Consider the following 72,089-nt stretch of genomic DNA (forward strand, 5'->3'; position numbering starts at 1 on the left):
GTATACAGTGTAAGATATTGGTCTAGACCCAGTTTCTTCCATACCATTTTCCAATTTTCCCAGCAGTTTTTGTAAAATAGTGAATTCTTAACCCAGAAGCTGGATTCTTTGGGTTTATCAAGGAGTAGATTGCTATAGTTGTTGACTATTGAATCTTGTGTATGTAACCTATTCCACTGGTCTACTGCTCTGTTTCTTAGCCAGGACCAAGTAGTTTTGATGACTGCTGCTCTATAGTACTGTTTAATATCTGATATGGCTAGGCCACCTTCCCTAGCATTTCTTTTCATTAATTCCCTTGATATTCTGGACCTTTTATTCTTCCAGATGAATTTTGTTATTATTTTATCCAGCTCTGTAAAATAATTTTTGGTAGTTTAATTGGTATGGTGCTGAATTAGTAAATTAATTTATGTAAAATTGTCATTTTTATTATATTAGTTTGACCTAACCACAAGCAATTGATGTTTTTCCATTTATTTAGATATGACTTTATTTGTGTGAGAAGTGTTTTGTAATTGTGTTCACATAGGCCCTAGGTTTGTCTTGGCAGGTAGTAAAATCTTAAATATTAACTAGATTACATTACTTCCTATAGAAATTGAACTCAAACATGAAATTTGTTTCAAATCCTGCCCCTGTAATTTAACCCATGATGGTAACATGGAACAATCAAAGGTGCCCCCAAAGACCAATCAATTATGCCTCTGATCTGATAGGAAAATTCCCATGTGCCTTTTTTATGGACTTCTCAGATATGGGACAATTCTCTGCCTTCCTCGGTCCCCAAGTCTCACCTCCCTAATCCTCTCAGCAGACAAATTGGTCTTCCCATTTTCCTGAGAATTTTAAGGTCACCAAGCAGGGAGGAATGATTTTGATCCACCTCCAGGATTTTCTACTTTATCTTTCTTTGCCAAAAGAAAATTTCCCTTACTATTTACTTCTCCCTCTCACTGATACCCATCAAACCAATGCTGCCATTTTTGGGACCCTCAGTTTCTTAAATTTTACTCATATGTCTGTTTTCTCTCACTGTCTGCTTTTGGATACTATGACTGCCAACTTGCACAATGCCTTCACCTACATGGAAATTTAGACTAAAGGAATGATGATCAAAGAATCAGACAATGTTAGAACAGGGAGGTGCTCCCTGCTGAGCTGGTATGCTGAAGAAATAGCTCAGGAAGGTGGGATCAGAGACTCTTGGGTCATCTGAAATGTAAGATTCTCAAAAAGGAAGAAAACCTTTCAACCTAAAACGAACACAAAGGCCTCAAGGTAGAAAATATAAGTCAGATAAAATATATGTGAGCAGGACTCTGCCTCTAACTCACCAGGAGCCACACAGAATTTGGTGTCATTCTGGAAGTAGGGGAAATTCCCTCAAGAGAGGTTTTGGCTATGTCAAACCAACTGGGTTGCAAGTCTGTATCAGCCACACTGAAGATGATTGATAAGAATGAAAAATTAAAATCTGCAACTTGATACCCTTCAAAATATTGAAGTAAATATTTTTATTTTCACACAGATGTTTGGCAAGGTATAGATATCACCTATACTCGAAATGGAAGTGAAGATTTAAGGCAAAAGTGAACCCAATATTTCACATCATGAGCCTTCTGTTATGAGAAAATTTTGGTTTGAGTTGTCTAGAGAGACTTTGTGGATACATGATCTTAGTTAACTCAATGGGCCTCTTCCACCTTCTTTCCTGCCATGCCATGTTTTTCTTTTTTTTTTCTTTTTTTTATTAATTTTTGAGATTTTTTATTTTTGGTTTACAACACAGTTCCACATAATTTTGAGTTCCAGATTTTCTTCCCCTCCTCCCCCTGCTCCCCAAGATGGCATGGAATCCAATATTTCTTCTACATATAACTTCTCATTGAACTTGTTTACACAATAGTCAAGTTGTAAAGAAGAATTATGGCCAACAGAATGAATCATGAGAAAGAAGAAACAAAACCAAAAATAAAAAAATAAAAAAGAGAAAAAAAAAACAAAGGGAAAAAAAGGCAAGCATAAAGTGTGCCTCAATCTGCATTCAGAATCCATAGTTCTTTCTCTGGATGTAGATAGCTCTCTCCATCATGAGTCCTTTGGAGTTGTCTTTGCACCTTGTATTGCTGAGAAGAGCAAAGTCTATCAGGGTTAGTCATCACAGAATCCATATATCTGTGGTTATATATAATGTTTTCCTGGTTCTGCTTTGCTCACTCAGCATTATATCCTGTAGGTTTTTCCAGGTTATTATGAAGTCTGCATCATCCCCATTTCTTATAGCACAATAGTCTCCCATTGCCATGTTTTTCTCAGATGTCCAGCAGTTATAAATATACCATGCTGCTAGATATCACAAGTTTGTGGTGTCTTAAAACCACTGAATTTATCCTTTGATTTAGGCTGGAAAGAAGAGGTTTCTATAGTTTTTGCAATGTCAACTTCTCTACTTGTCTCCTTGATACATCTCCTTTTATCTCCTTTCAGATTACCCATTTAATCACACCCTTTAATTTTAGTGTCCTTTTTATCTACAATCTTACTCCCTGCTGCTTGATAACACACCCAGATCTTTCCCATACTTAACAGCAAAACAAAACCCATTTAATTGTTATTACAATCCCTTAACTACCCTCCTATCTCTCTCTCACTTTCATGGTCAAACTCCTATTCTGGGAGTGGGTGGATGGTGGAAACTGTCTATGGTCAGCACTTTCATTTTCTCATATCATGATCACTTTTTAACACCTTGACATCTAGTTTCTGCTTTTGCTATTCAATTAAAATGCTCTCTTTGATGCTGCCAATGGTTATATTATTACTCTCTAATCAATTAGTGACTAAAACTGGTTGCTTTTTTTGCTCTAGAATATTTGATGCACTTAACCACCCATTCCCTTTAGACATTGTCTCCTCCCTGAGTCTTTTGTTTTGTTTTGTTTTTGCTCCTTCACTATCTAGCTGCTGTTTCTCAACCTCTTTTTCAGGAACTGTATACTAGATCCCTTCTCTTCCAATTTGTGGGCCCTCCCTTGGGCTTTCTATTCTTCTCTTTCTACACCACCTCTCTCATTGATCTGATCAGCTCTAACAGGTTCACTTTCATTCAAATAACCCCTGGATCTTTATAATTAGAGGCATTTTCCCTCCTGTACTCCAGGCCTGTATCACTAGATGTTTATTGCATATTTCCAAATGGATGTTGGCTTCTACACTATCACAGTATAATTGAGAATATATTCTATTTCTTCTGAAGTCTTTTTTTCTTTAACTTCTCTAATTTTGGGGACATACCAATTCTTCTTTCTCACTTATACCTCAAATCAAATCTTACAGCCATCTTCTTTCTACTCATATGACTGTTACTCTGGAACAGTAAAATTGCTTCTAACTTGATCTTCCTGCCTCAAAAATCTTCCCTTTCCAGTCCATCCTCCACAGGTGCTAAATTGTTTCCCTTTATCAATTTCCTGCTCAAAAATTCCAGTGCCTCTTTTTTCCCTCTGAAATAAATTATGAACCCTTTTGTAATTCTCTTAAGGTCTTTAACAGACTTGAAAGAAGGACAAAAATGAATATTTATCAGGTTTCTATTATGTGCCAGGCTTTTACAAACATCATCTCATTTGACACCTACAATGACTCCAGGAAAGAGGTGCAATTATTCTTGCTATTTAACAGATGGAGAAACTGAGACAGACAAGGGTTCAGTCACTTGCCCAGAATGACACAGTGAATAAGCATATAAGTCTCAGGTTTAGGTGGAAAGAATGTAAGTTCGGTTTTGGTCATTTTAAGTTTGAGATAACTATGTAGAATTGACCATATGCAGTTAATGATTTAAGACTGGAGGCCAGGTGAAAAGTGAAGGATGTATATTTAGCTTCAACTGTCATTTACATAGTGAGTATAAAGGAGCCCATAGGAACTTATGAGATCACATGGAGGGGAATAAGGAGAGGTACTAGCACAGATCCCTATGGCACTCCCACATTTAGTGATCGAAGATGTTGATCATGATCCCTCCAAGGGGAAATCAAAAGCAGGGAGGCAAATTCATCAAGAAGCAAGACAAATTTTTTGTCAACAAGAACAAAAAAAAAATTCAAAGGCAGAAGGTGTCCAGGTGGAGACAGTGAATGATGGTTTCCAAATCAATCAAGAACAATCAAAGGATGGCTACTGATAAAAGGCCTGTGGTTTAACAATATACGAATCATTAGTAACTCTGTAAAGAGAAATGTTAGTCAAGTGGTATTATTGTAAACTATATTAAAAAGAGTTCCAGTTGATGATGGTTGAGGGACAGAGGTGGTTGAAAAATGAGTGAGAACTGAAGAAATGACAGTAATGAGCACGGACTTGAAGGAGTTCATCAGAGAAAGGAAAGAGAAAAAGTACGATAGCTTGAAGGAATGGTTAGGTCAGGTAATGAGTCTGTTTTTAGAATGAGAGCTTGTATCCTCTTGAGAGAATAAACTACACATAGAGATAAATAAAAATAAGACAATTTTGGGACACAGAGAGAATTGGTAACTAGGGGATCAAAAAAGGCTTTATGTAGGAGATGGCAGCAGAGATGAGCTTTTAAGAAAACTAGGATGTAGATGAAGATCTTTATTTCCAGTATTTGAATATATGTGTTTGCATATTGGGGGGGGTAGTGTTCCAAGCATAGGAGAACATTTATACCAAACATAGAAATCAGAGATAATATACTAATTCAGTAAGCAACATATAGACAAGCTTGGCTGAAATTTTGAGGATGTGAATTTAAATAGTCATCTCTGGCCTTGAAAGGATAGAATGAAAATCACTAAGATGGGATTGACATCTAAATGCGTATAATAAAATTCTACTTGGAGATATCTAAGGAATTTTTATGAATTGATGCAAAGTGAAGTGACCAGAGCTTTTCAAAGATCGATGGCAGTTACACAGTTCTTTAAATACTCTGGGTGGTATTTTTATCAGTGTCTGTTAGCTTGAACTAACCAAAGCAGCTAAATTCACTCTTTTCTCCTTCTACATTTTCACTTAATTTATTTTAATTTGTAATATATAATTTATATGTAACATAAATATCTGATAATACATAACTATATATAACATATAGTATATAATGTATTCTATAATTATATAATATATTAGAATATATAATTATGTAATATGCCATTATTTTTACCTTACTTAATTCTATTACCCTCATCTCCTAAACCTTTGGAAAAGAAAAAAAAAATGAGAAACCAAAATCTTCTGACAAATGTGTATAAGAAATCAAAACATATGTCCAAATTAGCAATATCCAAAAGTGTATGTCTCACTCTGGACCCTGAGTCAATAACCTCTATGTCTGGAGACATGCTTTGTCATTGGTCCTCTGGATTTGTGGATGTTCATTGCATTGATCTGAGTTCTCAAGCCTTTTAACATTTTTATCTTTACAATATGTCATTATTGTATAAATAGCTTTCCTGATTCTGGTCACTTCACTTTGCATCAATTCATAAAAATTACTTAGGTATCTCTGAATAGGATTTTGTAATACTCATTTAGATGTCAATCCTATCTTAGTGATTTTCATTCTATTTGTTCAAGGCCTATGTTTTCTTTCACAACGTGACTATTATGGATATTTTGCATGACTACACATGTACAACCTATATCAAATTGCTTGTCTTCTTAATGGGGGGGTAGGAAGGGGAGGAAGGGAAAGAATTTGGAACTCAAAGTTTAAAGAATGAATGTTAAAATTGTTTCCACATGTAACTGGGGAAAATAAAATACTCAATATTTAAATAAACAAAAAACAAACAAACAAAAAAGATTGAATGGATTGCCTTAGGGGTAATGGATCCACACTCCCTGGAGTTCTTCAGGAAAAAGATGAATTATAGGTCTGGGTTTATTGTAGAGTAGATTCTTATTCAGATTGGATGAACTCTGCTGTATCTTCTGACTTGAGTGTTTATATTTCAGGTAAGCAAAAATGAGATGTAGTATGATAGGAGACAATGAGTTCCCCCTTCCCTAGAGGTCTTTATGAAAAGATTGAAAAACTATGTATTAATGACAACTGGAGTATAGGACCTCTGCAGTTCATTCTAACCCTAAGATTCTTCCATTCAAATTTAGATGTCAGCTTGTCTTTACTAGCTTTGTGACTGTGGGATGGTCACTTAACCTCTTGTAATCTTAGTAGACTAGATAATTTCTACATACTTTTTTCCAGCTTGAAATCCTGAAATCTAGTGGTTTCTCTTAACTTAGGAGAACTGTGGGCTCTAAGCATAATATAAGATCATTAGATCAGAAGGATTCTGAATAGTGCCACATTTCTCCCACATTTGACTATCGTTGCATCCATAGAGATAGTATCTCTAACTTGTTAAACTTTGCTGAAAAGCCAGAGTATTCTCATTCCTGCTTATGTTTCCAAGAGACTCAATACTATAGGAAATATTCAAGTGACTCAGAACCAGGAATTGTTTGCCTCACCATTCTAATCCTCTCTAAAGTGTACTCAAACTGCTGAGGGATAAAACAGGGTGGGAATTCACCTAGTATCCAAATAAGAAACTATATAATATTGAGTAAGACAGCTCTCACTCCCTTTCCTGTTGAATGGAAAACCCATGTCATTTCCTCATGTAAAGAAAACTGTGCAGCCAGCTGAGATCAAGGTTATCATTCTTCTTCCCCACGGAACAAGGATATGATGATAGGCCTATTTTCACCATGTTCTCTGATGTCTCTGCAGCACAGATTATGTCAGTGTGGCCATTTCAAAACTTCCACTTCATAATCCAGGTGTCAGAGAGGGCTACTTTGACAATTAAAGCTAATTCATTAGCAGATGGTTAGGAAGAAGAGGGAAAGTTTTCCAAATCAATGAACTACATGGGGAAGGTAAATAGTTTCTAATTCAGAAGTGACTTTATACAAAGTGTAGCAGACAAAACACAATGAGAAAGTCAAGAACACCTAATTAATTGGAAATGGTCACCAATAAAATCACCACTGAAATATCAGGGCCAGTTTTGACTCCAGGGAGATGAGTGTTAAGAGGGAATCATGTCTTCAGTCACTGGTGTTAGTTTGGGTCAGATTTATGGGAGCCCTCAATGAAAAAAAAAATGTGATGAAGGTGTAGTTGGTTGATGCTTGACCTCTCCTTTTCTGGCTCTGTTTCAAGATCCTTTTTCCTTTGACATCACAAGGACTGTATCTATATATGTGTATATGTACATATACACACATACACACACGTGTGTATATGTACATATACACACATACACACACATGTGTGTATATATATACGTGGTGTCATATATGTAACTATATATTGCATATTATATTACATATTCTACATTGTTATTATATACTACATTATAAATTTATACCAATCAAATATATGTGTACATTACATTTTTATATATGAAACTATAAAACTATGGTTTTATATGTAGTGAGCTCCTTAACTCAAATGTAAGCCATAAACATATAGCAGAAAGAGTGATAGAGTCAAAATGACTGATTCAAGTCCTAGATCTGTTATATGACCACAGTCAGTTCATAGTCTCTCTCTGAATCTTACTGTCCTTATCTGCAAAGTGGGGATAAAAATATACGTGCTATCTATCTGGGGGTAGCTTAGAGAGTGGGAGCTTATGAGGAAAGTGCTTTGTAAACATCATGTTCTTTTCTTTGTAGGCATTTAATACAAGTTAAGTGGGATTGTTCATTCAAGGGCTATGCAAATATGAGGTGTTATTGTTGTTATTGTTGTAGTTGTTAATGGTGTTTTAATTTTACCCTGCTTTTTATTTTTTTTAATGGAGAAGATTCCCAAAGAAAATTCTCCATTAATGAGAAGCCACCTATTAATGGAGGTTATTATCTGTTCTCCAACTTACAGTCTTTAGACAAATAGAGAGACCTCAGGTATAATAACTGATAGCCCATTCTTACAGATTGGAAGACCTAAGCTGAAGCCCCATCTTTGAAATATTCTAGATACATGACTGTAAGCAAATCTTTTTACTGTCTTTCATTGAGGATATTTAATTTTTCATTCTTTCTTTACTGTGAATTGGAGGTATTTTTAAGGTCCTAACAGTCAATTGTAATGAGAAAATATTTTCCTGAATTTCCAGAGGTATTCTTTACAGCATAATCATCATCACCACATATACACTGGTGATCACTCCTTATGATAAAGCATTTAGCTTAGGCCTAGCGATGGATAGTTATCAAAGCAACACCTTACTTTTAAAAAAATTCACCATATATTATGGCACAATACCTTTAAAAATAAATTCAAAAAAGCAGAGATCTTAAATGTACACTTTTCAAACCATAATACAATAAAAATTACATTCAATAAAGTTTCTGGCATGATAGATTAAAAATTAATTGGAAAAAAAAAGAAATATTTTTCCTAAAAATGTGTGAGTCAAAGAATAAATCATAGAAACAATCAGTGATTTCATTTAGGATAATGACACATTGAGACAATATACCAAAATTTGTGGGATGCAGCCAAAGCAGTACTTGGGGAAAAATATATCTCTAAATGCATACATCAATAAAAGAGAGAAAGAGAACATCAATGATTTGGGCACACAAGTTAAAAAAAAAAAAACTAGAAAAAGAAGAAATTAAAAATCCCCAGTTAAACACCAAAATAGAAAACTTGAAAATCAAAGGAGAGATTAATAGAATTAAATGCAAAAAAAAATCCAACTTCACTGAATGAATAAATAAAACTTAGAGCTAGTTTTATGAAAAAAAAAACAATAAAATAGATAAACAACTAATTTGGTTTAAAAAGAAAGAAGAAAATCAAACACTATCAAATGTGAAAATATACCATAAAGGAAGATAATATTTAGGCAACTATTAGGAATTTTAACCTATTATATGCCAGGAAAATTGAGAATCTAAGTGGAATGGATAGATATTTATGAAAATATAAATTTCCTAGAGTAACAAAAGAGGAAACAAGATACTTAAATAACCCTATCTTTAAAAAAGAAATTGAACCATCTCTGAATGAACTCCTAGGAAAAAATTCCCCATGACCAGACAGGTTGACAAACAAATCTTACCAACCATTTAAAGAACAGTTCATACCAATGATATTAAATCTTCTGATAAAAATAGGCAGAGAAGTCCTACCAAATTCATTTTATGGAAAAATATTGTTTGGATACCTAAACCAGGAAGAGTGAAAACAGAGAAAGAAAGCTATAGAACAATTTCCCTGAAGAATACTGATGCAAAAAGTTTAAATAACATATTAGCAAGGAGATTATAACAATATATTACAAGGATCATATCCTGTGACCAGGTGGGATTTATACCAGGAATTCATGGTTGGTTTGATATTAGTGAAACTCTCAGCATAACTGACCACATCAATAACAAAACCAACAGAAATTCCATGATTATCACAATAGATACTGAAAAAAACTTTTGACAAAATACAGTACCCATTCCTATTGAAAACACTAAAGAGCATAGGAACAAATGGAACCTTCCTTAAAATAGTAAGTAGCATTTATCTAAAACCATCAGCAAGCATTATCTATAATGGAGATATGCTAGAAACCTTCCCAGTGAGTTCAGGAGTGAAGCAAGGATACCCATTATCACCACTGTTATTCAATAATATACTCAAAATACTAACTATACAATAAGACAAGAAAAGGAAATTGAAGGAATAAAAAGGAAATGAAGAATCAAAATCATCAATCTTTTCAGACAATATGATGGTATACTTTGAGACTCCTAGAAAATCAACCAAAAATTTAATTAAAAAGTTTCAGGATAAAAAATAAATCCAGATAAATCATTAGCATTTCTATACATTACCAACAAAACCCAGTAGGAAGAGATAGAAAGAAAAATAATATTTAAAATAACTGCAGGCAGTATGAAAATACTTGAGAGTCTGCCTGCCAAGACAATCCCAGGAATTATATGAACACAAATGCAAAACACTTTCCACAAGAAGACAGATTCAGATATTTGGAGAAATATTAATTGCTCATGGGTAGACAGAATTAATATAATATATATATATTATATATATAACATCTTGGCTAAATTAGGCAGAGACATCATCGAATGGTTGGTCACCAATTGTGTGTATGGGTGATGATCATGGTGAAACCTGTTTCTTAATTATTGGAGAAGGCAAGACCAAAGGAGGAGGTAGCTAGATTGTATGGTGGATGCTGCATTGGATTTTTGGTCAGAAAGATATGAAATAACATGCAATGCTCCTTGAAACATTTTAGGTGTAATATAATAACTATCATCATCATCATCATCATCATCATTATTACATTAAATAACATATACAAAGTGCTGCATAAATATTGAAGTGGCATATATATTTATTATCATTATTTTCATTAACATTATTACCTGTGTAGGCCTTCCAGGAATCCTCAGTCATAATACATGCATTCTTGCAATATGGATTCCTCCATTTTTTTTCAAACCTGCTCTTTCTCCTAACTTTCCTATTTTTATTCATGGTATTAACAGTCTCTCAAGTCCCTTGCCTTAAAACATCAGTGACATCTAGATTAGGATAAAAAGGAAGTCAGAAACCCAGTTATGTAAAGATTGACTGATGGAATCAGTGATGTTTAGCCTGCCAGGAGGAAATTTAGGGGGGATTTGATGGCTGTCTTCAATTTATTCAAGGGTTGTCATGTAAAGGAAGAATTATTGCTAGTTTTCCTGGTCTCCCCAAGACAAATTATGTACAAAAGGTAGAAATTATAGGGAATCAGGATTTTGGAAGTGTGTGGGGAATACTGATGTTTAGAGCTTCCTCAAAATGGAATGGACTTCTGGATAAAATGGACTCTTTGGGAGAGACAATGAGTCGATCATTATTAAGGATCTTTCAGATCTTTGTTGGAATGCTGTAGAGTGGGGTGCAGTACTGATTGGGCTGGGCAACCACTGAGGTCCCTTTGAGCTCTGAGAAGGGGTGATCCTGAGATCTTTGGCCTACCCTTTTCCTTATCTCCTTCCCCACAATCAATCATTACTTGATCACAGCTCTAGTAGATCTTTCTCTGCTTCTTTTGTGAATTAGGATTTAAGATATCATTATTTTTAGAAGGTTTATCCTGGTCTAGCTTCAGCTTGACTCAATTTAATTCAGTTAATATTTATTACGTGTCTATTACGTCCAAGACATTATGCTAGGTGCTTACAATGCAAAAAAAAAAAATAGAAAAATAATATTAGCAGTGACTGCAGCACAGCCATAGCAGCAGCAACAGCCAATCCTTATCATCAAGGAACTTACATATTAAGAGAATATAGCATGTAAAAATACATAAACAAGAGCGATATACATATAGAAAGTGATCTCAAACTCTGAGTTTATGTAGACCAGTTTCAAGCTTGGGAGTAATTACCCAAGTTGTATCTTTGATTTCTTTTGACACAGTTGCTTCTAAAAAATCTCAGAGTATATTACGAAAATAGTTGATATTAAACTTTCCACAGAGGTAGGATAAGAAGTGTCTCTGGGTCCTGAGCAAACACCAAATGAAACAATGCATAGCAGGTTTGTCCAGTCTTTAGTCTCCCCCACAGGAAATTCAGAAAACATATAAAAATTCCACAGTAGTTAATAAAATGTTATTTTAATCATTCTTCCTCTGTGGAAAGACCTACCTTCTGCCTCGGATCTCATAGTGCCTTAGATTCATGATGCAAAACTCATATTTTGACTCTTCTCAGCAGAGAAAGAAAAATGTAACAGGGCTAAATAGCAAAACATGAAAATTCTGAGCTCCCCCACTGGGATGCAAACAGCAAGCCAGAATTATGATACAACCTTAAGTGCTGGCTTTGTAGCCAATTACCTCCTTGCCCCCACCAGCAATGAAAAGCTATAAGGCCACTAGGTGGCCCAGTGAATAGAGTGCCAGGCCTGAAGTCAGAAAGGTTCCTCTTTGTGAGTTCAAATTCAGCCTCAGACACTTACTAACTGTGTAACCCTGGGCAAGTTGCTTAATGCTCTTTGCCTTGGTTTCCTTATATGTAAAATGAGCTTGAAAAGGAAAATATCTAATCACTATCTGCTAAATGGGGTTGGACATGAATGAAATGACTAAACAATAGTAGCAGCAGCATATAATAGCATATAATATAGAACTATATAATAATAATAATAATAATAATTATTATTATTATAAGTTAGATTGTACATTAAGATTTACAAAATGCTCCATACATGTTATTTGATTCTCGTGCCCACCCTATGAGGTCACTTGCATTTTCACCATTTCACAGATGAATAAACTGAGGCTGATATTCATATAGTACCCCAAGATGGTAAGACAGACTACCTCCCCCCTGAGTACCCCTTAGGATTGCTGTCAGGAAAGCATTCTGTAAGAGTGCTGTTACTGTTAATTCTTTTGGATCTCATCCCCTTAGAAAGGAGCTCAGTACTTTGTGCAGAGCAGATAATTGTGGTGTTTTTTTTTAATTGATTTGACTTTTTCATGCAGCCATCAAAAGAAGCCTCTATCGACATTGCTTTAACAAGCAAATGGTAGTGAAACTCCATCTGGCTGTTTGAGTTGATAGGAAGGAGTGGAAATGCTGGATTTTATAAGAGACACATTAAAAACCTTTCCTTGAAGTATCAATGGGAAAGGAAGAGGGTTTGAAAATATTCTTTTCATCCAGACTGTATCTCTAGACTCCTGAGGCTATATTTCCACCTTTGCCTACACACAAAGGATTATTTTTAAGTCAAGTTGTTTTCAACCAACACTGTCATTGTTAACTAGATTTATCCTCCCAAACAACCCCATCCCCCTACACACACACACACACACACACACACACACTCCTTTTCCTTTTTTAAATAATGTCTCTTGTCCTTGGTGGGCTGATGATGGTTGAGGATCAGAAAGCAATATTCCAGTTCTGTTATTTACTCAAATCCAGTATTTCTTAGCAAGGTTAAGCAGCACCTTTTAAAACTCCCTGTGCTTGATGTGTCATCTCCTGATGAGTCAAACTTGTTATGTTTGTGCATCACAAAAACAAAGGACCACCCAACTTGAAAACTCAAAAAATTCCCTCTCTGCAGACTGTGACCAATTCTTTTGAAATGGATTGATAGGGCCCCTAGCTGACTTCAACAGCTACTTATTGCAACCTTTACTTTATCTGCTGTAGGTATTGTCTCCACATCTGCAGACCCAGGTGGGAGATAGCTTCCTACCTAGACAGGAAGTATTCAAGAAAGCAGATTATAAATACCTCAGGAGCAAGCAGACTAATGTATTCTCTACATGTCGGTGTCAGACTGTCAGATAACACAACTCTAATACCAGCTTCATGAAGCCATTGGATTTTAGATTTAAGACAGATCTAATAGATCATTTAGTCTATTTCCTTCACTTTACAGATAAGGAAACTGAGGGCCATAGAGATTAAAGTCTCCCTTTCAACTTTGCTCATCAATTGGCTCCATCCATTGAATGTGATGCAGTGAAAAAAGGTTTGTGTTGAGAATTTTTAGATCTGCCTTCAAGCCTAGCTCTGCCAACAATTTACAGAGTGATCATAATCAAGTCTTCACCCCCATAGCTTCATATGAAAATTGCAGTAGGGAAAGGCTGGATAAAATGATCGCTAAGGTTCTTTATATTCAAAGTCTTGTCCTCGATATTTCCAGTATATTTCAACAAAATTGGACTCATAATTATGAACAGACTTCATGCTTTCTCCTACATGCTTTTGCTCCCACTATGTCCCATACCTACGCTGCTGTTCTCTGTCAGTTCAGCTCCTATATATGTATATTTCAAGAGTTCATGACCAAACAAGGGATAGAGAGGTTCACAGATGATGAAATGGGTAATTTTGATTACATAAAAGTCTTGTATGTAAATATATATACAAATACATATTTGTGTGTATATCCATTTTCTTTATGGTAACAAAGCACTAGAAAATAAAATGATGTCCATTAATTGCAGAATTGTTGAAAAAGTAATGGTTGACAAATGTTATAGAATATTATTATGCTATAAAAATAGGCAAATAGATTATTTTAAAGATGCATGAAAAGACATGAATGAATACAGAAATGAGCCAGAAAAACAGTTCATATTATAGTATCAATATAAAAATGAACGATTTTGAAAATATTTTAAAACAGATGAAGAAAGAAATAAGCAAAATAAGAACATTGAAATAAGGAATAATTAAAATAAGAACATCTACTCATGGTCCAGTTGTTTTCCACCAAAATTCTGCCCCTCCCCACCCTGTAACCTAAGGTTACTATTTTCAGAATTCTCTAACAAATTTCAGGAAATCCCAGGGTTACAATACCTCTGGCTTCATCCATAAGCCCTAGATATTTTTCATATCTTGTACCTTGAACCACAGTCTCCTTCACATCTATTTGGAGCCCCTATGGCTCCCTCACTAATAGGTTCCAAAGTTACATTATACAGCACAGTGTCTCTAAGCACTTTCCAATTAAACCACTTTGTTATCCACACATTTCCTTCCTATCACTTGTCCTCGGGTAGTCATTCTACTGATGCTCTTCTGCCTTGATCTCAACATCTGTGACATGCAGACCAGAAGCTTGTGGGCTCCAAGACACCAGATTAACACATCCAGGATCTAGCAGGCCAGCAAAGAACAAAGGAAACAAGGTTCACACTTCCTGACTGACCCCATAAACAAGGGAAATTGTGTGGTGGTTAGCCATTACTGATGATCTGCAATGCTCCAGAGGTGGGGAAACCTGTTGTTCCCCAAAGCTTTAAGTATAAATAGGCAGCATTTATCCTCTATGTCCCCTATCAAGGAGAGTCTTAGAAGACAGGGCTATAGGTCCTGACACAGAGTAAGCACTTAAGTGCTTATATAATGAAAATTATTAATAAATGTTTATTGATTATTTGATCTAAGTCATAGACAGCTAAATCTAAAAGGAAGATGAAATCTTTTAATCTCAGAATCATAGTATTTTAGAACTGGATAGAACATTAAAGATCATTTTATCAAATTCCTCATTTTACAGATGAGGCACCTGACATCCAGGGAGTTTAGGGAGCTAGGTGGAGCAGTGGATGGAGTGCTGAGCTCAGGAAACTGAACTCAATCTGCTCTCAGACACTTACTAACTATGTGGCCCTGGGCAAGTCACTTAACCTCATTTGCCTCAATTTCCTTATCTGTAAAATGAACTACATAAGGAAATGGCAAATCACTCTAGTACCTTTGGCAAGAAGACACCAAATGGGGTCACAAAGAGTTAGACCTGACTGAAACCACTGAACAACAGTGTTGTTGTGAGGCTCAAATGAGATAGTAATTCTAAAGCACTAAGCCCAGTGCCTCGCACATAGTAAGTACTTTATAAGTGTTAGTTATTGCTCTTGCTGTTGTTGTGATATGACCTGCCCAGTGTCATACAACAAATAAGTGTCATACGGGATTTGAGCCCAGATCTTCCTTGTTCCTATTCACCATACAAGCTGTCTCTCTCTTTTATTGGTATTTAATGCATTCTTATTGATTGATTAGGAGAATTCCTTCTTGCACCCCTCATATTATAGAACCATAGAATGTCAGAGGTAGAATAGAGTTCAGATGATATTTGACTAACCTACATTTGAACATGAATTCCCTATGCAATTTCCCTGACAAGTGGGCAATCTTATCGCTTATAGATGTACAAAGAAGAGAAAGTGACAATTATAAAATAGTCCATTTCACTTTTTCAGAGTATTAATTGTTAATTTTTTTAAAAAATAATTTATTGATTTAATTTGTGCTTTATGTTACAATTTTATTTCAATAAATTATAATTAGTATTTTTAGGTTCAATTTAATCACAACTATTGGCTAGTGTATATACAATTCTACTTATGTTATCCACCATCTTTATAATGAGAAGTTATAAGTGTGTTGCAACATCAATCCTTCAGAAGCAACCTTGGTCATGCCTTTTATCTAAATTGTCTTGTATCTTTGTCTTATTTTCATTAACATAATTATATTTATATACATGGCTCTACTGGTTCAATTATTTTCCCTCTCTTTATCAGTTTTCATACTCCGTCCTTTGTTTAAGGGAGTTCCTCATTTTCTGTATTTCTTGTGCTGAAGTAAAAAAAAAAAAATTCCATAACACTACCATACCGCAATTATACATCCTTCCTTCAACCAAATAACATCCACTTTTTCCAGGTTTTTTTTTTTCTATGATAGAATATAGGTTCTTTCTGTTCTTAACTTCTAACTTAACTTCTCCACTAAACTTCTTAACTTGGGTTTTTTTTTCAGTAGTAAGAGCAACAAAAACAAAAAGGTATGAACACTTTAGTAATTTTCATAATGTAATTCTTAATTGGTTTCTAGTATCGTTGGAACAACAAATTAACTCCACTAACTGTTATTGTTGTTAGACGTTGGGTTTTTACACAAACTCTCCAAAATGAAAAACAATTTAGCCTTTCAATATCATCACATAGTTGATGAGTTTGAAGGAAAACCAAAATATTATTTAAATTATTTAAATTAATTCACATTTCTCTCATTACTAGTGATCTAGATCTTTTAATGTGGTTGGTGATAATCTGCATTTCTTCTGTCAAAGAGTATTCTTAGCCTTTGGTCAGTTATTCATTTGGAAAATTGCATCATCACATACTTTTGTCAAATCACTTATAGATTTCAGATTATCTTTAAAGATAGATTGCCCACCCCCAGTCTATATTTCCTTTTCTTACTTGTGCCACATTGATTTTTTTCATACAGAATTTAAAAAAATATATATCATAACATAATATATTTTATCTTTTTGTAATTGCATGTATCCCTTGTCTCCTTTTCCATTTTCCCCTTAGACACAGTTGTTAAAGATACATACAATCTTCCATTTTCTGTTGTTGTTGAATTCTCTCTTTTTCTCATCTTTTTATATGGTTTGGATATTCTCTCAGATTGAAGTACTTATTCATTGTATTGTATTTTTTTCTTGATAATTTGTTTTTTTTAACCCTTGGTAAAATTTCCTTCATGATTAGGCTATCTGCTGGGCTTTTTTCCCTTTATATCTTCTTATGAATTATTAATTCTCATTCAATGCCTTTTTTCATTTACTAAATTTGGCACAGTTCTTTTCACTTTAAGATAATGGAAAGAAGCTACACTTAAATTAGGCTGTTCATCCTTCTTAATGAATGTTTCCTTATTTTCTCTTCTTTTAGTTGTATTGTTGTTTTCTCACAGTTCATTTGATGTTGATCTAGCTGTTTGGTGATGTTAAGGGTACCAGGTTGATGTCAACCCTCTAATTCCATATTCTTGCCTGAATCACTTTCTCTTCCAGATGAAATATTTCAGATACATTTGGGGTAATCCCTGAAGAGTTGAGCAATCCCTCAGCCACAGCTGCCAGGATAATTAACAATAGGGAAAATTAATGAATCTCTAACTTCTCTAAGGGTGCATGTAGTTGTTCATTTAAATGATTATGCATTTTGAAGCTCTATAAAGCAATACCAAATGGTTTGGCACTCCTTCAGAATGTTGAGAATGGTGCTCCAACCAGTGTGCTTAGTGGTCTAGGTAGACCTGGTGTATTGGTGTGCTCATCTTGTTTTGTTCCTATAGAAGTGACCTTGGAGAAAAAAAATTCCTTTCTCTTATTATTGCTTTTTTTTATTCAATTTATGATTTTTTTTTGTTGTACTGAGGTAGGGAAAAGGAAAGCCATAACTAGATACAGAGTCTCATTTGCCTGTATTGCTGGAAGTACAAGGTGTTCTAGTTGTTAGGACAGTCATTCTCAAAGTTTGTGATAAAATCTGCTTCTCTGAAAATTCTACCTATTGCTTCAAAGTTTTGTAGCAATCACTCTTCCAATTACTATGCTTTCAAAAAATATATAGCTATTATGTCCAACCTAAATCTTTACTTCACCAGTCTAAATGGGTCTATACACACACACACACACACACATACATATATATATATATATATATGTTTATACATATACACACACATGTACATATATGCATGTGTTAGTATTTATATCAATCTATATCTAGATAGATAGATAGATAGATAGATAGATAGATAGATTAGATAGATAGATCTCACAGACCAGGAGAGTAGTGACCATGGCCCTCCTTAAATCATACCACATTGGAAGAAATGAAAACTTACAGGTCTTCAGAATTAACTCTGAACACAGCAGCACAACAAACCTAAAGCTTGGAAGAGTGTCCCCACCCTGAGTAGAGTCCAACTTTAACATAAAGATAAAAGCAAAGAAATAGGCTAAAAAAAGAACTTGACCATAGAAGTTTATGATGGTGATAAGGAAGGTCAAAACACAAATTCAGAAGAGGATAACAATGCCAAAGGGCTATATGCAAAGACTCAAAGAATAAAGTAAATTGGTTTCAGACTTAAAAAAAAAAAGATTTCCTGGAAGAACTCAATTAAAAAAAATAAGAGAGATAGAGGAGAAATTGGGAGAAATGAGAGTGATACAAGGGATTCATGGAAAAAAAAGAGTCAGATTGGTAAAGGAAATACAAAAATGGAAAAAAAAAAGATGTACAAAAATTCGCTGAAGAAAACAAATTCTGAAAAAGGAGAACTGTCCAAATTGAAAAGGAGATATAAAAACTAAATAAACAAAGTAATTCCTGAAAAATTAGAATTGGGGAGTGGAAAGTAATGACTCCATGAGACATCAAGAAACAATAAAACAACATCAAAAGAATGAAAATATAGAAGAAAATATGAAATATTTCATTGGAAAAACAACTCATCTCAACAATAGAACAAGGAGAGATAATTTAAGAATCAGTAGATTCCCTGAAAGCTGTGATTAAAAAAAGAGCTTAGAAGCCACACTTGAAGATTTAAAAAAAAAAATAGTGCATTGATATCCTAGAGCCAGAGGGTAAAATATAAATTAAAAGATTCCGTGATTACCTAAAACAGATTCTGAAATGAAAACTCCCAGAAATATTAAAGCCCAACAATAGTGAAGGGTTCCCAGGTAAAGGACAAAATACTTTGAGCTGCCAGAAAGAAACAATTTAGATATCTGGGGCCACAGGATTTAGCAGCTTCTGCATTAAAACAAAAAAACCTGAAGGGTTTGTAATATGATATTCCGGAGAGAAAAAGAGCTATGATTTCAACCAAGAATCACCTACCCAGAAAAAATTGAATATAATCCTTCAGGGGGAAAAGATATTTAATATAATAGAGTATTTTCAAGCATTCCTGATGAAAAGACCAGAGCTAAACAGAAAATCTGATTTTCAAATGTAAGACTCAAGGGAAACATTAAAAGGTAAATGATAAAGAGAAATAATATGGTATTCAATAATATTCAATTATTTACATTCCTACATGGGAAAATGATACTTGTAAGCCCCCCAAATTTTATCATTATTAAGGCAGTTAGAGTATACATAGATAGAAGGAACAGGTGTGAGTTGATAATAATGGGATCCAAAAGAATAAAATTAAGTTCTGAGATTCCCTTGGATGCCCTGTTAGAAGAGGCAAGAAAGAGGTATTATAGGGTTAATTAGCTCACCTAAAAGAGACATGAAGGAGCATTTACAATGAAGGGAAAGAAGGGTGGAAGGCCATGCTTCAACCTTAATCTCATCAGAATTGGCTCAAATTGTCAATCCACACATACACATTCAATTGAGTATAGACATTTATTTGGTGGTGGTCAAAAGTAAAACATGTTTGAGGGGGGAGAGGGTGAAAGGAGCACAGGAAGAGAGAAGGATAAACAGTGGAAAAATAGGGAAAAAAAGGGAAATAAAGAGTTAGTAATCATAACTGTGAATGTGAATGGGATGAACTCACCCATAAAAGATAAGTGTATAGCAGAATGGATTAAAACCAGAATACTACAGTATGCTGTTTATCAGATACACACTTGAAGCCAAGCAATACACACAGAGTATAGGTAAAGGGCTGGAGCAGAATCTATTATGCTTCAGCTGAAGTAAAGGAAAACAAAACAAGGGTAGCAATTATGACATCGAACAAAGCAAAAACAAAGCTAGCCATTATCACAACTATTATTCAATATGGTACTCAAAATAATAGCTATAGCAATAAGACAACAAAAAACTGAAGGTATAAGAATAAGCAATGAGGAAATAAAACTATCACTCTTTGCAGATGATATGCTGGTATATTTGAAGAATCCTGAAGCATTATCTAAAAACTATTTGAAATAATTAACCACCTTAGCAAAGTTGCAAAATATAAAATAAATCCACAAAAATCATCAGCATTTTTATTTTTTGCATTTTGACAAAGTCCAACAGCAAAAGCAAAAAAAGAGAAATGCCCTTTGAAGTAACTGTAGACAATATAAAATACTTGAGAGCCTATCTTCGAAGACAAACCCAGGGACTATATGAACACAATTACAAAACAATTTTCACAATAAAAGTCAGATCTAAACTATTGGAAACATTAATTGTTCATGTGTAGGTCAAGCCAAGATAATAAAAATGATAATTCTAACTAAATTAATTTAATGTTCAGTGCCATACCAATGAAACTACCACGAAAGTATTTTATAAGCTAGAAAAATAATACCGAAATTAATCTGGAAGAACAAAAGGTCAAGGATATTATGGAAATTATTTTTTTAAAATGTGAAAAAGGTGATCTAGCTGTATCCAGATTCAAACTGTATTCTGAAGTGGTAATCATTAAAATAATTTTGTACTGCCTAAGAGGTAGAGTTGTGGATCAGTGAAATAAATTTGGTATACAACGCATAGAATGTAATGACAATAGTGAACTAGTGCTTGATAAATGCAAAGATCCCAGATTTTGGGACAAGAATACACTATTTAACAAAAATGGTGGGAAAACTGGGAAGCAGTTTGCCAGAAACTAAGTATATACCAACATCTCAAAGCATATAGCAAGATAAGGTCAAAATGGGTACATGATTTAGACATAAAGCGTGATACCATATGCAAATTGGAGAAGCATGGAATAGTTTATCTGTCAGATCTATGGATAATTGTAGAATTTGTGACCAAACAAGTAACAGAGAGAATTATGGGAAATAAAATCCATAATTTTGATTATATTAAATAAAAAGGTTTTATGTGTACACACACACACACACACACACACACACACACACACACACAAAATACATCCAAGGTTAGAAGGAAAGCAGAAAACAGGGAAATTTTACAGCAAATTTCACTGATAAAAATCTGATTTCTCAAATATAGAGAGGATTAAGTCAAATTGTGACCATATGAGTCATTTCCCAATTGATAAATGGCAAAGGCCATGAACAGGGAGTTTCAGATGAAGAAATCCAAATTATCTATAGTCTTATGAAAAGAAATGCTCTGTCACTATTGATTAGAAAAATGCACATTTAACCAGTTTAGAGGCAACACCCCATACATATCAGATTGGTTAGTATGACAGAAAACGAAAATGACAAATGTTGGAGGGAATGTGTAGAAAAAAAATAACACTAATGCATTGTTGGTAGAGTTGTGAATTTATCCAATTATTCTGGAGATCAATTTGGAACTATGTCCAAAGGGCTATAAAAGTGCACATTTTCTTTGACCCAGCAGTATTGCCTATATATATCTAGTACTATAACACTACCAGATATATACCCCAAAAACACCAAAGAAAAAAGAAAGGGCCAATACAAAATATGTAGAGCCCCTGGAAATTGAAGGGATGCCCATCAACTGGGAAATTTCTAAAAATGTTTTGGTATATGATTAGCCTGGAATATTATTGTGCTATGAGAAATGATGAGTAGGATGCTTTCAGAAAAACCTGGAAAGACTTATATGAACAGATGCAAACTGAAGTGAGCAGAACCAGGAGAGCAGCGTATATAGTAACAGTAATATTTTATGATGCTCAACTATGAATAATATAGACATTCTCAGTAATACAAAAATCTGAGACAATTCTTAACAACTTAAGAAAAATAATATCACCTTTAGAGAAAGAAATGATGGAGTACAAATGCAGATCAAGAAATACTATTTTTAACTTTATTTTTTCTGTTTTTGTTTTTTTGTTTTTTAAAATATTTTTATTTAATATATTTAGTTTTCAGCACTGATTTTCACAAGAGTTTAAATTACAAATTTTCTCCCCATTTCTACCCTGCCCCCCACTCCAAGATGGCGTATATTCTGGTTGCGCTGTTCTCCAGTCAGCCCTCCTTTCTGTCAGCCCACTCACCTCCCATCCCCTATTCACTTCCTTTATTGTACGGCAAGATAAATTTCTACGCCCCATTGCCTGTGTATCTTATTTTCTACTTGCATGCAAAAACTGTTTTTTTTTTTTGTTTTTGAACGTCTGTTTTTAAAACCTTGAATTCCAAATTCTCTCCCCTCTTCCCTTCCCACCCACCCTCTCTAAGAAGTCAAGCAATTCAACATAGGCCACATGCGTATCATTATGTATAACCCTTCCACAATACTCATGTTGTGAAAGACTAACTATATTTTGCTCCTTCCTAACCTATCCCCCTTTATTGAATTTTCTTCTTTGACCCTGTTCCTTTTGGAAAGTGTTTGTTTTCGATTACCTCCACCCCTATCTGCCCTCCTTTCTATCATCCCCTCTTTTTTTATCTTCTTCCTCCTTCTTTCCTGTGGGGTAAGATACCCAATTGAGCATGCATGGTATTCCCTCCTCACGTCAAATCTGATGAGAGCAAGATTCACTCATTCCCCCCTCACCTCCTTTCTCTTCTCTTCCTACAGAACTGCTTTTTCTTGTTGCTTTCATGTGAGATAATTTACCCCATTCTATCTCTCCCTATCTCAATATATTCCTCTCTCATCCCTTACTTTGATTTTATTTCTTTTAGATATCTTCCCTTCATCTTCAACTCACCCTGTGCCTGCTCTCTCTCTCTCTCTTTCTCTCTCTCTCTATATATATATATATGTATATACACACATACATATATACATACATTCACACTCACATATATGTATATGTATATGTATGTATATACATATATACATATATATATATATATATATATATATATATATATATATATATATATATGTATACATATTCCCTTCAGCTACCCTAATACTGAGGTCTCATGAATCATACACATCATCTTTCCATGTAGGAATGTAAACAAAAAACAGTTCAACTTTAGTAAGTCCCTTGCAATTTTTTTTCTTGTTCTTTTTCTTGATTACCTTTTCATGCTTCTCTTGATTCTTGTGATTGAGAGTCAAATTTTCTATTCAGCTCTGGTCTTTTCACTGAGAAAGCTTGAAAGTCCTCCATTTTATTGAAAATCTATATTTTGCTTTGGAGCATGATACTCAGTTTTGCTGGGTAGGTGATTCTTGGTTTTAATCCTAGCTCCATGGACCTCCGGAATATCGTATTCCAAGCCCTTCAATCTCTTAATGTAGAAGCTGCTAGATCTTCGGTAATTCTGATTGTGTTTCCACAATATTCAATTTGTTTCTTTCTGGCTGCTTGAAGTATTTTCTCCTTGATCTGGGAGCTCTGGAATTTGGTGACAATATTCCTAGGAGATTTCCTTTTGGGATCATTTTGAGGAGGCAATCTGTGGAATCTTTCAATTTCTATTTTGCCTTGTGGCTCTAGAATATCAGGGCAGTTCTCCTTGATAATTTCTTGAAAGATGATATCTAGGCTCTTTTTTGAATCATGGCTTTCAGGTAGTCCAATAATTTTTAAATTATCTCTCCTGGATCTATTTTCCAGGTCAGTGGTTTTTCCAATGAGATGTTTCACATTGTCTTCCATTTTTTCATTCCTTTAGTTCTGTTTTATAATATCTTGATTTCTCATAAAGTCACTAGCTTCCACTTGTTCCAGTCTAATTTTTAAAGTAGTATTTTCTTCAGTGGTCTTTTGGACTTCCTTTTCCATTTGGCTAATTCTGCCTTTCAAGGCATTCTTCTCCTCATTGTCTTTTTGGAGCTATTTTGCCATTTGAGTTAGTCTATTTTTTAAGGCGCTATTTTCTTCAGTATTTTTTGGGGTCTCCTTTAGCAAGTCATTGACTTATTTTTCATGGTTTTCTTACATCCTTCTCATTTCTCTTCCCAATATTTTCTCTACTTCTCTAACTTGCTTTTCCAAATCCTTTTTGAGCTCTTCCGTGGCCTGATACCAGTTCATGTTTTTCTTGGAGGCTTTTGTTGTAGGCTCTATGACTTTGTTGACTTCTTCTGGCTGTATGTTTTGGTCTTCTTTGTCACCAAAGAAAGATTCCAAAGTCTAAGACTGAATATGGGTGCGTTTTCACTGTCTGGCCATGTTCCCAGCCAACTTACTTGACCCTTGAGTTTTTCAGTGGCTGCTTTTAGAGTAAACAGTACTTTGTTCCAAGCTTGGGGGAATGTGCCAGCTGTGCCACACCTGCCACACCAGCACTCCTCCTTCCCCAAGAACCCCCAACCTGGACTGGACTTAGATCTTCAGCAGGCTCTGCACTCCTGCTCTGATCTGCCACTTCAGTCCTCCCACCAGGTGGGCCTGGGGCCATTAGCAACTGCAGGTGTAGTTCTGTAGTTGCCCCACCTCCACTGCCCCCGGGGTGGTGGCCTAACCACAAACTCCTTCTTTCACTCTGTCCCCAGCAGCTTTTCCCACTAACCTTCTCTGTTATCTTTGGTGTTTGTGGATTGAGAAGCCTGGTAACTGCTGCAGCTCACTGATTCAGGGCGCCAGGGCCCGCTCTGCCTGGCTCCTGGTCTGGTTGGTCTGCACTGCCCACGCTGGGCTCTGCTCTACTCTGCTCCCAGCTCCATGCAGTATAGACCTAACCTAGAGACCATCCAGGCTGTCCTGGGCTGGAGCCCTGCTTCCCTCCACTATTTTGTGGGTTCTGCAGTTCTTCTCTGTTTTCTTTGGTGTTTGTGGGTTGAGAAGTCTGGCAACTGCCACAGCTCACTGATTCAGGGCGCTAGGGCCTGCTCTACCCGGCTCCTGGGCTGGTTGGTCCAGGTGGCCTACGCTGGGCTCTGCTCCGCTCTACTCTGCTCCCAGCTCTGTGCATGAAAACCTCACCCAGCAACCATCCTGGCTGTCCTGGGCTTCTGCCCTGCCTCCCTCTCCTATTTTGTGGGTTCTGCAGTTCTAGAATTGCTTCAGAGCCATTTGGCCATTTTTTTGTAGGTTTTGGGAGGGATTTGGTGGGGAGCTCACGCTAGTTCCTGCTTTCCAGTCTTGGCTCCACCCCACCCCACTCCCGTTTTTGTTTTTTTGTTCTTTCTTTTTTTTTCTTTTTTTGAGGGGGGAAAGCAGGGCAATTTGGGGTTAAGTGACTTGCACAAGGTCACACAGCTAGTAAAAGTGTCAAGTGTCTGAAGTCGGATTTGAACTCAGGTCTTCCTGGCTCCAGGGCTGGTGCTGTACTCACTGCACCACCTAGCTGCCCCTGTTTTTTATTTTTTTGGCCTGTATTTTCTTTCACAATATGATTAATATGGAAATATGTTTTGAATTAATGCATAGGTATAAGCTATATCAAATTGTTTGCCTTCTTTGGAGTTGGAAGAGGATGGGATGAAGAAGCAAATTCGGAACTCTAAAGTTTTTTTTTTAATGTACATTAAAATGGTTTTTGCATGTTACCGGAAAAATAAAATAATTTAAAATATAAAAACACATAATAAATTCTATATATCACTTTCAAAAATGTCTTGCTTGTCTTTGTTTCTCCCTGAACTCCTTTGTCCATGTCAAAAATGTTTCAATACCTTGCTACTTTAGTAACTATATTGCTGAGTTACCTCTTCTCACACTCGTTAACCAAGAGTATAAATAATAATTTTTTTTATAAAAAGTTTGTTAGAAATAAGTATTGTCAGACAAAATGAATTCACACACTGGCCATGTCCAACACCCCACATCTTTTCCTGCCAATTGTGTCCCTAACTGTTTTGTTAGGAGGTGAGTCACATTCTTCATCATAGTTTCTCTGAAGATATGGTTGGTCATTGAAGTCATCAGAATTCTTGAGCATTCCAAATTTATTTTTTTAAACATTATTTTCTTTGTATCAATTATTCCTCTGGTTCTGCTCATTTCACATTTCATCACTTCATACTAGCTAACATTCTCTGAGATTGTCTTTCATCATTTCTTAGGATGCATAGTATTCCATTATGTTAACAGACAGCTATTTGTCTAGCTTTTTCCCAGTTGTCTGAAAGCCAAGCTGAGGCACACATTGAGATTCTAGTTTCACTTCCCTTCCCTTTCCTCTCCCCTCTCCTTCCCCTTCAGGATAATGAAATGAGTTTTGCCTGAAGCTATTTTCTCCCTGGCCTTATCCTTCTTAACCCCTCCATCAACACCTTTTTTTTTTCACTATTGAGGTGGATATGTTGCTACACGAATTTAGCGGTGTGTGTTCAAGTATTTTATATCAACTAAGAACATTCCCCAATGCTTTCCTCCATATATTTATACTAGAAATACAACAAAAACGAAATTAGATTAAAATGGCCCATTCTTCCTCCTTTCTACATTGTTATGTTACTTTTATCTTCCTTCCACTTTTCATTCTTCAGAACCTCACAATAAAAGAAATCCAACATCAGGACTTCTTTTTCTCCTCCTTTAATTCATTTAATGTAAGTTAAAAAAAATTAAGGTTCTGAAGGGATATATATATATATATATATATGTATATATGTATATATGTATACATACACACACATTATATATGTGTATATATGTATACACACAGATATAAATATATACATATATGTATACACACATATGTATGCATGAATGTATGTATGTATTTGGGTGTCAATCCTATGTAATCATAAATTTCCTTACAAGAACTCAAATATATTTATTGGTTTAGGTTTCTCTCCACTCTTGAGTTTGTGTTTCACAGTTCCTGCTCAGTCACCGTCTTTTCATTAGAAATGCATGAAAGTGCTCTACTGCATTAAAGATCTCCTTTTCCCCTGTAGTTTTGGAGAGTAAGTTATTTTTGCTTGTAAGACCGTATCTTCCAAGATCCCTTCTCATAAGTAGAAGATATCAGGTCTCGTGCGATGCTGTCTATAATTTCTTGGTACACAAACTGCTTTGTGAATGTTTACAATATTCTCTCTCTCTCTCTCTCTCTCTCTCTCTCTCTCTCTCTGTGTGTGTGTGTGTGTGTGTGTGTGTGTGTCTCAATTTTTTTATATTACATTCTGGGAATTTTTCCTCTTAGGTATTTCTTTCTTCTTATCTTCACTTTTCCCACTAGTTCTAATAGATCTGGACAGTTTTCATTTATGACTTTTTGAAATATAGTATCCAGGAATTTTGTTATTATTGTGGTCATAGTGATTTTCAAGGACTCTAGCAATCTGTAAATTATCTCTCCTTGACCTGTTCTTCAGATAAATCTTTTTTTTTATTTCAGATGTTTTACATTTTCTTCTGTTTTGTTTTCAGGTTTTTAAAATTTAATTCTAAATGTCTTTCTATTTTATGAATTCGTTGATTCCTCTTTGACCCATACTGATCCTTAGAGAGTCCTATTCTTGGACTATTTGCCACTTTTTTTTTCATAACTGTTTATTCCATTTCCAATTCTTTTTTCCAGTGCTTTTATTTCTTCTATTTAAAAAAAAAATCTTGTTTCATTTCTTATAAGTAATCATTTGATTGTGGTAAATCCTTTGTTTTCCCTCAGGTCTCTGCCTGTGGTCATTATAGAATTAATTTCTCCCTTAGATGGATTTTTAGTTTTACAATAATTTTCAATACTATTCATTCTTTTCTTTGACCCCATTTCTTCAGCCTTAGTTCCTGAATTAGTGCTTTCTGCCACAGCACTCTTCCTTTCTTTGTTTTTATGTGGGGTGGTCAAACTTGTCTCAATCACTCTGTGTTCCCTGATTTACTGATCTATCCACCTCTAGTTGTTAGCCCAACCCTGGATCTTTGAGGTTTAGAGCATTGTATCTTAAAAGCTCTCTATGCCAACCTCAGGACTGAATGCTAAGGAAATCCAATCCTCCGGGCCTGGGATGTCATTTTTTGAATCCTTAACGCTCCATTTTGACATGATACTGATCATTGGCTGCTGTTTTTTCCCAGAGCTTACAGACACAATCCCTATCCTTGGGTATTGTCCATACTTTCTACCTCCTATGACAGAGCCCTACAGGCATTATGTAGCCCAGGCTAGAAGTAAAAATCCTTTTTTTAATGCAGCATAAATCACATTAGTATTTTTATTCCAATATTTTGTTGTTAGCCCATGTGATCTTACATTCTGTGATGTAAGCTCTACAATTCTCCAAGATATTTTTGAACAGGAAATGCTGTATGATCCTACTTCTCCCATATTGGATGTAGAAAGTCAATTTTTTTAAACTGGAGTATAAGACTTTATTTTACAACTTATTAAATTTCAGTTTATTCAATTTGTTCAAACATTCTAACCTGCCAAGAAATTTTGGTATCTTGATTGTGTCAATGTTTTGAGAATTTCTCCCAGCCTTTTGCCACAGAAAAATCTGATAAATACAGCACTTATTCATTGATCCAAGGTTTTGATTATCATGTTAACCATAGTAGATGAAGACCAGTCTCATTTGTCACTAAAGACCTCCTTCTAAATCAAGTGATTAATCGATATTCTTAGTGACCAGCCATTAAATCACTTCTAACTATGCCTAACTATATTATTTTCTAGCACACATTTCTGTATCTTGTTTACAAAAAATAGCATGGGGGTCTGTTTAAATGCTTTGCTAAATTCTAAATAAACTACATCCATAGATTTTCCATGATCATTTATAAAGTAAAATGAAGTTAATCTGAGATGACTAATCCTTGATGAAGCCATTGGATATGGCTGATTGGTTATCACTGCTTCCTTTTCTGTATTTTCATGTACCACCCTTTTCACAATAGATTTTGTATATTTCTAGAAATTACCCAAGTGATATTCATTTTTATTTCTAGTGTCTCACATGGTGTATTAAAGGATAATATGAGGTGTATTCAATAATCCATCCATCCATTAAGTTTGCCCAATTCCCAGGAATGCATGACTCCTGAAATGTCATGGTGATATTTGAAGAATTGACACTTCATGGATATGGAACACAGAATCATAGTTTATCAGATATGCCCAATCTCTCAGGGAGGAGAGATTTTTTGCAAAGTGAAATAGGTAGTAAGTGCATTTGAACCTTGGATTTGAACCCAGGTTTTCCACTGTAGAATTGGAATTTCCACTGCACCATAATGTTTCTTAGCCATGGAACCAGAGGCTCTCAAGGAAAGCCCTTCCCAAAGCATTGATTGCTCCTTAACCTTCAAATGAAAGAGAGTTAGGGTACATATGGTATTACAACTCATATTTGTGCAAAGTAATTACAATTGATAAAATTCTACCCCTCATTTTATCTGAGGTTTGTACTAGTTGGGAAAGCTTAAGTGTCCTGTACCATCCCCATGATTTCTCTTTGAAAACGCTGTTGTTTTGAAAAATCTCCATCTTTCAGTTGCACAATATTTGGAAAGTAACATGACTGCTTTCTTAGGAAGAAAAATACTACCTTGCACCTTGTTCTTTGTCCACCTATGACTTCACCAAGAAGTTTGAAGTAATACTTTAAAAGATTTTTTTAAAAGAAAAAAGTAGGAATCTCAGTAAAGTACTTTGAGATCAATTCAATTCTGTGAACATTTGTTAACTGTCTACTTTTATACAACCCACCATGAAAGGTCCTTGAGACATGAAGCAAGTGAATAAGATGCCAGCCATGACTTCAAGGAGCATATTGTAGTCTAAAAAGGGAATAGAGTCACTTCAATGAATCTCATCAATGTGGGTATTTCCTTCTCTAATACTGGTTAAATCCTTTAGACCTTATTCTTTGCTATTCTTATTCATACTCTGTAACTGATCTACCCAATGTGCATCAAGATTTTCTTTTGGTCTTTGGATTTTCTTTGGGCACCATTGCGTACCTTATGGTATCTATCTATTGAACTTCCCTCTCTTTAAATTGCTGAGCTATTTAACTTTCTGATCATATATTTCCCATATAACACCTTGGATTCTAACTCTTACACTCATGTCATTATTAATAACATGCTGACATCTGCTGGTGCTTGCTACCACTATATATCTCTTCTTTGACCTTTTGGTCATCCTCAATTTTCATTCTACTGATACCATGGCATTCCATATTTCACAGTTATATTACATCTCCAGAATACCGACTATAAAAAAGGATGAGTTGTATAATTTCATAGTTATAATCCATCCCACTGTCTTTCTCTTCTGTATATTTGTGCTCAATTTGTTGCCCATGCAAAATGGCAATCCAAGATCTATGTACCAAAAGGTGAGTTATGTTTACTGTCTATCCACTTAAATGTCATAATCTAGGCAATGCACATCCTTACTCTGAATGACTATAATGCAACAGAATTTGATAAATACAAGAGAGGCACAAATTACTATGTGAGTTTCTAGAATGGTGGCATGGAAAGAGGCCTCACAAGCCACTTTAGACCTGTTCAGAAAAAAACAAAACAAAAGAAAACAAAACAAAACATAATGATATAATAGAAATAAGTAGGAGGTTTGGTGTTATGAGACCTGTTTTAGCCTCTGGACTCACCCCTTGGCTGTGTGACCAAAGGCAAGTGATTTCTTATATGCTAGCTTCAGTTTTTCCATCTATAAAAATGGGTATAATATATTCACTACATGCCTCAGAGGGTGCTATTGGAAAAGCACTTTGTAAGTCATAAAACATTCCTGAAATGAGGCTATTATTTTTGTTGTTATTGATGATGGACATACCATTTTATTACATCAGACCAAAGCAGGCTGTCATTTCTTTAATATTGTAATTGTATTTTGAGTTGAAATTTATTATTATTCATTATTCAGAATGTACATATAGGTACAAATTTGGAAATTTGGCTTCCTAGGTTGGTTAGCATGACAAAAAGGGAAAACGACATTGCTGGAGGGGATGTGGAAAACTAGGGATGCTAATACAATATTGGTGGAGTTGTGAACTGGTCCAAACATGATGGAGAATATTTTGGAACTATGCTGGCTATAAAACTAAAGCTACCCTTTAACTCATCAATACCATTACTATATCCTACGGAGATTAAAGAAAAAGGAACAAAAATATTTATAGCAATTCTTTTTGTAGTGGCAAATAATTGGAAATTGAGGGGATGCCCATAAATTGGGCAGTGGCTGAACAAGTTGTGGTATATGAATGTAATGGAATATCACAGTACTGTAAGAAATGATGAGCAGGTAGATTTCAGAAAAAAATCTTTAAAGACTTATATGAATTGATACTGAGTGAAGTGAGCATAATCAGGGTACAGTACAAAGTAACAGCAACATTGTGTGATGATCAACATTAATAGACTTAAGTCTTTTCAGCAATACCAGGATCTAAGGCAATTCCAAAAGACTTGTGATGGAAAATCCTATCCACATCCAGAGAAAGAACTATGGAATCTGAATGCAAAACAAAGCATATTATTTTCTCCTTTTTTTCTTTTTTTTTCTTTCTTGTGATTTTTCCCTTTTGTTCTGATTCTTCATTCACAATATGACTAATGTGGAAATAGGTTTAATATAATTGTATATATATAGCCTATTTTTTGCTTGCCATCTTGTGGAGGGGTGAGGGGAAAGAGAAAAAAAATTGGAACTCAAAATCTTATAAAAGTGAATATTGAAAGGTATCTTTACATGTAATTGGAAAAAATAAAATGTTAAATGGGGGAAAATAAAAAAAAATCTCTTAAACCATCAAAAATGAAAATAAAAAATGATGTGGCATATGATTGTGATGAAATATTATCATGCTATAAGAAATGATGAAGAGAATGGTTTCAGAAAAACATGGGAAAATTTATATGATCGGATGCAAAGTGAAATGAGCAGAACTAGGAGAACACTGCATACAGTAAAAGCAATATTGTAAGGATAATCAACTGTGAAAGACTTAGCCACTCACATAAATACAATGATCCATGACAATTCCAAGGGACTCTTGATGATAAATGATGTCCACTTTCAGAGAGAGAGAGAAGAATGACTAAACTTTGAATGAAGGTTGAAGCACATGTTTTTCACTTTATTTTTCTTGCCCCCCCCACCCCCCTTTTGCAACATGGTGAATATGGAAATTTTTTACATGACTTCACATGAATAATGGGTATCATATTTCCTGACTTCTTAATGGGTGGGAAAAGGGCTGGAAGAAGAGGGAGAATTGTTATTTTTGAGATTTTTTAATTAAAAAATTAAAAGGAATGTGGCTTTCTGGCTAGTAGGTGGGTATTTTGTGTTACCAGGTGAAATGTCTTCATGTAAATTCTAGAATTGAATGATAAGTTCTTGGTTATAAGAACCAGGAAATTTAAAGCTGGAAGGGAACTTGGAAATAATCTTAGACCAATTAAACTAGAATAGTAAAGTGAACCCCGGGGGAGTGTAATAACTTGCCCAAAGATGTACTAAAGTAAATAAACAGATAAATAAGAAAACAAAAGAGATATCATATTGCCTTGCTTTTGCCATGTCTCACCCTCTAGTGAATATAGTATGAGACCATAGCTTAGTAGAAAAGAAAGAATAGTAGATTTAAAATAAGAAGACCTGGCTTCAAATACCTAACAACTTACTTTTTAAGTTTAGGTAACTCTCCTACCATCTCTGTTCCTCATGGGATCATAAACCTAGAACCAGACAGAATCTCAAGCATCATCTACTCCAAGCCCCTCACTGTTTAAGTCTGGAAGGCCTGCAATCCTGAGGTTCAGAGAGTTTGAGGCCTTCCCAGTTACTTGAGTTTTCCCTTCTAGTGTTACTTGCTTCTACTCAGTGTCAATCTGTACATACCTATTTATTTATATGCTGTCTTCCTTATTAGTATGTAGCATGGGGGCAAGGATTTTGTGTGCATATATGTGTGTATGTGTTTTCTTTTTTGTGTGTGTCTTCAGTATTTAACACAGAGCAAACACTCAATAGGGACAGCTAGGTGGGTCCATGGATAGGCCTGGAGTCTTGAAGACTCATGTTTCTGAGCTCAAATCTGGCCAAAGACACTTACTAACTGTGTGACTGTGGCAAAGTCACTTAACTCTGTTTGTCTCAAAATGGCAAAGCACTCTAGGGTCTTTGCCAAGGAAACCCCAAATGGGGTCAGAAAGAGTAGAAGAGTAGAATGCATGCGACTGAAAGACTGAACAACAGCAAAGCACTCAACAAAGACTTGTTGATTGATGGAGTAAGTGACTTGTGGGTGAGGAGGAGAGTTGGTATTTAAACTCATGTCCCATGAAACTAAGCTCAATCCTTGGTATCACAATGTCTCCTTCCTTTTCTTTTATAAAATGAGAGGTAATCTTATTCTTCAGCCATGTCCAAGTCTGAAGGCCCCATTTGTTCTTCTTTTGTTTGTTTGTTTTTAAAAGAAATTGAAGTTGTCAACTCATTTAACAGATGAGGAAACTGAGACAAATAGGGTTAAGTGACTAGCCCAGTGTCATACAGCTAGTAAGTATTCGAAGCCAGGAATTAGACTCATGAAGATGAGTCTTCCTGATTCCACACCTAGTGCTCTATCCACTGCACCACCTCACTGGCCCTTTTAACTTTAAATCATTTCTTTAGTCCTATGACTCAACAAAGCTTCCATTCCCTTGCCTTCCAGAGCCTGTGAAAGTCATATCACTGTCCTTTCCCTTCAAATTCAGCTATCTGTAGGCACCCAGACCTGCTAGCTAGGCTCAGATAGAAAGCACCTTTCTCATTATTATCCAGTACAGAGAAATAATTAGTAGCTGAACAAACCTCTTTAATTCTCTGGACCTTAACTCCTTATCTACAAAAAGATGAGTGATGGATTAAAGGATTTCTAAGTCCCTCCAAGTTGTACCATTATATTGCTATACAAGAAACATGTACATTAATAACCATCATCACTATTCAAGCTTGGGGATGAGATCACAAGAGATCTCCTGGTTGAACTCTCTATTTTTAGGCAGGAAAGATATATAACCATTTTGCAGATGAAGCAACTGAGGTCTATTGAGGTTGAATGATTCATCTATGGTCATATGGTGAGCATAATGAGAGTAGTGAGTGGGTTGAAGGGGGTACAACTAGAATTCTGGGCTTCAGTTTCTCACTGCAATAATCTTTACCATCCTTGTTGTATGTGTCTGACAATGGTGGAGGAGAGCTATGTCAAGTTCTCATCTAATCCATCTCCCTAATGATAGACAGACAATATATAGCATTACCCCATTTTCCAAGACAGAATCTGTGGCCCAAAGAGCTTAGATCATTTCCTAGGATCATAACTCTAGATACAGAAGTGCCCTTGGAGAATAGCTCATCCAACTCCCTTCACTTTAGAGAAAAAAACAAATGGAGCTTGGGAGGGCTAAAATAACTTGCCCAAATTCCCACAGGTAGCAAGCTTCAAAGGTAGGATTTGAACCCAAGCCTGAGCAAGAAATATATTGATGGTGTCAGTTTTCGAAACCCTGGAGGGATGCAAAAGAAAATCCTTGCCCACTGCATGGTCCTCCCAGTGCCTGACCCTGACTCCTCTAGGAGGAGGATCAGTTCAGAGATAGTCTCAGTTGGAATCTTACCTAATGGATAGGACTTGGTGCCATCAGGAACCAATCAGAAGGGGATTCTGCTGGTCTAGTGTATGTCTACTTCCTTGTGCTCCCTCAAAAATCCCCCAAAATGCCTGATATGTCCCATTCCGGAATCGGTGCAACCACTCTATGTTCCCTCCATTGCAACCTGTTATTCACTCTTAATATGTGTGTACATGGAAGAAGTGGTTGTCAGTCCTCCCTGGGGACATGGAGATCTTTGGGAGCATGCTGGAGCCAAGCCACACAGCAGGCAGGCAGCCCAGAGCCCGGGGAGTGAATCATCTTGCCAGGATGCTCAAACAGAGACCCTCAAGGGGTTAAGGATGGAAAATCACATTTGGCTGGTTGCTATGTGCAGTGGAAGAGCAGGCAGATTGTTCCTGATAGGAGCAAGGAGCCCCCCTATTAGCAGGTGAGAGGTGGACTGAGCCACCACGCACTTGCTGACGTTCGGACCATCCCCAGGGACTCTGGGCTGGTTTTCTCTGTGATCGATGTAATATTCTCCAGCTAAATTTAGGAACTCTGGCAACCTGTGGCAATAGCACCTCACGATGACTAATTAGCAATAAAAAATGGTGGATGTATCCAGGTTTAATTATTTAATCTCCAAGGTTTTGATTAAATTAAAACCTTTTTACCTCAGGGCCAAAAAAGATTTTGTGTGTGTGTGTGTGTGTGTGTGTGTGTGTGTGTGTGTGTGTGTGTGTATGGCTGTGTGTGTGTTATGGAATAATAAGACTGATTTCAGAAGCAACATAAAGCTATCAGTCTCATTATTTTATAGCTACACCTTGTAGATATAAAGAAATGCATCTCTCCAGTTGCCCCTTCCTCTAAGAAGGAGCCCCTCAACCCCTATCAGCTTCTAAGACTATGTGGTTCCATATGTTAAAAAAATAAAAATGCAGAACAGACTACAGATAAACTTGGCTCATTTGAGCTCTACTACTTTTGTTTCTGTCACAGGTCTTCCTCAGCATTGGATGCTAAAGAATGATTATGTTTGTCTTGCTCTAGTGGGGGGCAGAAGGGAGGGGGGTGTATCTTGCCGTCTGAATGGGTCAGAAATGGGAAGACTAAAAGGAATTGCCTTGAATCTCTGGGATGAAAATGCCAGTCTCTGGGGACTATGAACAATCCCTGACATGAATATCAGTTTTCTGCTTGCTTCCCTCCACATCTGTGCACATAAAATGACCTGTATTTCATTGACCTGCATGACAGAGGTAATAAAAGCAGTGATACTCAGGTGCTTGGGTTTTTTAATAATAGAGGGGATCATGGATGCCTTTGAAGTTTGTTTCAGCTCCAAACCTCCCTGGTTAACTTTGATGTTTCCCTAGTAATTGTTGGTCATGACATAAGGAGATGATAAAGAGAGAATAGTGAAAGCAAGCCTTATATAGCAGTCAGTCAGACAGCCAGCTTCAAGACATGTCCTTGGTGCTATAGCAAACCATGGCTTAGTAGATAAGCTTGGAATGTTTGTCATACTTATAGCTGTAAATAATAGCACCCAAAATTAGGAAGCCTGGGCAATGAACTGAAGTACCACTTCACAAATGTTTTCTGTGAAGGCTATTCTTGGTATGGGAAACATTTCTAATCATTAGCAACTCATTACCCAGATGGTTTCTTTGTGGATAGTGTAAAGGCTGTTAGATTTAGAGTTAGAAGACATGTATTCAAATTCTAGCCCAGTCCTTGGGCAAGTCAATTAATGATTCTGGGTCTCAATTTCCTCATTTGTAAAATAAGAGGGAAGAAATTGTTGGCCAGTAAGGTCCACTCCAGATCTAAATTATTCCCCTGCCCTCATTCCAGGGTATTATTTTGTCTCAGTTTGGTTTTGTATTGCAGGCCTACCTTCTATATTTCTATGATTTTTTTTGTGATATCTCTAAGATTGTCCCTTCCCTCATACCACTTCCCAAAGAACTGGAGACTTTATTATTTTATTTTTGGAATAGACCCTTTTAACTCATTCTATCCCTACCTATATCCTAACTCCTATTGCCTCCACCTAAAATTAAACCCTCATCATCTGTCTTTTGGACTCTTACAAAAATCTCCTAAGCCCCTTGCCTTCCTTCTCCTTCCCATCCCTTTTAATCCATTCCTGGTAGACCACTTAGGTAACCATTTGAAAGCATGGATTTCAGATCAAAGCTAACTACCTGCTCAAAAATCTCAATTGTTTTGTCACTATCTAGAGGATAAAGTCCAAATTCTTTAGCTTGGCATTTAAGAACCTCTGTATTCTAGCTTCCATTTCTTTACTTTGCAACCTTATCTCATACTCCCCTCCTTCACATCCTCTCTTCTCCATTCAAACTATTCTAATTGACATTCTCCATGTTTGTCCTTCTCTTTTCTCCATCCATGTTGTTGTCTGTAATATTCCTTATGCCTGGGCTATATAAATACAGGCAGAACAGTGCAGAGGGAAAAAAGACTAAATTTGGAATCCAAGGACTTGCTTTGGAATCTTGGGTCAGCTCCTTATTGACCTTGGGAAAACCTCTTGACTTCTCTTGGCCTCAGTTTTCACTTTTGTAAAGGGGGATATTGGAGGAAAAGACTAATTTTCTTTGACTATGAAATGAAGGGATTAGACAGAACCAGGGCTTCTAGGCCTTATCAGTAAATGTCTTGGAGACCTTTTAGACAGTTTGATGAAGTCTATGGATGCCATAGACTAACATTTTAAAAAAGATAGCAGAAAATATATAGACCTGCAAGGATACCAATTACATTTCAATATAGTAATCAAAATATTGACAAAAAATGTGTAGAACCAATGTTATGAACCCTTAAACTATACAGATAATGTTTCATGCCACTCCTGTGCAGGGATGTGCTGATAAATGATTAACAACCAAGTTTCTGAAGTGCAAACTTAGACATAGGACACACTTTTACGTTTAATCTGCTTTATTAATATTTTCTTCATCCAAGCAAAAAACAACTCAAGTCATGATTTTAAACATTGCTGATTTCCGAGGTATAAATGCTCACACTGAAATTTTAACAATTTGCTAAATCTGCTACTATCCTATGATTACATGACTGCAAACATACTTCCCAGATCTAGGTCTCTGGCTTTATGAATATATTTCCTTGAATTCCTCTGCTCTTAACCTTTGCCATTTTCCCTGCACCAAGCCTTCTCTCATCTATACAGCCAGAAGTGATTTTAGCCTCCCATCCTTCATGGTTATTACTTTTTTTAACTGTACCTGCTGTGATAGTTGGTTCTGTATCATTCTCATAGACCTTACTAGACTATTAGGGCCTTCTAGGCTGGTGTTATATCTTATTCAACTTTCCCCCAAAATCTAACATGGTAATTTGGAACTTAGCATAATAATAGCTAACATGTATATATTGCTTTTCAAAGTGTGATAAATGTACATACATGCACACAAACACACATACTTATATATACATATATAAATATACATGTGTGATATATGTGTATACACACATGTATACACATATATACATATAAATGTGGGATACATATGTATACATATATACATAGATATGTGGTATATGTGTACATATATATACATATACATATGTGACATACATATCATCTTTATAAGAAATCTATGAGGTTCTATTATGATCATCATTTTACAAAATGAGGAAACAGAGTCTGGAAGAAATTTACTAACATGCCCAGGGAGTAAATGTCTGAAGCAGGATTCAAGTTATGTCTTCCAGACTTCTAGTCAAAAGCTATTCACTAGGTCTCCTAGCTGAAGAGTAGGCACTTAACGTGTTCAATTGAATTAGATTCTCCCCTTTAGCCAACAACTACCCTTCTCCTAAGTGTTAAGGCTCTGGCAATATGTCTGTTTCATTGCTGCTCTCCTCCTTGGCAATACACCCAGCCCCACATTCTGGATTCCTAACCTCTGTTTCTTCCCCTCACCATAAATAAGGCATAGTAAGCTTCTGGAGGCCCTGTGGCTTTCTCTTTGTGCCATGCTTTGTGAAAGCATTAGCCAGACATAAGCCCTGGAGAAGAATCTCTGGCTTTGTCGAAAAGCTGCCTTGGACCCAGTGCCTAAGAAGTAGAAGAAGGAAGGGTGAGAGAGTTGCAAGGATCACCCCTTGCGACTGTTTGTTTTTAGAACTGAACTGGATTTATATTACAGGGCTGTAAAGTTCAGAGCCAAAGCACAAACAACCAGCAAAATCAGAACAAGCTCCTGAAGGTCAAATGCAGGGCCCCTTTCTTGTTGCCAACAAAAGATTTGGCTGGTTCGAAGCTGCACAATAAGCAGCTATTAGAAGCTGTTTACATGGTAGGGATAATGAGAGACCAAATCGGCAGGGTCATAGGGGAAAGCATCAATTCTGAGACCAGCACAAAACTTTTCCCCTTTGTTCAGGGAAAAGTTCCAATAATTTATAATTCCAATTCAGTGATTATTACCCAGCTTTTGGAAGGGGTGGGGGTGGGGGGATGGCTATTGTTTGAGCAGCTCGTGGAATGAGAATGTTTTAGGAAACAACTTCACCAGATTCTGATGATGAGAGCTGACTTCTCTTCTGAGGTTCATGCCATGCCAACCTCCTTGGAAGGTCATACATTGCATTTCAGCAAATGGGGCAAGGGATATCTTGTTCTTTCAACATCACACCAGAGAACCTTGAAGGTGTCCTTATCTAACTCCATAAATCACTACCCAATTCATATTGCCAATGTCTGGGGTGGTGGGGGGAAGGTTAGAGGATGTACAATTTTTATGATAATCTTATGAACTATTGAAAACAGGCATCATTAAAGAAAACTCACTCCTGGGAATTGTAGCAGCTCACTGAAGCCAGACGCTAAGGGAAAAGTGTGATACAGTAGAAAATACATGAAATTTGGAATCAGAGGACTGGGATTTGAGACTGGATAATCTTCTTAGTGCCTGAATAATTTTGGACAGGCCAAGTAACCTCTTTAGACTTCAGATTCCCGCTGTATAAAATGAAAGAACTTAATTAGAAGACCTCCAAGGTCCATTACAGCCCTAAAGCTATGATACCATGATTAGCTTCCTGTTGTATCAGGAAAAAATAAATCAACAAAAAGAAGGAGGAAGTCTCAAGATAGCCCTTAGGAGTTTTGGCTAATAAGGTAGAACAAAAGTGTTAGGATGCATCCCAGTGGAATGTTAAGGGACATATTTTGTTTCTATCTTTGTATCTCTATTAACTGGCATTGTAACTTGCAAATAGGAGGCACTTAATAAATTAAATATACCTCTATCATTGGCAAAAAGGTCATACACATTGAAATATCTCTTATTCTTCAAGCTCTACTGTCAAAAGAAGATTCATTTCCATATTCAATGAATATCCTGCTAGAATTTCCAATGTTTTCTTTCTTTAATATTCACCTCCCTCTATCTCTATACAATGGAAGTAGAAGCACTAGAATTTCAGATGATTAGAAAAGGAAGGATTAGGGAGGATGTGTGGGAGAGAGAGAGAAAGAACCAAAGAAGGAAAATAAGAGACAACTACATTGTGATTTGGTTTTCCATGAAATACCCCCCCTCAAAATATTTGAAAAATTCTATGACCTTATGAAAGAAAAAAAATGTTCCATAAAAGTTATTGCAATATCTATGGAAATTATGTCATACTGTCATACTGAGCCAGAGACTTCATTTCCCACTTCTTTCAAAATATATCAAATAGTAGCGCTTTCTCTCATAATGTTGGCGTGGAACGCATTACCATGACTTAATTATGCCTATATTTCAGAAAACTTGTGATGGTTAATTAAAGTTTTTATGATTCTTTCTTTGACTCTTGAAAGAACCAAAATTCTTCATGATTGCTGATATTGGTAACCTGATAATTTCATTGTAAGTGCTGTGACTTGAAATGGACATTATCCAGTGGGATTCACATTGCACATGCCATTGGCATTCTATCTTTTTAGAACTTTTGTGGAGTAACTCAGAAGCAATAAAGAAAATACTTATGAAACTTAATAACTTAAGTGAAAATATTGGCATTTTTCTTTGACAAAGTTGGATCATGTCCCCAAGGGTTTGGGGAGCAGTTGTGTTGAAGTGGAAGGACCACTGGGTTCAAAGATGATTTGAGTTCATTTACCACCTCTGCAATTTATAATCTTAGTATGGGCATGGGACATAATGGGTTCCTTCAAATAATTCAAGGACTCTTCTATGTGATAATGTAACACATTAGAAAGAATGAATCCCATAAGAACAGCTGAAGGGATGGTGTTTGAGAAATGTATGACCAGAAGAAGAAAAAAATAACAGATGATTGGTCAAGTGAAAAAGAAAATAAAGAGTAACTGTTGAAAAGGTGACATACTCAATTAGTGTCTATGGTCTTTCATGGGAAGTCAAGGAAGGTCTCTAGAAGGTTTACTGCTCCCTTGTGCATAACTTAAAAGAGGACAGGAGTTAAGAGTGTCACGAGATGGATAAGTATGGGTGAATTGCCATAAGAATCATTGCAGAAACCCACATTTATGTTATTGCAAATTCACTGCAGTTGTGTAGTCATGTGGAAAGGGGCAGGGTTAGAATTTTTGTAGTTGACCCTAAAAGACATGAGTGGAAGTTGTAGAGAGACACATTTAAGTTGCAAGAATAAAACAAAACCAATAAATCAAAGTTTTATAACAATTCAATGATTCCACCACAGAATTTCCTTCCCCCAGGAGTTAGTAGTATCCCTTAAATGAAAATTTGGAGCAAAGTTTGGGAGGTCACATATTGGTGAAGTGATAGAGGAAGGTCTTGTGTTCAAGTAAGGGCTTGATTATGTGGTTTCTGAGCCTCTTTCTAACTATGACATTCTGCTATTCTTTTTGTGTGGCTTTGAACAGATCACAACCTCTCTGGGCCTCTGGTGTGAGTTTTTTCATCTGTAAAAAAGGGTTTAGACTAGATGGCCTCAAAAATTCTGTCTAGCTTTAAAATCCTATGATTCTACAAATAACACTGAAAAATTTTACCATGTCTAGGACAATAAAGACCTAACTAAATAGTAAATAGAGGGATTCATAAACTGTCCAAGAATAAAAAAACAAAATGTGGAAACACACACACACACACACACACACACACACACACACACACTACAACAGTGTCATTGGTTCTATCTTTTCTCTGGCTCCCCGGGGTCCACTTCATAACAAAGAATTAACTGGTTATGTGACATCTTCCTCCCTTTTGTTTTTACCAGTTCTATTATCTTCACAGAAACTCCAAGCATAAGGGTCACCTAATTAAAATAACCACAGGAGATGCTCAGTGTTTATACTTTATGGTCCTTCTTTCAAGACAATATATTCACCAGGATATCCTGTTTTCCAGGAACATGCTGCATCTTCATCTGGAAATCTCATGGCCCTTACTCTTATTGCTGGCACTTAGAGTTGGAGTTTTTCAAAGGTCATTCACATGTCTTGTTCATTCATTTACAAGGTCAGAGAAGCATGACCTGAGTTCCTTTATATGCAATTAAACCATACCTGAACAATCCATGTGGATAAGATAAGTAAATCCTTTATGTTGACAATGGTTTCCCAATGCAATATTTCACAGGGTGTTTTATGATCCCACCTTCCAGCTTCTATTGCCTCCCCCTGAAATTACCTTCTCTTTAAATTTTGTATAAACTTATAAGTGTTCATCTTGTCTCCTCCAGTGGAATGTAAAATCCTTGATGACAGGAACCATTTCCTCTTTTTCTTTTTACTCGCAGCACCTAGCACAGTACTAGGCACATAGTTGGAATTTAATAAATACTTGTCAGAATAATTTTGAATTTTCATGACCTTCTAATAAAATCATAAGCAATCCAGCCTCAAATGAAGTATTTGACAAGAAGCAGACTTCAGAAAATATAGGGTTATTAAAACTGATATCCTGAAGGTCAGATAGCTTTATAGCATTTATCTTTCTGTTACAAATAAGTCATCTTTCCATAGATGACCCTAAATTCAGTCCTATCTGGTAGGAAATGCAAGTATCACTATCCACACCTTACAGATGAGGAAACTGAGACTGTGATTTGTTTAGTAATATTAAACTTAAAAAGTAGTTTTAAATCAAGTTGGGAGTTGTGTAAAAAAAAAAAAAACTACGTGGACTCTAATAGTGTGGTGCAATGGAAAAAAAAATACTGATCTGGAGGGAGAGGAACTGAGGTTTAATATCTATGTGACCTTGGCCAAGTCATTTAGTCTCCTTTGACCTCAGTTACTTCATCCTTAGCAATGAGTTGGTTAGATATAGAGAGGCAACATAGAGTAGTTAATAGACATGTGACCTCTGATCCTTGAAAACCTGACTTGGATACATACTGGCTGTATGACTCTGGGCAAATAACAACTTTTCAGGGCTCAAGGCAACTAAACTTCTCAACCTGAACTGGTAAAGGAAATTTTCCCATGTGTGAGTTGCTTACACCAGTGAAAGCTTTGGTGGAAACCAGATCTTTATCCTTAGGCCAGAAGGCACTTTAGATCCCTTCTAGTTCTCTGTCTATGATCCTATGTCTCCTTAATCTAAATTCAGTGTTCCTTCCCAGTCCTGGAGAGACAGTTTTGTATGTTAGAACATGTCCTAGATTTAGAGGAGGAGTATTTCAGATTGAGCTCTGACTCTGCTACTTACTACACATGTGACCTTAGGGAAGTCACTTAAAAACTCTAAGCCTGTTTTCTCGCTCATAAAATGGTTGGCCTGACCTAGTTATAAAGGCTGATACTATAAACAAATTAGGAGAGTAAGGAATAGTTTATTTGTCAGATTTACAGGGAATGGAGGAATTTATGACCAAACAAGAGATAGAGAGCATTATGAAATGCAAAATGGATAATTTTGATTACATTAAGTTGAAAAGTTTTTGCACAAAGCCAATGCAACTAAGATTAGGAGGGAAGCAGAAAGCTGGGAAAGAATTTTTACAACTAATGTCTCTGATAAAGGCCTCATTTATAAAACATGTAGAGAACTGAGTCAAATTTACAAGAATACAAGTCATTTCCTAATTGGTAAATGGTCAAAGGATATGAACAGGCAGTTTTCAGAGGAAGAAATTAAAGCTGTCTGTAGTCATATGGAAAATGCTCTAAACCACTATTGATTAGTGATTAGTGATTAATCACAAATCAAAACAATAGTGAAGTACTACATCACACCTATCAGGTTGGCTAACATGACAAAACAGGAAAATAATAAATGCTGGAGAAGATGGGGGAAAATTGGAACACTAATTCATTGTTGGTGGAGCTGTGAGCTGATCCAACCATTCTGGAGAGCAATTTGGAACTATGCCCGAAGGGGATAGCGCAATAGCACTTCTAGGACTGTATCTCAAGAGATCATAAAAATTGGTAAAGGACCCACAAGTACAAAAATATTTATTGCAGCTCTTTTTATGGAGGCCAAGAATTTGAAATCGAGGGGATGCCCATCAATTGGGGAATGGCTGAATAAGTTGTGGTATATGAATGTAATGGAATACTATTGTGCTATAAGAAATGAGGAGACTTCAGGAAAACTTGGAAGGACTTATATGAACTGATGCTGAGTGAAGTGAGCAGAATCAGGAAAACATTGTACACAGTAACAGCCACAGTGTGTGAGGACCGATTTTGATAGACTTAGCCCTTCTCAGCAATGCAAGGACCTAAAACTTTTCCAAAGGACTCATAATGGAAAATGCTATCCACATCCAGAGAAAGTACTATGGATTTGGAATACAAAGTGAAGCAGACTCGTTTCTCTTTTGTTTAGTTATGTTGTGTTTCTCATGGTTTTTCCCATTCATTATAATTCTTCTATGCAACTTTGCTAATGTGAAAATATGTTTAATAGGAATGTATATGTAGAGCCCATATTGGATTATGTGCCATCGTGGGAAGGGAGGGGAGAAAGAGGGGGATAAAATTTAAAACTTATGGAAATGAATTTTGAAAACTGAAAATAAATTAATATTAAGAATAAAATTAAAAAATATTGAAATTGAAAAGAAAGGTAGGACCAAAAGAAAAATGGTTGGACTAAATAATCTCTAATGTCATTTTGACATTCTTAAGTCTTTGATACCATGAATGGACACTAAATAAGTGCCAAGTCTTCTTTTATAACTTCTGAGCCTACCAAAAGACTTGACTTAGATCCTAACAATAAATATTAATTGAAATAAATTCAGTTTAATTAGTAGTAGGAATTTCTTAGTCTTTAAAGTTTCTAAGTTAAAGTGGAAAGAACACAGGATTTGAATTCAGAGTATTTATATTCAGATATTAATTCTGCTCTTGCTAAATATGTGACTGGGAAAATAATTTTCTTCCCTCTTAGATAGACCTCAGTTTTCTCATCTGCAAAAATGAGAGGGTTTGTTCCCCCATAGACAAATGGTCAAAGGATATAAAGAAACAGGTATTGAGTAAAGCATTGCATATTATCATGGTCACAAAACAACCATATGAAAACTCTTTCATTAACAATAGGAGAGATGTACAATGAAACCACCTGGAGTTTTCACTTCACACATAGCAAATTGGAAAAGAAGAATAAAATATGGAAATAGGCAATGTTGGACAGGATGTGGAAAGATAAGCTAACTAGTCAGTGAAACTATGAAAAATTACAATCCTTCCGGAAAGGAATTTGGAATTATGAGAATAAAGTGGTAAAAATTTCCATATCCTTTAACACTAAGATTGCATTGCTAACTGTACACTTTTTGAAGGTCATTGCCACAAAAGAAAGACTCCATATACATCAAAATATTTGTAGCAGCATTTTTCACGATTGCAAAGAACTGGAAACAAAGAAGATGCCCATTAATTATGGAATAGTTAAACAAATTGTGGTACATAAATATAATGGAATATTTCTGTTTTGTTAAAAAAAACAGTCAAGATTACAAATTTAGAGAATCATGTAAAAACTCACATAAACTGATGCAAAATGAAATAGAATCAGAAAAACAGCATACACAATGACTGCAAAAATTTAAATGGAAAGAAAAGCAAGCACGAAATAACAATTTGTAAAAGAATGCTTCTGAATCATAAAAAAAATAAATCTGGTCCTAAGGGAAAATATGAGAAGATATTTCATTCCCTTCTCCTTTGCAAAGGTGGAGAGAAGGGACAGATAAAGAGTGTGGACAATATCCTATAACAACATTTTTTTCTGTTTGTTTTTTTAGTTTTTTCCTTTCATTAAATTATTTTTAGTTTTCAACATTCACTTCCACAAGATTTTGAGTTCCAAATTTTCTTCCCATCTCCCTCCTCCCCCCACCCCAAGATGGTGTGCATTCTGATCACCTCTTCTCCCAATCTGACCTCCATGCTACCGCCTTCCCCCCTTTTCTCCTATCACCATGCCTTCTATTTTCCTGTAGGGCAAGATAGATTTCTATACACCATTGCCTATATATCATATTTCCCAGTTGCATTTAAAAACAATTTTTAACATTTGTTTTTAAAACTTTGAGTACATGGGAGAGGATTCTGGGAAGATGGTGGAGTAGATCAGAAAATTCCAAGCTCTCAAGATTTTCCCCCACAAAAGAGTTAAAATAGCACCTTAGGGTGAACAAAATGTGGGTAGAGACAAAGGAAATTAGGGGTCTTCCTTCGACAGTTTGAGAAGATCTGAAGAAAAACCAGGTTTGGTCCTTGAGGAGTCAACACCTCCAGGCTAGATTCCCTTTTAACAGCAAGCAGGGAAGCCTCTTAAACAACTAGCAGCAAGCCCTGGGATTAGTTGGTTTGAGAGGCTGCCTCGGCCCCAGCCACTGGAAATTTTCATCCCAGGACAGTGAGGGGAGTCATGCATTTGAGCCCAGGAAGACTGCAGGAACCTCAGGTAACAAGGAAAGCCATACCCAGTTGTGCTGTGAAGAGCTGTGTGGGCAAGAAGGAACCACCACAGGCTGCGTTAATGAAGAAGCAGTGGGCCAAAAAGCCCCTGGCTGTGGGCATTTGCAAAAGGTTGGAGGTTTGGCTTTGGTTTCAGACTAGAGGAGAGAACTGAAGATCTGGGCCAAGAGGCACCATTTTCCATCCAACCATAGATATCTATTATGGAAATAGAGATGACCAGGGTTCATCTTCAGAGGAAGATATTGAAGTAAAGAAACCCCCAAAGAGCAATGTCAAATGGTCACTTGCCCAAAAAGAATTTGTAGAAGATCTTAAAAAAGACTTTAAAAATCAAATGACAGAGATGGAGGAAAAACTAAAAAAAAAAAACAAAAAAAAAACTAAAAATAATCCAAGAAAAACAAGAAAGTTATGAAAGTAAAGTCAACCAATTAGAAAAGGAGATCCAGAATCTCAAGGAAGAAAATGACCTTGAAAATTGGAATTGGGCAAAGTGAAGCCAGTGAAATTATAAGGGATCAAGAAATAATTAAACAAAATATGAATATTAAAAAATAGAAGAGAAAGTGAAACATCTTATAAGAAAAACAACAGATTTGGAGAATGGATCAAGAAAAGAAAACATAAAAACAATCAGACTAACTGAAAGTTATAGTCAAAAAAGGAATCTTGATACAATAATACAAGAAATAATTAAAGAAAATTGTCCTGAAGCATTAGAACAAGGCAGGGAAGTAGAAATGGAAAAAAATCCATCGCACACCACTTAAAAGAGATCCTATGAGGAAAACTCATAGGAATATCATAGTCAAATTCTGGAACCCCCAGCTCAAGGATAAAATATTAAAAGCATCAAGATTGAAACAATTTGAATTTTGCTTACCAACACAGGTCGGGGAGGGGGAAAAAGAACAAAGTTAAAAAGTGCACAGCAGGTGGAGCCAAGATGGTGGCTGGAAAGCAGGGACTAGCATGAGCTCCCTGCCAAATCCCTCCAAAAACCTATAAAAAATGGCTCTGAACCAATTCTAGAACTGCAGAATGCACAAAACAGCAGAGGCAAGTAGGGCTTCAGCGCAGGATAGTCTGGATGGTGTCTGGGGGAGGTCCACCCCGCATGGAGCAGAGCCCAGTGTGAGTGGCACAGACCAACCAGACCAGGAGCCAGGTAGAGCAGGCCCTAGCATCCTCAGTCAGTGAGCTGTGGCAGTTACCACACTTCTCAACCCACAAACACCAAAGACAACAGAGAAGGTTAGTGGGAAAAGCTGCGGGAGTGGAAGAGTTCATGGTTTGGCTACCACCCCAGGGGCAGCTACAGAAATACAGCTGCAATTGCTTCCAGCCCCAGGCCCACCTGGTGGGAGGAATTAAGTGGCAGATCAGAGCAGGAGTGAAGAGCCTGCTGAAGATCTAAGTCCAGTCCGGGTTGGGGGTTCTTGGGCAAGGAGGAGTGCTGGTGTGGCAGCACATCTGCCCAAGCTTGGAACATAGTTCTCTAAACTCTAAAAGCAGTCATACCCCACTGAAAAATTCAAAGGACAAGCTAGTTGGCTGGGAATATGGCCAGGCAGCGAAAACGCACCCAGATTCAGTCGCAGACTTTGGATTCTTTCTTTGGTGACCAAGAAGACCAAAACATACAGACAGAAGAAGTTAACAAAGTCAAAGAGCCTACAACAAAAGCCTCCAAGAAAAATATGAACTGGTCCCAGGCCATGGAAGAGCTCAAAAAGGATTTGGAAAAGAAAGTTAGAGAAGTAGAGGAAAAATTGGGAAGAGAAATGAGAAGGATGCGAGAAAACCATGAAAAACAAGTCAATGACTTGCTAAAGGAGATCCAAAAAAATACTTAAAAATATACTGAAGAAAACAACACCTTAAAAAATAGACTAACTCAGATGGCAAAAGAGCTCCGAAAAGCCAATGAGGAGAATAATACCTTGAAAGGCAGAATTACCCAAATGGAAAAGGAGGTCCAAAGGCCAATGAAGAAAATACAACCTTAAAAATTAGATTGGAGCAAGTGGAAGCTAGTGACTTGATGAGAAATCAAGATATTATAAAACAGAACCAAAGGAATGAAAAAATGGAAGACAATGTGAAATATCTCATTGGAAAAACCACTGACCTGGAAAATAGATCCAGGAGAAATAATTTTAAAATTGTTGGACTACCTGAAAGCCATGATCAAAAAAAGTGCCTAGATATCATCTTTCAAGAAATTATCAAGGAGAACTGCCCTGATATTCTAGAGCCACAGGGCAAAATAGAAATTGAAAGAATCTATCGATCACCTCCTCAAATAGATCCCAAAAAGAAATCTCCTAGGAACATTGTCTCCAAATTCCAGAGCTCCCAGATCAAGGAGAAAATACTGCAAGGAGCCAGAAAGAAACAATTTGAGTATTGTGGAAACATAATCAGAATAACCCCAGATCCGGCAGCTTCTACATTAAGAGATCGAAGGGCTTGGAATACGATATTCCAGAGGTCCATGGAGCTAGGATTAAAACCAAGAATCACCTACCCAGCAAAACTGAGTATCATGCTCCAAGGCAAAATATGGATTTTCAGTAAAATGGAGGACTTTCAAGCTTTCTCAGTGAAAAGACCAGAGCTGAATAGAGAATTTGACTTTCAAACACAAGAAGCAAGAGAAGCATGACAAGGTAATCAAGAAAGAGAAATCATAAGGGACTTACTAAAGTTGAACTGTTTTGTTTACATTCCTTCATGGAAAGATGATATGTATAATTCATGAGACTTCAGTATTAGTGTAGCTGAAGGGAATATATATCTACGTGTATGTATACATATGTATATATGTATACATATATGTATATATACACACACAGAGCACACAGGATGAGTTGAATATTAAGGGATGCTATCTAAAAGAAAAGAAAATAAACAATGAGAAAGGAATATATTGAGAAAGGGAGAAAGGGAGAGATAGAATGGGGTAAATTATCTCACATAAGAGTGGCAAGAGAAAGCAGTTCTATTGGGAGGGAAGAGGGGGAATGTGAAGGGGAATGAGTGAATCTTGCTCTCATCGGATTTGACCTGAGGAGGGAATACCATACACACTCAGTTGCATATCTTACCCCACAGGAAAGAAGGAGGAAGGATATAAAAAGGGGGGACAATAGAAGGGAGGGCAGATAGGAGGAAGAGGTAATCAAAAGCAAACACTTTTGAAAAGGGACAGGGTCAAGGGAGAAAATTGTATAAAGGTGGATAGGATAGGAAGGAGAAAAATATAATTAGTCTTTCATAACATGAGTATTGTGGAAGGGTTTTGCATAATGGTACACATGTGGCCTATGTGGAATTGCTTGCCTTCTTAGGAAGGGTGGGTGGGAAGGAAAGAGGGGAGAGAATTTGGAACTCAAAGTTTTAAAAGCAGATGTTCAAAAGAAAGCTTTTGCATGCAACCAGGAAGTACGATATACAGGCAATGGGGCATAAAAATCTATCTTGCCCTACAAGAAAGTAAGTGAAAAGGGGATGGGGGGGGGAGTGGGGTGACAGAAGGGAGGGTTGACTGGGGAATGGGGCAATCAGAATAAATCCCATCTTGGAGTGGGGAGTAGAAATGGGGAGAAAATTTTAATTCAAACTCTTGTGAAAATTAATGCTAAAAATCTAATAAATATCCAGTCAAATTTAAAAAAAAAAGAATCCAGTCACAAAGAAAAAAAAATTTAAAACAGACAGCACTATTGCCCACCCCAAAAAAGAGGTAATTGGTGAATTCTTTCAATATTAATTTCCCCCTCTGATTCTAGAATATCAGGGCAGTTTTCCTTAATAATTTCTTGAAAGATGATGTCTAAGCTCTTTTTTTTTGATCATGGCTTTCAGGTAGTGCAATAATATTTAAATTTTCTTTCCTGAATCTATTTTCTAGGTCAGTTGTTTTTCCAATGAGACATTTAACATTGTCTTCTATTTTTTTCCATTGTTTTGCTTGTGCTTTATAATTTCTTGATTTCTCATAAAGTCATTAGCTTCCATTTGTTCCATTCTAATTTTAAAGGAATTATTTTCTTCAGTATTTTTTGGGTCTCCTTTAGCAAGTCATTGACTTGTTTTTCATGGTTTTCCCACATCACTCTCATTTCTCTTCCCAATTTTTCCTCTACTTCTCTAACTTGCTTTTCCAAATCCTTTTTGAGTTCTTCCGTGGCCTGAGACCAGTTCATGTTTTTCTTAGAGTCTTTTGATGTAGGCTCTTTGACTTTGTTGACTTCTTCTGTCTGTATGTTTTGGTCTCCTTTGTCACCAAAGAAAGATTCCAAAGTTTGAGTCTGAATCTGAGTCTCTTTTCATCGCCTGGCCGTGTTCCCAGCCAACTACTTGACCTTTGAGTTTTTTGTGGGGGTGTGACTGCTTGTAGAGTAGAGAGTACTTTATTCCAAGCTTGAGGGGATGCACTGTTGTTTTCAGAGCTATTTCTACACAGCAAGGTCTGCCACACCAGTGCTCCTTCTCCCCCAAGAACTGCCAACCCAGACCTGCCTCAGACCTTAAGCAGGCTCTGCACTCCAGCTCTGATCCACCACTTAATTCCTCCCACCAGGTGGGCCTGGAGCAGGAAGCAACTGCAGCTGTAGTTCTGTCCTCAGAGCTGCACCACCTCCACCACCTCCAGAGTGGTGGCCAAAGCACCAACCCTTTTCACTCTCTCCCCTGCAGCTTTTCCCACTAACCTTTTCTGTGTTTGTGGGTTGCGAAGTCTGCCAACTGCCACAGCTCACTGATTCAGGGTGCTAGGTCCTGTTCTGCCCAGCTCCTGGTCTGGTTGGTCCTGGTGCAGCCCGTGCTGGGCTCTGCCCCACTCCGCTCCCAGCTCCAGACACAATGGACCTTACCCAGCGACCATCCAGGCTGTCCTGGGCTGGAGCCCTGCTTCACTCTGTTATTTTGTGGGTTCTGCAGTTCTAGAATTTGTTTAGAGGCATTTTTATTGGTCTTTGGAGGGTCCTGGGGGAGAGCCCTAGGCAAGTCCCTGCTTTCCAGCCGCCATCTTGGCTCCCAAAGAATTATTTTCTTCAATGAGCTTTTGGACCTCCTTTTCCATTTGGCTAATTCTGCCTTTTAAGGCATTCGTATCCTTATTGGCTTTTTGGACCTCTTTTGCCATTTGGGTTAGTCTATTTTTAAGGTGTTATTTTGTTCAACATTTTTTGGGTCTCCTTTAGCAAGTTGTTGACTCATTTTTTCATGATTTTCTCGAATCTCTCTCATTTCTCTTCCCAATTTTTCCTGTGCTTCTCTTACTTGCTTTTACTAATCCTTTTTGAGCTCTTCCATCACTTGAGACCAATTCATATTTTTCTTGGAGGCTTTGGATGTAGGAACTTTGACTTTGTCTTCTGTTTGTATGTTTTGGTCTTTCTTGTCACCAAAGTAATATTCTATAATCTGATTTTTTTTTCTACGGTTTGCTCATTTCCCCAGTCAATTGTCTACCTTTTTAGCTCTTATTAAGGTAGGTCTCTGCTTCCAGTGTGGAAAGTGTATTGTCCCAAATTTCAGGGGTTTTATGCAAGCTATTTTCAGAGGTAGATCTTGGGACCTTTGAATTTTCAGTTCTTCCCAGGTTGTATCATCAAAGGAGAGGTGTTTACTCCTCTCCTGGCCTGTGCTCTGTTCTGTGTGTAACCACAAGTACTCTTTTCTGCCTTGGAACTGTGAGGAGGTTTCCCTCTCTACCTCTGCTTAAAGCTCTGACACACCAGCTCTCCTCCTTGCCCAAGACCACCACCCAGGACTGAGAACCAGATCCAGACATGGGCAAACAAGAGAATCCTTCCTCAGTGCCAGCAAAGAGATCCCTGCAATTACTCTCTGATCAGTTGCTCAATCTCCCCACAGTCTGTGGACTGAGAGTTCTGGAAGCAGCCACTGCTGCTGCTGCCACCACTGCCCCGGGACTGGAGTTGGACCTCCTTGCTCCTTTCTCACTCAGATCCAACATACCTTTCCTACTTACCTTATAAGTTGCCTTTGGTGTTTGTAGTTTGAAAAGTCCGGAAATCACCCCAGCTGCTGTTGATTTAGTGTGCTGAGGTCTGCTCCAGCCTCATGTGTGCCAATGTGGCCCATGTTGGACTGTGCTCTTCTCTCAGACTGGTGCAACAAACCTTTCCTGTTGACCTTCCAGGTTTTCTTGTGCTGGAAAATTGTTTCACTCTGTCATTTTATGGGTTCTGCTGCTCTAGAATATATTTAGAGTCATTTTTTACAAGTATTTGGAGGAGTTTGGGGGAAGAGTTCAAAAAAGTCCCTGCTTTTACTCTGCCATTTTGGTTCCACTCCTATCACATCATTTAAAAAAATGTTGGTTTTTCCTGATTTTTTTCCTTTAGTTCTCTTTTTCTATTTTAAAATGTTATAAAGAATGGTTATATATTAGAGAAGAGAATGGGTTACAGGGAGAGATGCAAAAATAAAAGTTGTAAATATTAATTTTTTTCTAAAGAGATCCTTACAATGATTTAGTTGGCCTTGATAATCTTTAAGTTCTCTTCAAGCTCTAAATCTATGAATTTATGATCCTTCACCCACAATTCTTTGCATGTTCATTTCTCACTTTCCCCCAAAATTTGACAAGTAGGTGCCTGCATTGGTGTTTCCTCTCTTCCATACACTTTGCGAGATGCACTGAGCGTCAACCTGAGGTATTCCAGATGCTCATCTACACATTGGCTAAAAATAGCCATGTTATCAATATGGAGATGGCAAAGGTCCCTAGCCTCCTTAATAAGCCATTAATTCATCGTTGGAAAGTAGCAGGTGAATTCCTCAGCCCAACGGGTAAGACATTAAGCATATACACCCCATCTGGCATTACAAATGCTGTTTCTGGCTTGGAATCTTCCTTTGAAGCTCTTTGCCCAACTCGCATATTTCATACTTTGATATGTCTGTGATCTTATGGATGGAGAGAGATCTTTCTAATGATACATATCTCAACACTTCCATGTCTGCCAATACAATTTGATTTATCCATTGTTGCTGTTGTTCAGCCATTTCAGTTACATCCAACTCTTTATGACCCCATGTGAGGTTTTCTTGGCAATGATACTGGAGTGGGTTGCCATTTCTTTCTCCACCTTTTTACAGACATGGAAACTGAGGCAAACAGGGTTAAGTGATCTGCCCAGGGTCACAAAGCTAGTAAGTGTTTGAGGCCAGATTTGAACTCATGAAGATAAGTCTTCTTGAATCCTGGCCTGGCATTCTATCCACTGTGCCACCCTAGTACTGCCAAACCAGATTAAAATGTAACTGGGAAATATTTAACAAAATAATTAAAAATGCAATAGAATATAGAAAACATTAATGTGGTTTTCTAAGTCAATGTATGACCCTTAGGATAGGTGTAGTGGCCCCTTTTCTATTTGACTTTCATGTCATTGATCTAGACCAGGGTTGAGGAACCTGTGGCCTTGGGGCCACTTGCAAGCCTCTAGATCCTCAAGTGTGGACATTTGACTTTGGATTCCATCAAAGGTCCACATTTCAGGACTTAGTGGGCCATATGTGACTTTGAGGCCGCAGGTTCCCCAGCCTTGATCTAGACCTTTAATTCCCTAAAATAATTAAATTGCATTATAAAATTCCATAATTATAATGAATGCAACCAGTACAGAATTCTATGTTGAACATTTAAAGCCCATAACAACTTACCTTTGCAGACTTTTAAACTTAATTCTATTCTACAAGTTCCACAATCCAAGCAAACTGACTTTCTTGATTTTACTCCTACACAACGCTCCTAACTCCCTTTCTGTGCTTTGCACAGGGTCTCTGTGATGCCTGAACAACACTCCCTCAACATGTCGGCTTTTTAGAATTCCTTGTTCCCTTAAAAACTCAGATTAAGTACCACTTTGCCCATTCTCAACAGCTAGCATTTTTACCCTCCAATTACCCTATATTAATTTTGGTATATACATACATACATACATACATATATATATATATATATATATATATATATATATGTATATATATATATATATATATATATATATATATATATATATATATATATATATATATATATATATATATATATATATATGGGAAAGCCCTAGTACCTCATTTCAATGAATAGAATGCATTCATTTTTTTTTTCTCTTGATCACTTTACGAGGTGTTACTCTCTTGGTTGAGGAGTGGTAATGTCCTTTGTCCTAGGTATAAAATAAGTGCCTCAGGCAAGTGGTAGGAAAGTGTAGTGGTAGTGAACTCAAGATTCAGGAGCTATAGATACCAGTTTTAGAGCTGGAGTCAGGCCTCTGATATAGAAGTCTACCATCTTTTACTTGTCCCCTACCCCATCATTAACCAGCCATCAGAGTCACTAGATCATTAGGAGACAATGCACCTACTTGGAAGCAGCAAGAAACACACACACTGCAGAAGAACAAAAACATAGATGGATATACAATAATAGATACTGGAAGGAGAAAGGAGTTTCTATGAGGGTGGCCCCTTGTGCCAGAGAAGAATGCCAACTGTAGACTCATAAAAAAGGCATTTAGTTATCAACCAGGACTTGAAATCTATCCCTTTGACACATGTATATCATAATTGAGGGTCATATCATCATTGTACTCTCCAAATTCATATCAGTTCTCCCTGTGTGCACTAGACCATTGGAGGGAAGTTTTGTACTGTCCATTCTTACTATGTTGCCTTAGTAAATACCTTTATTGAAATCTAATTTAGTCTTGCTGGCAGATTGTAAATGGAAAGCATATGAATGGGGGCTTGTGAACAACAGTATTAGGAATCTAGGATCTAGGGTTTTCTCTAAGAGGGAATAACAGTTAGATAACCTCCAGGGACCCTCTTCATCAATGAAAAGTAGAAATTGGAGAAATAGTTTCAGATATGCTATCTCCCATGAAAGAATGCTTGTTATTTTAGGACAGGGCTTGTACTATTTTTTGCCTTTATATCCTATCAACTACCATAGTGCCAGGCACATAGTAGGTGCTTATTGAAAACTCATTGATTTAGAGATTGATAGGTTTGAAATATACATCTCTACACTTACTAAGCAAGGGGGGAAATGCTCAAAACAACAGTCAAAACTGTGCATCAATTGTTCTGAAGAGTCTGTCCTGTTTTATTTTCCCAAATGAGAGTATCTCCTGGTAACAATCCAATCTAGTTCTCCTCTAATGGTACCTAGCTTTAACATATTCACATGGACCACTCCATGAAGAATTTTCAAATGTAATTAACTGAATAAGAGGAAGAAAACTTGCTCAGAATTGCCTTTACTCATATATTAACACTCTTGTATAGTTACACCCTTCTTGTGAATGGTATAGCATCTTTACATAGGGTCAGAAGCACTATCAACTACACTCTGTGAAAAACTTTACATAATATAAGTATATAAAAGATAAATACAATGATTTGGAGAGCAAGAATAAGAAAGCACTAGCTGGTAGGAATAGGAAGGCAATCAAGAAAGCCTTTATGTTAATTTGAGGTTTTTAACCTTTTTTATGTCCTGCATCATTTTGGTTCTCTGGACCCTTTCTCAGAATGTTTTTTTAAAGCATAAATTGAAATATATAGGATTAGAAAAGAAATCAATTGTATTGAAATCATATTGAATTATATTGATTATCAATTATATTGAAAGGGTTATCATTTTTTTAAAAAAGTTAATCAACCCCAGGTTATTATAAAAGGTTAGATGTGAGCTGAGTCATAAAGGAAGTTAGGGATTCCAAGAAATGTAAGTGGGCATGGGAGTACCTTCCAGGCATGGGGAGCCCACCCCATATTGAATCCTGCCTGAGACAGATGAGGGATCGGGCAATGTTCCAGAGTGCAAGGTATAGGTGAATAGACAGTTAATATTTTGGCATTGATGAGGTACCATGCTGTTTCAACTGGAACAGTTGGGGATGTAAACAGCATCTGCCAATGATGACTTTCTTTTCCTCTGAGGCAGGGTTAGATCTGAGCCTGTGACTAAGAGGTGAAGGGTTTTGTAGCACATTATTAATCTCTTGAGCTCTCCAGACCCATGTTGCTGTCAGACTCTGAGAAATTCCCCAGCAAGAATGGCAGAGAAAATGAGTAACCAACCCCAAGGTCACTAGAAATTCTGCCTTAAAGGCAGGTAAGCATAGTCTCCCAAGGGAGTGATGAGGTAGGAGAAAGAAGGAACAGTTTCGGGAGGGTCAGTCCCAAAGACAGAATAGGTTTAGGTTCTTTTCAACCAAGGGGGTCCCAGTAGTGACACACTCTTGGAAGCTAGAAGGGTCATCAGGGACTATGTAGTCCACTATCACCCCTCATTTCTTAGATAAAGAAAATGAGGCCTCAATTGCAAATGACTTTCCTGAGGTCACATGGGTAGGACATAGTAATCAAATTTCAGTCCAGTTCCTCTGACTTCAAATCTGACATTCATCTGTATAATACCAAAATCAGTACAGGATAATGGGGATATGGATGTCATTTTCATTTCCTCCCCTCCTTTCTCCTCTCCTCTTTTTACAAGTAACTCCTTCTCTTCTATGGAGAATACTAAGAAGACTGGATTTATAAAATTAAAGAACCTTTTTTTCCTCTTCCCAACAATTTTGAGGGTTAGAGGGGATTTGAGCAGCATTACATTACATCAATATTCTCTCTCTGTATCTCTGTCTCTGTCTCTGCCTATGCCTCTGTCTCTCTGTTTCTCTCTCTGTGTCCCTCTGTCTCTCTCTGTGTCTCTGTATCTCTGTATCTCTCTCTCTCTCTCTCTCTCTCTCTCTCTCTCTCTCTCTCTCTCTCTCTCTCTCTCAAAATTATAAGAGATTTATAAAGGCCAAACCATGAAACAGGTAAAGTTCATTTTTAGGCCATTTTCAAATAGAGAAATGATGAAAGGTTTTGAACAGTTAAAAATTCTCAAGCTATCAACAAACACTAAGAATTATTTACAAATGAAAGCAGCTCTGAGGTTGTACCTCACACGTATCAGTTAGGTAAATATAACAAATAAAAAAAAGAAAATTATATCTGATAGAGGGGCTCTGGGAAAATGGAGACGTACTAATGTACCCTTGATGAGGCCTATGAATTAGTTCATACATTCTGGAAAATAATTTGGAAATATGCCCCCAAAGTTATTAAAATATTCAGTCTTTGAGCCATTAATTCCACTATTAGACTTATTACCCTAAAGAGATTAAAACAGGAGGAAAAGGACCTATATGTGATATCTATATTTATACCTATACCCATAACTATTTTTATATCTACAATATATCTACATTTCACCTCCTTTTGTGTTAGCACAAAACTAGAAACTGGGGGTATGTCCACCTATTGAACAATCCTAAGCAAATTACGAGGGGAGCTAGGTGGCACAGTGGATAGAGTGCTGGACCTGAAGTCAAGAAAGCTAATCTTCCTGAGTTCAAATTTGGCCTCAGATACTTACTGCCTGTGTGACCCTGGACAAGTCACTTAACTTCAGTTTCCTCACCTGTAAAATGAAGTGGAGAAGGAAACAGCAAAGTACTCTAGTGGCTTTGCCAAGAAAACCCCAAATGGGGTCATGGAGAGTCAGGCATGACTGAAACAACTGAACAGAAAAGCAAGTTATGATCTATGATGGCAATTGAATGCTATCACACCATAAGAAATTATAAAATAGGCAGTTTCAGAGAAACCTGGAAAGACTACTATATTCAGAAGCAAAGTAAAGCGAGTAGAAACAAAAGCAATGTAAACAGTAAAGATATAATAAAAAAGAACTTTGAAAAAAGCTAGAAATTCAGAGATCAAGTGATGAAATAATCTTTTTTAAATCAATTTAATCAGTTATGTATTATTTTGACAATATACAATACTTTCAATATACATTGATTTCACATGTATAATTGACATATTGTTTGCCTTTTCAGAGGGTGGAGGACTGATTAGACAGAGGGAGAGAATTTGGAACTCAAAATTTTTAAAAAGAGAGAATATTAAAAAAAACAACCAATAATATATTTGAAAAAAAATCTCAAAATTTCCTAACACTCAGAGCTCTCCCAAAGTAGAAAGGGCTGCCTGAGAAGGTAGCTGAACTCTATATCTTCTCTAAGTACCTAAGATCAGAGAGCCTTTGCAGTTGGAGGTAAAGATCATTTAGTACAGTTTTCTCCTTTCATAAGCGAGAAAACTGAGGCACAACTAACAAAGACAATGGACCCAGAATTTGTACTTGGGTCCTCTGGCTCCAAATCCAGAACTTTTTCTACCACTCCACACTATGCCTCCCTTCAGGTTAATGGGAAAGATGTTCCTAACCTTTTCCACACCCAGCCCTTAGACTGTAAGCCCTGGGAAGGCAGGGACTCTCTTATCTTTCATCTTTACATTTGCAGCAGAACATGGTTCTTTGTATACAGCAGGCACTTAATATTTATTTAATTGAATTCCAGTTAGAACTGTGCCAAAATGGAATGAGATTCTTCAGGAAATAGCAAGCGAGTGAAGGTCTTCAAGTTTAGGTTGGATGTGCTGTAGTCCAGATTTTGTTTCTTCTATTTATTAGATGCTCTTTGAGGAGAATCTTGCACTTCTGAGATTCAGGGAGGAGTAGAGATTTGTCTAAGGTCACAGGTCAAGTCAGAAGAGTCACAGGTTTATCCCAGGGTCTCCACTCCAGGAAGTTACAGTCAAATAGAGGCAGAGATAAGGCATTTTTGCCCAGAGGGAAGAAGAATATCAGTTACCAAGTCTTTCACAGTTATCTTTGTAATATTGCTGCTACTGTGTAAATAGTTCTGCTCACTCCACTTTACATTAATTCATACAAGTTTTCCCAGATCTTTCTGAAACTCCCACCTTTATAATTTCTTATATCACAAAAATATTCCTTCACAGGGCTAGCTAGATGGTGCAGGGGATAGAGTGCCAGAGCTGGAGTCAGGAAGACTCATCTTCCTGAGATCGAATCTGGCCTGAGACACTTTTTAGCTTGGGGAAGTCACTTAACCCTGTTCAGCTCAGTTTCCTCCTCTGTAAAAATAAGCTGGAGAAGGAAATGGCAAACTACTCCAGTGTCTTTACTAAGAAAACCTTAAACAGACTCACAAAGAATCAGACATGATTCAATGACAAAAATCCCATCACATTCATATACCATAACTTGTTCAACCATTTGCAGATGAATATTCCAAATGCTATAATATAAGAAAGCAACTCAATATCTTTCAGGTTTCCAGGATTAAACTATGAATATCAGCTTTCAGAAGGCAGAAACAGTCATTGACAGTGACCCCACAGTTAGAATGCCAGAAAAGACAATGTTCTTTGTCTTTTCAAATCTTTCCAGTTGCCAGATTTCACAGGAAGACAAGCTTAGCATTCTGGGATCATGCCTATAGAGTCAGAACCTACCTTACCTGTGTGCTGCTGTAATGGAGCTTTTTGTAAAATGTGGCAAAGTGGATGATGTCTGAATTCAATGGGTAATACAATATGATCAGCTGACTAGGTTGCTCTATTTATACAATGAGTGAGGGTGAAGAAAATTCATCACGATTTTATTTCTGTTTTGGTAACCCCAGTGCTTAGCACAGAGCTTAGAACATAGTAGGCACTTAATAAATGCATAGTGACTGATTGATATTAGATGGTTGTAGGTAAAAAGCTCTCCCCAGTTATTCCTAATCAACTGCTTCACATAAAACCAAAAGTGAAACTCTATATACATAGTGACACTCTTTTTGAGGCTGTCATACTCACAGACTGTGTCCCCATTGCTTTGGTGTATACCATGGAGATCTCTGAGAAGAATATAAAATAGATATGTGCAGAGCCCAGAGAACTGGGCATGAAATCATAGGATTTTAGTTTAAAGAATGGTTTCAATACTTCCCTGTGTCACCTTAGGCAAACTGCTTTACCTTTGTTTCCCCTTTTGTGAAATAAAAGGCTAGGACCAGATAATTTCTATGGTCCATGTAACCACTAGATCCATAATTCTAATACACATATATGTCTTTATAGGACTATATGTATAAGTATAAACAAATATACGTATATAATTTAGGTATATGTGTACGTATACATATGTATAAGATATATGCACATACACATACATATATACATACAGAGAGATAGAAATAAAAAGGAAGGAAGGAAAGAAGGAAGGAAGGAAGGAACGAAGGAAGGAAGAAAGAAAGGAAGGGGAAAGGGAGAAAGAGAGAAGGAGAAAGAGAGAAAGAGGGATTCAGTCTAGATGTGTGATTTTATCTCTACAGGGAACTACTGATGAGAAAATCCAACTGCTACAGATTATCAGCTAATTTTCACTTTTATTCTTAAAGAGACAACTAGAAAATTGAGAAGTTTCATGACTTTGCTAGTGTCACTATAAATGGCAGAGTTTGAGCTCAGTTCTTCCTCAATTATCAGGTTAACTACCTATCCTATACAGCACAATCCCTCTCATAAAATTATAACTAATGTTCCTATAATGCTTTAAATTGTACAAAGCACTTTGCCTACATTATCTTATTTGAGTCTCATAATAATCCTGGAATTCCTGTCTCCATTTTACATTTAAGAAATCTGATAGTCAGAATGTTGAACTAACTCAGCCAGGGTCACCTAGTTAGTGTAAGAAGCATAGTTTGAACCCATCTTCCTGACTCCAAGGTCTAGCACACATGCTTGAAAAAAACTGAGTATGGAAATATCTATGAAATGAGAGAATATGACTCTTCCCACCCTCACCCTTCAATTTCCATTCCTAAGATAGGCTCCTCTAAATTCATTCCTTCCCCCATATCATATGTCCATGGAGAGTTGGCATAAATGTTGTATAAGCATTTTCTTTTTGGCAATTATTCAAGAACAAGTTACATTTCTTGTCATTTAATAATGAACTCATTTGTTTTTTTTTTTTTACCCATATCACATGGTGTAAAGAAAAGGCTGACCCCAAAGTTGGCCTTCTGTGGTATAGAAAGAAATAATTACTTTGTGGTTACAACTGCTGTGAACAAAAGGGTAGGAAGAAACACTGGGAAGGGAGGCACAGACCCAGGGAAATCTGTCTTGAAGGCCGATCTTCTGGGCCTCACTAATTTCTGAAAAGAACTGCATTTTCTCTTTGTGGTTTAATATCCATCTTGCGCTACAAATTGGGCAGAGGACAGGTATTGAATCATGTAAGATTAATTGATTCTCTAATGCCATATACCGCTAATAACGTAGAGATTGACCTGTCATTGAGGTTCTCAGGAAATAGCTGTCTGACCACTTCATAACTTAGATTGATCACATAAATACCAATAATTAAAAACAAAACTCAGGATTATACTTCAGGAGAAACAGAATTTGTTATTATTCTATCATTGTGAGCAACAGGGTGTGAACCCAGAAAGGAAAGAAGAGAGGCCTTGACGTCAGTGATCCCTCATTTGGAGCAATTTAGGCCATCTTTGATTTATGTGCAAGCAGTGACCATTGATTACACTGCAGGGGTGTTTCCTCTGGTGTCCCTTTGGTCTTATTACTGTAAACAGCTTTGTGTCTGTGTGTGTGTGTGCGTGTGTGTGTGTGTGTGTGTGTGATTGTGTGAGCGCTCTCTGAAGTACCAAGGTTTAGAGTCTGCCTCATCACTCCTAAATGAATCCTTTCCAGTGACAAAGTTGTGTATTAATAGACAGATGAGTGTCCAGTGTCCATCTCCCCTTTGTTTGGGGGTCCTGAGCCAATAGGAAGGCAAGCTTACCTCTGGGGAAGATGCTGGAAGCTTTGCTAATTTCTCTCCACTAAATGAGGGCACAAATTCTAGAGAGATAGCAATCTGACTGCCTGATCTACTCCTCTCTTGTTGGCCATTTATCATTGGGTCTTTTCAATTAAAATGAACCATTTACTCAAAGGGAAAGACACTCCAGGAGTCCTCACTTCCTCAGCAGGCAGGTCGGTTAACAGGATTTGCCAGGGAGGTTTGAGGATTTAATGAAAGTTATTTATAATTTAGAGGTGGCAGCCTTGCATAGTTCATAGATGGTTGGCCTCAGACTTAGGAAAATCTAGAATCAAGTCCTATCTCTGACACAACCTGGCAGTCTGTACCTATGCCAGTCTTAAACTCTCAGTGCACCAAGAACTTTCTAAGTCTAACTGTTTCCAAAGAATCACTGATCTTCATTGAAGAGGTATTTACTGGAGCTCCTTACACTTATGGAAACAATGGTTTGGAATTTAAAAAAAAAAGACAATTTGATAAGTTGTTTCATTTTTCTGTAGGTGTTTAGCTCAGCAGATCCCAAGGCCATTATCCTAAACAATGGTGTTTCTTAATAACATCTTAATATATTTCTTGATAATGCATTAATTATAACAGTGGAGCCCAGGCTAGGAATGGTGGATGCACTGCTTGAATCTGAACCAGGGAAACTTTGTTCACATCCCACATCTGACATTTTCTAGCTTTGTGATAATAGGTATATAACTTAATACTCTTGAATTTTAGTTTCCTTTTCAGTAAAATTGGGGATAAAAAAATTATCACCTGTGTTACCATGTTGATGTATTCAAATGGAATAGCATATGTAAATTTCTTATAAGCTTTAGATATATATGCATATATACATAAATACATATATACACATATGTATATCTGTATATGTGTGCATAGACATATATACAGATACACATATACATGTACACATCTACATGCACAGGTACATACAGACACATACATATATACATGTGTAACTATACATATATACACAGTACACATGTTTGTGTGTATTAACTTCCCTAATTACACCTGCTTATCAATGGACATGTTGCTCATCCATGCCCCCAAAAAGAATGATTCCCAGAAATAAAATTTCCTTATTTGATCTAATGTCAGTTCATCACAATGTTAACAAATGAGGTCAGGCAGGACATTTGTGTAATTTAAAGCTAAATGGCTTTCTATATCATTTCTACTTTTTGGATAAGAGGCCATATAGACTAGTTGAAAGAATGTAAAACAGAGTCAGGAGGGCTTATATTCAGATTCTACTTTTTAGTTGCATCAATAAGGATGAGTTATTTAGCCTCTCTGAGGATTCCTAAAGGAATTCCCTAAGACTAAAAAGTACAGATGGACTAACTATTCTCCTTATTTTGCACAATTAGAATAATTCTGCTTGCTAACCCATTTTAAGACCAAGAGTCAGAAACAGGACAATGGGATCCCTCTCTTCTCCAATTCCCAGGTGCAGAAATTTGTCTTTGTGTGTGACTTGTTAGTTACCTGTTTTAGTTAATGCAATGCAGTTTTAGAAATAGCTCTAAACAGCCTCCATTAACATTCATGGAGAAGCCAAATTAAGTCTAAGTGTGATATAATCGGGTCAATTGATCTTTCTTCACTCAGAATTCAGGAGACAAAAGCTAAGAGCACATCCCGACTTCCCTGTCATCTGCCTAGTTTTATATTGGTCATTCATAGGCCTAAGGTCATTCATTGACCATTTAGCCATTTGGACTAAAGCTGTTCAGTTATTAATATGTTCACTCACTCACCAATTGTCTATTTAGTACTGCTATGTTCATATCACTCCATTAGGGTCTATAGAGGGCAAATAGAAGAATAAGACATAATCCCTGCTCTCAAGGAATATGTAATCTAATAGAAGATAGAAAGGGATTTATGGCTTAGCAGATTGAGGACCAGATACGGACCTGGAGAAAATAAGTTCAAATTCTTTCTCTAATGCTTACTACCTGTATAAAATTTGGTGATAGAAAAGTTACATAACTTTCCAGTAATTTAGTTTACTTATCTGTAAAGACATTGGAATAGATGATCTGGGGAGTCACTTCCAGTTCTCAATCCATGGCCCCATGGCATATGCATAAATACTACCATAAATAATAATAACTGGCATTTATATAGTGTTTTTAAGATTTACAAAATACTATACATCTATTATTTCATTGGACCTGCATAAAAATCCTATGAAGTAGGTTTAGGTTGTAGAAGTAGTTCCATTTTTCATATCAAGAAGTAGGTTCATAGAGGTTAAAATATTTGCCAACCAATCAATTAATCAAGTACCACATATTATTAAATACTACATACCCATCACTGTGCTTGGTGCTAACAAAGCAAACAAACAAAAAACAAACAAACAAGCAAAGCTATGAAAGCAAACAAACAAAAAAATCAACCAATTCTGTTCTCAAGGAATTTACTTTCTATCAAATGTTCATATAATTAGGAAATTTCAGAGGCAGAGTTTGAACCTGTAATAGTGAAGCTAGTAGAAGAGGTATTATGTCATCATTCAGAAGGAGGGGATAGTTATGAGTTTAGGAGGAGATGATGAGGAGGGAAAATCCCTTAGAGATAATTGGCTCAATGAGGAGATGGCATAGAATGCTTTGTAATTCATTTGACCAGCCATTCCACTAACAGATTTTCTTGAATTTTTCACTACATTGACCAAATTTCCCATTTATTCTACCATCTGTTTGGTATTTCTAATCTATCTTTTCCTCATTTTCGTCTTCAGTAATACTTCTCTGTGGTCAAGTTGACCCCTCCCCAATGCACATGAATCATACATTTTAAATAGCATTAGATGGCATTTCTAATTTTTATTTCCTTCTTTGGAATGCTAGGAATTTCCTCTTGCTCACAGAGGGAAAAGGAAAAAGAAGAAGCATTTATTAAGTACTTGTTATGTGCCAGGGCCACCTTACAAATATTATCTCAATTGATTCTCAAAACAGCCCTGTGAAATAGGTGTTGTTACTATTCACCTTTTATCATTGAAGAAACTGAGTCAAACATAGATTAAGTGACTTGCCTAGTATCACACATCTAGTAAGTGCCTGAGGTTGGATTTGGACTCAGGGCCAGTGACCTGTCCACTGCACTCCTTAGGTGCCATCAGCAAAGCCACTTCACCATATTTCCACTCAGGAATTTTCTATTAGTGGAGAACTAAGACCCAAAATAGGAAGTGGGGAGTGAAGGCCCCTGCCTATAGCTTTTTGTGGTATACACACACACACACACACACACACACACACAAATACACACACACAGAGCCACAGGGCTGTGTGGTTTTCTCAGAATGTGTGGCCACTGCGAGCAAGTGAACCAAAACAGACAAGAGGAGATACCAGAAAACACAACAAACAGGGAAAACATGGAGCTGCCCAGTGGATTCCACACAGTCCTTCGGGGTTCTCCCTTGCCCATCCACCCAAACTAATAACTATCTTTTACTTCCCCATCCTACTGTTGTGTTTAGTCATTTCAGTCATGTCCAACACTTTGTGACCCCATTTGGAGTTTTCTTGGCAAAGATACTCTAGTGGTTTGCCATTTCCTTTTCCAACCCATTTTACAGATGAAGAAACTGAGGCAAATGAGGTTAAGTGACATTCCCAGGGTCATGCTGCTAGTGTCTGAGGTGGATTTGAACTCAGGAAGATGAGTGGGTACTCTATGCAGCACCACCTAGCTGCTCCCGGTGAAGTTGCACAGCTGATGTTTACCACCAAGTCTCTTAGCTTCTCTAGGCATCAGCATCCTCATCTCCAAAATGAAAGGTTGGACTAGTTGACCTCTAAGATTTCTTCCAATTCTAGATCTTTGTGCCTAATATAGCCTATTGTTTTTTTTTTTTTCTAGGAAAGGAAAGAGAAATAAGAAAATAGAGAATTACTTACAGAAAAAGGTGTGGATTGTGTGTGTGTGTGTGTGTGTGTGTGTGTGTGTGTGTGTGTGTGTGTTCCAAAGCTTTACATTTCTGATGATAGAAGGAAAACAGAAAAAAAAAATCACAATAGGCGAGGTGGAGGTAGCAGATGCTAGGACAGATTGTGTGCCTTCTCCCAGCCTCCAATCCTGAATGTAAAAAAGAAAAAGGGGAGAAAGAGGGGGAAAGAGAGAGAGAGAAAGCGAAATCCCTATTACCTTCCAACAGGGGGCATTTCAGGCCTCCTTTGTCACTAGCTGAGCTATTTAGTCCCTGAAAAATAGATTCCAAATGTTCCATCATCTGCTTTCCTTCTCCACTGACAGCCAGCATAAGACAACTGGCCTCTTGCCTAGACCATCTCACACTGTGGGCAGTACCTTTACATAGTTTAAGATTGGGCGTCATAGCTTTCAAAGGTAATCTATAGTCCAGCCTGTGCATCTGCTCCTCCTCCTCTGGAGCTGGACTGGGCAGCATTTTTCTTAAAACTAAGATCTATTTTTAAATGTTAACTTTTTTTTTTCCATTTTTGCACTCTTCCATTTGTGAGGCATTTTGAACTACCCTTTCATTCACGCCTTGTTGTGGGATGATGGCTTATGACGCACAAAGGATTTTCTTCCCCAACTGAAAACCCCCTCTCATGTAAGGAGGTCCAAGAAATTAAAAGGAAGAAAAAAAGTCACTTCAATAAAGTAATGAAATGAATATAACATGAGAAAACAGTAAGTTACACAGATGAAAAACATCCAGTTGGGTCAACAAGACGTTAAAACAACTGACTGATATATGAAAAGGCCAATTAATCAACTGTTTATTTTGCCTATATATCTCCAAGAAAGCAGTCTCTTTGACTTTAAAAAAAACTTAAATGAACACAATTGGTAGGTTAGATGTCTTGGTGTTCTATAGACAGAGCCAGAGAAATTGTTTTAATATTTCTGATATTCGACTCTTAAACTTTGTTTTTCCATGCTTTGGCAAAGTGCACTAATGAACACTTTTACATAAATCTCTTTGAGTGTCAAAGTGAGTTCAGCCAATGGACCAACCTACGCAAGCCCCTTAGGCCAAAACTTCATTCACAAGGCCCGTGTTTAAAAGAAAATCAATTTCTATGAACTTGCCAGCCATGAATTTAACTAAAAATTGAAAGTACCTGTTTCTATTCTAAATCTGCTTCTTATCTTGGGGGTAAATGACAGCCATAACTTGAGAACCTGCTGTGCAGAGTGCTTCCTTTCATTTGTCTTACTATTAACATTTTCAGTTTCAAATAACTGACTTTACTATTATGTGATTAGATTTTACAAATTTCTACCATTGCCCTTTGAGCTTCTACTTTCAAGGTTGTATTTGTCCTACTATTAAGATTTTCAGATTTCAAAGGAAGCCCACTGATATTAGTTTTATACGATTAGAACTTGTAAATTTTTATTATTTCCTTTTCAACCTTCATCTTCCAAGATGAAGTAGTCTTAATGATAATAATCTTTAATAATGATAACAAGAATTGTTAATCATTGCCATAATCATTACTATTATTAAGACTACTTCTTCTTACTCTGAGAAGACTACTAAATACTTTACCATCATCATCCTCCTCCTCCTCATCATCATCATTTATAGTCACATGTAAGCTCCATGAGGACAGGGTTTTTATATTTCTCTTTGTATTTTCAGTATGTAGGACAATTTCAGGCATATAGTAGATGTTCAAGAACTGTTACTTGTGAGATTGAAGTGAAAGTCAGTTATTCTTTAGGATTTCTCATTTTGATCACCTTAGACCACATTCTGTTTTTTTTTTCATAAGTTTTTCCATGTGACTTGGGCTCTTTTCAGTTTTCCTCTTTGCCCCTCATCTATCATTCATATACTTCTATCACAGCATTTATAATAGTGCCTGACATGGCAGGTGAAACGTCAGCTTCTTGAGGGCTTTGACTATCTTTGTTTTCATTTTTTGCATGATCAGACCTTATTGTAATATTTCTTGAATAACAAGCATTTGGTAAATACTTTTTATTCATTTGTTTCTTCCTTTAGTCACTCATTCATTACAGTAATTTATCCTCTTCAACTTATAGTCATATTAGCACTGAGGGGAATATGAGATGGCTGTGTGTTCATTGTTTGTTGACTGATATCGAACAAACAAACATTTGTCTCAATTTAGCAAAATCAGTCTTGAGGGCTTTCTGCCAGCTCTGTGTCTATCATGCATATGAAAAGACCATACTAACTACTTGTTAGGTGGAGCCACAAAGATACTTCTCCTTAAAGATTCTCTGAAAAACCTGGAAAGACTTATATGAACTGATGCAAAGTGGAGTGAGCAGAATAAGAATAACTTTGCCCACAGTGACAATAATATTGTGTGATGATTAACTGGGAATGACTTAGCTTTGCCCAGCAATAAAATGATCGAAAACTATTTGTAACAGTAAGGCTATAATAACAATGTAGATGATAATTGTCAAATGCCTATGTAGTTCTGTATCGCAAAGTATATGAGACTCTCCACTCACAAGGTAGAAGATGCAAAGCATTTACTCAGACACCAGAGAATCATATCCCACAAGCCATTTATCCAGTCTACCACAGCAGTAAAATGTTCCACACACAGTATAACAACCTGGAGACTCGCCATCTCAAAATGTGTCCAACCCCTCTCTGGGATCTTCCAAAGACAAACTCACAGTATAGTTAAGCCAGCCTGTTCAGTTCTAACAATCACGAGGGCAGCCATTAGCAGCCATAACATCTCTATCTCTGAGCATTTCCTGTGACATAACTTCCTTTTTCTGTCAGGAGGCTCCTCTCACCATATAACGTAGGATTTCTCTGACATAAGCAGGTCACATGGCCTATTAACGGGTGGGAAAGATCTTCACATCTAATTGCTACTATACAATTCCAAAGGACTCATGGTGAAAAATGCTATTCACCACCAAAGAAAGAATTGATGAAGTCTGATCAAATCAAATTTTAATTTTTTTCTTTTTTTTTCTTGACATGTTTCTTGGTAGATTGATGGATGAATGAATACATAGATAGATAGATAGATAGATAGATAGATAGAAAGAACCAAGGGAACAAACTTCAGATGGACAGTGAAATGGACAAAAAATTAACAGGAGAAAGAATTTAAGATGAATTACATTTGTAAAATTGTGCATCAGTTTCAGTGAATCCAAAGTTATCGCCTACATCAAAAACCCATTTTTAGCATTAATATTCTTCCTCTAGTGCTCTACAGGGGCAAACCTTGGATTGCCATAATCTGTGAAGAATCAAAATTTTAGGTAAGAGACAGGAAGAAGAAAAGATAGGGTGGATATGAGTAGATTGTAGCACATGGAATGGAAGATCTATACAAAACAAATCCCTAAAATATATTATGTAGGAAATATATGTGAAAAAGGGATAGAAAGGTCAGAGGGGATAAGAGATGAGTAGTCCTAGTATCCATGGAATGTTAAAAGACATGGCAGAGTGTCTTCAGTGAAATGAGTGCATTCTTAAGGGAAAATTCATGGAAGAGCATAAACAAAAATTTCATGACTAGAAAAGGCAGAGGTGGACCACAATTTGAACTAATGAAGGGAATATTATGCAGATGTAATCTCATATTCTTTGATGTATTGAAGTATGCTTGAATATCCTTTATTTCTTTTCTTTTATATGAGTGCTTTATCAATTATTCAATAAGCACATAGTAAACACTTACTATGAACCAGGCCACTGTACTTTCAATTTTCAATTCAAGTGGTATATAGTCATAATATGAATAAAACCTGGAGCAACTCAGTCTTGGAACTGTACATAATTGTCATGACTCTATACTAGCTGTGTGACCCTCAACAAATCCTTCAACTTTGCTGAGACTCAGGGAAGTCCAAGAGATTTATCTATTAGGTTATAGTCAGATTGTGATATGTGTTGGTGGAGGGAGTTTCCACATTAAGAAAATCACAAACACTTATTATACTGACAGAACAGCTGTTACTCAGGAGTGGCTTCTTAATTTCCAATTGCTGATCTGATTGTGTGAAACCAGTGCAGGAGGGTATGAGGTATCTTAACCTGGATCAGTGATAAGGCAAGGGAAGCCAGAAGAGCTAAGCTATGCTCAGAATAGAAGAGAGTAAGAGAGACAGGATCTTCACACCAGAAGATCGAAGTAGAGACTTGACTGTCAAAGGCAGCCATAACCTGAACTAGAAAGAAAGGGAGAGTTATAAATGAGCTAGTGTCAGAAAAAAAAACACAGGGGAAAATCAAAATTTGGGAGTTAGAGGCTAAGAGAGGGAATGTTAGCTTGCTACGTTCAATCACTGTTCTACCTCAGTGTCCTTTTAAAGGAAGGATGCTGATCATTTCCACTTCTCCTTAAAGAGATGGAGAGCAGCTAGATGTCATGTTCCATATTCATATAATGGATCCATGCATACAATGTTTGTCACAAAATAAATTGGATTTTTTTCACAAATTTGATTTTTAAAAACCCAAGGGAGGTTTATAATCATTCTTGAATATCACAGATATGATTTGAACCGTGATAATCTTTCCAGGAGTAACAGAAGCTCTAGCAAAAGGTTCCATATAAGCCACCAATGTTCTGAAAGAACTTGAGCCAGTTACCCTGGGTGCTGGTACTGTAGGATTAGAGTCAAACAGTTTCAGATGAATACTCTCCAGTGCTCTTTAGAGATAGTGATTCTCCCTCCCTACAAAAAAGCCCAACATCACTACCTTCCTTTCTCTAGACCCCAGTACCATCTCACCCAGGTTAGAGAGGACTTCTAAGGTTGGATGATCAGAGGGACCTCTAAGAGTCAACTTCTGTCTTTTCTCCATGAGTCAGATTCTATTTTGACTGGTAGATAGAGGAGCCCTAGACTGCTATTTCTGACCACAGAGATAATTCCATTAAAGTCAAAGTTATGGAGTAAGGAAAAACATCCCTACGAAAGAGAGAGATATTTCTGGGCACAGAATTCAAAAGGATTCATCATCATCATCATCATCATCGTCATCATCATCATCATCATCATCGTCGTCGTCATCATCGTTGTCATCGTCATCATTGTCATCATTGTTATTATTTTCATTATTTATGTAGACTTTTATATTTTATAGAGGGCTTTAGTTGTCTCCTTTGGTTTTCACAATGACTCTCTGAGGTAGGTGCTATTATTATCCTCTTTATATTGATGAGAAAACTGAGACAGAGGGAGGAATCACACAAATTAAGTATCTGAGGCAGAGTTCAAAATCAGGCCTTTTTTTCTAACTCCAAGTTCAGACTTCTACCTATTACATCAATTAGCTTCCCAATATATATCCAAAATTTGCAGCCGAGTGACAGACTACCCTGGGAATGGAGAAAAGACAATGAATAGTTTGGAGAAGACAAAGAAGGATAACCTATATGGGTTGGCTTCCTTTTAAACCTCAACAAGTTCATCTCCCAAAGTTAGTTCACCATTCTAAATCTTCCCACTTTCCTGAGTGGCTTTCAACTCATTATGTATTGTGTGCATGTGTGTGTGTGTGCAGCAGAAGCTGTGTATTTCCTTGAAGAAGGCAACACTAACAACAAGATGGCA

The sequence above is a fragment of the Trichosurus vulpecula genome, chromosome 6 (assembly GCF_011100635.1).
Source record: "Trichosurus vulpecula isolate mTriVul1 chromosome 6, mTriVul1.pri, whole genome shotgun sequence".
NCBI lineage: Eukaryota > Metazoa > Chordata > Mammalia > Diprotodontia > Phalangeridae > Trichosurus > Trichosurus vulpecula.